At 44.4% G+C, this 72,089-nt stretch overlaps 1 long non-coding RNA gene across 2 annotated transcripts; it reads right to left on the bottom strand.

Annotated features, from left to right (window-relative positions):
- Positions 1-28,523: 28,523 nt before the first annotated feature.
- LOC141125218 (uncharacterized) lies at positions 28,524-62,492 on the bottom strand. Of its 2 annotated transcripts, none has more exons than XR_012241375.1 (3): positions 62,376-62,492; positions 33,173-33,446; positions 28,524-28,740 (listed from the first exon to the last, which is right to left on the bottom strand). It is a non-coding gene; the product is annotated as an uncharacterized lncRNA (long non-coding RNA). The 2 variants fall into 2 exon arrangements; XR_012241373.1 differs by lacking the exon at positions 62,376-62,492 and adding an exon at positions 44,876-45,037.
- Positions 62,493-72,089: the final 9,597 nt, after the last annotated feature.

Here is a 72,089-nt window from a genome sequence, read left to right as displayed (position 1 = left end):
AACACACAGACTCTGGAACCCGTTATATGCCATATTAGAATGATAAGACTGAATTATACTGTTGGGACACATCCTGTGAGAAGATGCTAATGTCATCAACTCCACTCACCTTTCTGATGTCAGCTATAATGTGTTTAATGTAAATAAGTTTAGTCTAGGTTCTAAGGGTATTCAACTCATTGTTGTTTGTTCTAATTAACCCTGTGTTGATGTTTATGGTAATGTATGTTAATTGAATGAGCTGATCACATTGTCCTCTATACAATGTAGGAGACGGGACGACTGCTATTGGAGCTCATGTTAATTGGGTTAATTAGGTTATGTTTGTATTGTTAATTGTAATTAGCTCCAGCTATTGTGTTTATACTGCTGTGTGAAGCTCGGTGCCCACAAGTCTGTCATCTGGTCTGGGTAAATTTTGTAGGAAATTAGCTCATGTTAATTAGGTTAGCTTTGAGTCATCCTGGTATATAAATGTGTGTGAGATCTCAAATAAAGAGTTAGTCCTGATTTACTCCAAGACTGGTGTTGTCTAGTTCTTGGGGGTTCCTATAGCCAGATCCATTGGACTCGTGTTCCAGAACTTAGGAAGCAGTATACTGACGGAAGCACTCAAGCGGAGTGTGGGACGTTCCGTGACATTGGTGGCAGCAGTGGGATAGCTTCTTGCAGTCTGGGACATCCAAACCTCCAACTGGATCCAAGATCAGCATAGCAGACTTCAGTCACCCCAGCGGAGATATGGACCTGGCATCAGAGTTTCCGGGGCTGCTGCGGATCATCCTTTCAACATACACCAGAACGGTGTCTGAGGATGAATACCTGGAGCTCAGGCAGCTGATTCGGGTGAAGCTCTGGATTGGAGCCCTTCAGCTCGCTGGTATAAAACAGGGCAAGTGCTTTCCGACCTAAGAGAAACGGGCCAGTGACCAACGGGCATTGCGGATGGCATTCCTGGGAGAGCGACCCCAGGAGCAATGGGTGACTGAGTTGGACAGGCTGGTCCAGCAGGAGATAGAGCTGGACAATCGTTATCGGGCTCTGCAATGGCACGCAGAGGAGGGATATTTAGGGGAGACAACAGAATGCTCTCCGGAGGGATATGACTTTGGCGGCCCTAGTTTGCTGTGGGAGAGCCTTACAGATCATTTTATGTTTGGCGATGAAGGGGAACCTGACCTTGAGGACCTGAGAGAATATAGAGAGTCTATGCTCGGTCTTGCAGGGGTCTCAGAGCTCAAACCTGATCTGGACCATTTGCTAAGGAAGGAACAGCATCTGGAAAGGGCATACAGGAAACTGCTAGAACAAGTTCAGCAGCATGCCAGAGAATCGGCAGTGGAAAATCCGGAGATTGCCATCCCCAAACCTGAAGTGCTGACCACAGGGCAGAGCTCTGCTAACCTCTGCCCAGAAATGACAGCATCTTCTGGGTTCCATGGACAGGAGATGGTGAACCTCTATCCCCAGACATCAGTTGCAGAGACATGGGATTTGATAGACTTTTCTGCTGAGGAAGAACAACCTGATGAGCCTCCAGCAGAAGAGCTGCTATCAGGGCCAAAGTTCACTGTGTTCTGCCCAGCACCAACAGTGTCTTCGGCCTTCTTGAGAGAAGAGGTAGTCGGCCCTTCTCCCACAACACTGACAGGGACATGTGATTTTCTGCCAGCAGCATCTATGGAGTTAAAACAAACTTCTCCAGCTGAAGATCTGGTAACTGAACAGAAGGTCCAAGACCTCTGCCCCACACCTGTGGCAGTTTCGGAGGCTCAGGGTGAGAAGGTGGCAATCACTTCCCAACAGCAGATAAAGGGGGAGAAGGGAGAGGAGGTGTGTGTTGTCCCTCCCCAACAGTTGGCCAGGGTGGAGGAAGCAGCCTTCCCTCCCCAGCAAAGATCAGTGCACCTGGGAGACCGTACCATAGACATGTCATCCAAGCAACCAGATGAGGGAATGGAAAAGGAAGCAGCCGGCTCACCTCCCCAATGGCAGCTACACAGTTTGGTAGTGGAGGAAGCCAGCCTCCTGCCTCAACGGTTAGCCGGAGCGGAGGATGCGGAGTCCCCAGCAGAAGTGCTGGCAACAGGGCAGAGTGTTACCAACCTCTGCCCAGCACCGGCAACAACTACAGAGTTCCAGGGAGGCGGGGCAGTTGGCCTCCCTCCCCAACAGTTAGCTGGAACAGATGGTGTGGGGTTTCCAGCAGAAGGGCTGGCAACAGGGCCGAGGACTGCTGGACTCTGCCCTCAACTAACAGAGGATGGATTTCCTGTGAAGGTGGTTGGGACTTCAGTCTCCACCTGTATACCCCAGGGATGCTGGGCAGTCGGCCCAGATCCCCAACAGCATGATAGAGTGAGCCCAGTAACCCTGTCTTCTCTCCAGCGGCAGAAAGGACTCCAGGGAGAAGGGCCAGTCCAGGCCTCTCCCCAGCAGCAGATATGTTCTCTGAGAGAGGCAGAGGTTGGCTGGGTGAGTAATGCTTTGTTTGGAACAATTTATTTGGGGTACTGTGTGGGTACAGGCATTAGAGGACTGGAGCTACTTACTAACTTCGGAGTCAACCCGTCTGGGGTCTCCTCCTGTGTTAGTCTCCTGCCGAAAGGGGAGAAATGTGACAGACTCACCCGGGACAGAGGCTATTGGAGGGGACTGAACGCAAGCCTCTTGCCCACCAATTATGGGCCCTAGCATTTGGGGGAATGGTGCTCTCTGTGAGCTGTATGCCTGGGGACCCTGGGGTTGGTGTTACTTTGGATTCAGCTCCATGTCCCCCCAAAACACACAGACTCTGGAACCCGTTATATGCCATATTAGAATGATAAGACTGAATTATACTGTTGGGACACATCCTGTGAGAAGATGCTAATGTCATCAACTCCACTCACCTGTCTGATGTCAGCTATAATGTGTTTAATGTAAATAAGTTTAGTCTAAGTTCTAAGGGTATTCAACTCATTGTTGTTTGTTCTAATTAACCCTGTGTTAATGTTTATGGTAATGTGTGTTAATTGAATGAGCTGATCACATTGTCCTCTATACAATGTAGGAGACGGGACGACTCCTATTGGAGCTCATGTTAATTAGGTTAATTAGGTTATGTTTGTATTGTTAATTGTAATTAGCTCCAGCTATTGTGTTTATACTACTGTGTGAAGCTCGGTGCCCACAAGTCTGTCATCTGGTCTGGGTAAATTTTGTAGGAAATTAGCTCATGTTAATTAGGTTAGCTTTGAGTCATCCTGGTGTATAAATGTGTGTGAGATCTCAAATAAAGGAGTTAGTCCTGATTTACTCCAAGACTGGTGTTGTCTAGTTCTTGGGGGTTCCTATAGCCAGATCCATTGGACTCATGTTCCAGAACTTAGGAAGCAGTATACTGACGGAAGCACTCAAGCGGAGTGTGGGACGTTCCGTGACATAATCTATCTAGGTAGGTAATGTTCTAATTTCTTTCAGACTGTCTTAAACCAACATTCTATTTTACAAAATTATTATAATAAACACAGTCTGTGATTTAAATTATACTATAGGATTCTGTTTTAAAATCAATGTGATCAGACATCAAGCCAGCATTTTCTCCATTTCTCCATTGAAGTATATATTCAGGGACGTAACTAGAAATCACAGGGCCCCATAGCAAAATGTTGCATGGGCCCCCCCCGCAAACCGCCCCTCCACAAAAAAAACAACTAATGCCATTAAACAGATTACCGCACCCATGTGGCACAGTACCCAGGCAACAGCTTATATTAATTTTGAACAACAAAGTATGCAGTATACTGTATGCAGCCCCTAAAGGACACACACTGCTGACCTCCAGCCTTCTAACCAATTTCTGTTCTGTTATATAAAATGAAATAGTTCAACTCACCATAATGCAGAATCAGTGGGAGCCCTGAGTGTGTCACTTGCCACCGTCGCCTGCCACCAGATGCAACTTGTCACGGAATGTCACTTGCCACATCACCCACCACACGTTGCAGATTGTCCACTTGCCACGTCGCCTGCCACCAGATGCAGATTGTCACTTGTCACACGTTGCAGAATGTCACCTGCCACATGTTGCCGATTGTCCACTTGCCACGTCCCGGATTGTCACTTGCCAAGTCACCTGCCACACATTACTGATTGTCACTTGCCCCGTCCCAGATTGTCACTTGCCACACATTAGATTGTCACTTGCCACATCACCTGCCACACATTACGGATTGTCACTTGCCACTTTCCGGATTGTCACTTGCCACACATTACGGATTGTCACTTGCCACTTTCCGGATTGTCACTTGCCACACATTACGGATTGTCACTTGCCACGTCCCCTGCCACATGTTATGGACTGTCACTTGCCACGTCACCTGCCACACATTACAGATTGTCACTTGCCATGTCCCAGATTGTCACTTGCCACACATTACGGATTGTCACTTGCCACATCGCCTGCCACATGTTACAGATTGTCACTTGCCACGTCACCTGCCATACATTACAGATAGTCACTTGCCACATCACCTGCCACACATTACGGATAGTCACTTGCCACGTCACCTGCCACACATTACGGATAGTCACTTGCCACGTCACCTGCCACACATTACGGATAGTCACTTGCCACATCACCTGCCACACATTACAGTTGGTCACTTGCCACGTCACCTGCCACACATTACGGATAGTCACTTGCCATGTCCCGGATTGTCACTTGTCCACACATTACGGATCGTCACTTGCTGCCACGTCCCGGATTGTAACTTGCCACTTCACCTGTCACACATTACGGATTGTCACTTGCCACGTCGCCTGCCACACATTACGGATAGTCACTTGCCACGTCACCTGCCACACATTATGGATTGTCACTTGCCATGTCCCGGATTGTCACTTGTCCACACATTACGGATCGTCACTTGCTGCCACGTCCCGGATTGTAACTTGCCACTTCACCTGTCACACATTACGGATTGTCACTTGCCACGTCGCCTGCCACATGTTACAGATTGTCACTTGCCACGTCACCTGCCATACATTACAGATTGTCACTTGCCACTTCACCTGCCACATGTTATGGACTGTCACTTGCCACGTCACCTGCCACACATTACGGATTGTCACTTGCCATGTCCCGGATTGTCACTTGCCACACATTATGGATTGTCACTTGCCACATCGTCTGCCACATGTTACAGATTGTCACTTGCCATGTCACCTGCCACACATTACGGATAGTCACTTGCCACGTCACCTGCCACACATTACGGATAGTCACTTGCCACGTCACCTGCCACACATTACGGATAGTCACTTGCCACGTCACCTGCCACACATTACAGTTGGTCACTTGCCACTTCACCTGCCACACATTACGGATAGTCACTTGCCACGTCATCTGCCACACATTACAGATTGTCACTTGCCACGTCCCGGATTGTCATTTGTCCACACATTACGGATCGTCACTTGCTGCCACGTCCCGGATTGTCACTTGCCACTTCACCTGTCACACATTACGGATTGTCACTTGCCACATCGCCTGCCACATGTTACAGATTGTCACTTGCCACGTCACCTGCCATACATTACAGATTGTCACTTGCCACATCACCTGCCACACATTACGGATAGTCACTTGCCACGTCACCTGCCACACATTATGGATAGTCACTTGCCACGTAACCTGCCATACATTACGGATTGTCACTTGCCACATCCCGGATTGTCACTTGCCACACATTACGGATCGTCACTTGCTGCCACGTCCCGGATTGTCACCTGTCACACATTACGGATTGTCACTTGCTGTGTCACTTTCATGCTGTGTCCCAGAGTCAGGCAGCAGAGAGATAAGGTCATCTCTCTGATTCCCGAGGCTGCCTGCACAGTGAGGGGGGAACTGCACTGCAGGGATGCAGGGAGGGCGCCGGGCGGTGAGAGATTATGTCATCTCTATGCACCCCCAGCTGCCAGCTCCCTGATTGGCCAGCCCGCTCACACACGAGCCGAGCCACTCAGCTGACTAACCGCCTGACAGCCCTCGGAGCGGACCCACGGAGCCGCCCGCTCTCACCTGCAAAGCCGCCCGCTCTCGCCCGCAAAGCCGCCCGCTCTCATCCGCTGTCACCCGTGGAGCCGCCTGTGCCTGTCCTCACCGGGTCCGGGCCCCTAACAGCTGCGGGCCCCATAGTGGCCGCGTGTGTCGCTATGGCGGTAGTTCCGCCACTGTATATATTATATTAAATGGGTAAAGTAAGGGTAATCTAGGTAGCCAGTAGGTAATGTTCTAATTTATTTCAGACTATAAAGACTTTTTACTAAATTATTTTAATAAACAGTCTGTGAATGTGATTTAAATTAGACTATAGGATTTTATTTTAACATCAATGTGATCAGACATAACATATATAAGCATTTTCTCCATGCATGCATTTGCATATAGTTACCTGTAGTGCGCTACTGCGCCCCCCATCTCATGAAGCATGATGAGTTGATTGATGACCAGTGACCACACAGTCCACCACTGGCACCAGGTATGATTGATTTGATGATGACTTGAGAGACTAGTCCAAACAGGGCCTGCCCGGCCAGGCTTGGAGCCTGCTGTGGGCGCCGCCTACTGTACTACTACTGATCAAACAAATACTCAAGTGCGCGGCTTTTCCACCCGACAAGGCCGCAGGCGAGTCAGTGAGTGCAACTCACATTCAGTTGACTGTTCTCAGTTCTGGTTCTTGAAGTCAAGTGCGTGGCACGGCGTGGCCACGACGTGGGGGCCAGGGCATATAGGCCTGAGCAGTGCAGAGCAGACTAACCACCAGTGCCACTGGCTGCCTCGACTCGCGGTCAACTTAGGCCCTCGCCTCGCCTCTCACCTCCACTCCTCAGCTCAGTCTGTCAGGCTCAGGCTCAGCAGTCAGGTCAGGTCAGGTCGTCAGTGTCACCTTGTTTGGCCTGTCCTGGCCTGCAGTGGTCGCATGCTGGCTCAGCCTGGCTGCCTCCTGAGTCCGGGCGGTGAGCGCGGCAGCTGGTCACTCTACATGTGATGTCGTCACCTTCTCCTTGAGTCTGGACGATGTTAGCACACGCTTTGTCTCCCGCCGGCTGCCACTTTATGAAGGTAGGGGCCGGCCGTGCTTGACGCGTCATCACGGTGCGTGCCACTGCCGCCTATCATGACATCACACATCACACCCCGACTCCCGGCCACCGCTCATGCGCAGTGCGGCGCTGCACTTTCGGCCGCCGCTCATGCGCAGTGCGGCGCCGCACTTTCATGGGGGACTCGGGGCTAATAATGTTAAAATAAATGGCCGAGACTCGGGGCTTTTCGGTGTCACATTCGGGGCTTCAGCCACGCCTAGCCACCCCCTCCCGACGCCCCTGGTACCCAGTAAGTGGACCCTATGCAGAAATGTACGTTCTCAATTTTCTACGGAGTAGATACCCACATATATGGACCCAGATCCATTATATATTTTTTATCTTTTATTTTTATATTTTCTACATTATTTTTTATTTTTAATTTTATTTTTGGGGGCCAAGGGAGTTTTGGTTAATTACATACGATATGGACATCACTATACCCCTCCCCTCTTTTAGGCTCCATATGTCCCCCATGTCTCAGGGAGTAACACATCTATATCAATATACTTTTATAATTCTTGGTATATATGCATTATTGTTAGGTGTCCAAGGACGCCTCAATGTGGCTGGTATTATTATGTTATCTTCTATTTCATAATTTTGGGTATGTAACTGTACTCTATGTTTTTTATTTTTATTATACTTCAGGTGTATTGCTATCTACCCTTTATAACATCGGGTAATATACCTGACTGGTTTACATGTCTTTTTACTTATGGACCAGCAGGGGCAGTTCTCTTAAGTGCATATATTATGAATGTATGTTTTTTGTTATATTTTAGTGGAGAGCGCTTCCATGATCCTTGTTTTAATTTCATTTTGCTAAAATGGGAATATACACTTTACACATAGACTTCCTAATCTGGCTGATGGGGAAACTATCCTAGACTAAACTATCTGACTAGTAGCCCCTTAGGAGATATACATGCTAACAGCTGTTTGTATTCCGAGGGGCGGGTCAAACATGGACGCTCTCTCCTTATAAAGTTCACAACATGCAGGAGTGTGATACCGTCGCTGAGGACGTCATGTGACGAAGCACGCACGACGACATCACGCTCTTCACGTCACCTCCGGGCACACGAGAGGGTGGAACGCTGTATCAGCGTCTGGCTGTTTTATCCCCCATCTAGCTCTATGCTCTAGAGGAGTGATTTTTTTACTTTTTTACTTTGTTTATCTGTCAGGAACCTTTGTACCCTATCCCAGTCACCTACTGGGTAGGAATACAAAAGCTTTTGGGATATTTTTTTATATTACACTCTTTGTTTTATACATGTTTTTTAAAGAAAATAAAGTGACTTTACTTTATCACGCTATGGAAGCTCTTTTTGTTATCTTTTGATGCACGAGGGATTACAATACCTCCACTAATTAGGACATACAGCATCCATCGGAGACAGCAACAAGCGGAGATTTCCATCTACAACTTACTGCAGGCATACTACTCCCGTAAGGGGTCCGGGGAGCTGGTTACACCAAAGGCACCTACCGCAGCAAGCAGAGAGTTCTATCTATAATCTATTACAGGCGTATTACCCCCGCAGGGGCTCCGGGAGCTGGTGAGTAGGCAACCACAAGGGGAGCACCAAAGTCACCAGACAACTATCTCTGCACCAAAGTCACCTGTGGGAATTCCTAACTTGACCTAGTGTTACTATATGGGACTATCATATTCTATTGAGATGTAACTGCTGCAACTGTATAATATGAACTACTATGCGTTATGTGATTTTCAATCCATAAATTGATGTGCATATGGCTTGCGATTAAGGCAGTTTGATCCAGGTGTGATATATGCAGTATTAACAGTGGTTTGTAAGCACTTCCACCCCCTGATGCACACTCATGTGCGGTTATATAATTGTTTGTATGTAGATAATTATGTATGGGGCTGGTTTTTAGGACATGGAATTTGTTGATAAATGCATTTATTGAGACACAGCCCCCAGCTCCAGTAGTGGCAGCTTATTTGTAACCTTCCGCTTTGGGGCATATTGGTATATAAACTTATACTGGTCCCACTATTGCACACATTACTCAATATATTTATTTTATCTCATCCCCATATTTGCACCTTATGGGGGAATGGACTCCATGACATCTAAGGCCACATAGATATAGAAGATTGGAATCATAAAGTACTTTTAAAGTTAACCCTGTACAGACCTAACGTTTAGGTCTTTAGGTAGCGCCTATTAAACCCATTTTTTATTTTCCATTACGTTTAACAGAGCACCTAACTTGGGGACTCTGTGTAAGGGGGGCAGCAACCTGTGTTTTCTTGCCGTATAGGCCTGCCCTAAGCGCAGTTTTATACACGAGTTACATAATTTCCTCTGCCTCTGTGTACTATACAGAAGTAGGGGAATGATCTGATTGGCTGAGAGCGATCGCGAGGAGGAAACCACGAATGGATGGCCTCCCCCTCACCTCCGATTGCCGGGGGAGACATGCCGACCGCCTCGGGCACCAGGGGCGGTCCGATCGGTCCCCCCCGCCCGCGGGAGGCAGATCACGTACAGGTACGTGATTCTGCCTGCCCGTGCCATTCTGCCGACGTACATCGTCGTGAGGCGGTCGGCAAGTGGTTAAAGCCTCCTGATGGGACTAGAGATGTAAAATTTCCGGAAATTTTGAAGCTCGGAAAAAAAACAGTTTTTTTTCCGTTTATTTGGGGAAAAAACTGAAATTTTCGGAAAAATTGAAAAAAAATGCTAAATTTTTTTTGTCTTTTTACGATTGAAAGTCATTCTTTTACTTCAGGAACATAAAATATGACTATGGACAATTTCACTTGGCATAAAATTATCACAACTAGCATATTAAAAATATAGTGTAGCCAAACAATTATCACAAACAGAATTTACTTTTTTGTAATATTTATTTGTAACAAAGGGAGCAACAATCTCACTGCTTACTAGTCTATGTGGAACAGCCAAAAAGCCTCTACAAAACAATTTTCAAAACCAAAAGTAACAATTTTTATATTTCCTCTCCACGGTATAAATAAACATAAAAACCCTTATTTTCATAAAAAGAATTGAAGATGGGGGAAGTGTTAAGAAGAGAGTGGGACTAAGTTTCAATGGACATTTAATCAGAATCATTTTCTGAGCTGAAATTGTCAGGATCCGTCTCTGCTTCTGCAGCTACTCTTTTTTGTCTTTTTTGAACTTCTAAAAAGGTAAGGTTTGACAGGTTCTTGTTTCAATAGCAGCATGGCACCTCCTAAAGGAAGAAATGCATACTGTTCTTGCATTGGAGGGTTCAGTTTGACACCTAGGACTTGATTGTCCTCACTCAGTGCACAGAAATTAGAATAATCTGATATCATACATTTTTTTTAGAAATGATTTGGAAAATATTTGAACACCCTGTCTTAAAATATTTTATTCATCATGTTAAAATAAAATATTCCACATTTTTTTTTTCAATTTTTCCTATTTTTTGGAAAAAAACAAAAAAGACTTCAGGAAAAAAACAGAAAAAAAATGTTTTTTTCCCCAAATATTTCCGTTTTTTTTCCGGGCCTTCACATCTCTAGATGGGACCAACGAACGATTCTTCCTCGCGCAGGTAGGCCGAAGCAGGTATTCGTCTATGGACTCAGCGATCTGGTCCAACGCTGCTGCAGGGCGTCTCTCTCTCAGCAGCCGTCAGCTGAACTCGCTCGGTCTGGAGCGGTGGCTGTGGATCGCGCGCTAGGCCACAATCCCTTGACACAGCGGCAGCCTGGTGCGCACACACAGTCAGATCCAGAAAGCAAGAGAGCGTGGGCCCATGGTTGCCACCTCATCCCTTTAAACCCGAACACATATTAATTACACTGATTAAAGTGGTAATTAAACTCACTTGGTGCCTTATCTGCATTTAATTAGCCTCAATACCTGTGTAATTCAAAGGTGTTCGGGTTTAAAGGGATGAGGTGGCAACTCTACGTGGGCCTGATCTCCAGATCCCTAGATAGTCTCTCCCACAATCCCTCCTCATAGCTCCCAACTGTCCCTGATTTGGAGGGACTGTCCCTGATTTGGAGCAATGTCCCTCATTCCTCCTCATTTGTCCCTCATTTTGGTCTGATCTATATAGTTGTATATAAAATGCACTTTTCATCTTTCAAAAAGTGTTTCCTGATGCAAACCTCTCATCCAATTTCTAAATGGCTGTATTTGAAAATGTAAAAGCCAATATAAAGGAATAGTAGTGGTAAAAAAAAGCACTTGTGGATTTAATTAACCTTTTTTCTGGTTAATGCTCCTTTAAGAGGGTGTGGCAGGGGGCGTGTCCTATGCCTACATATTTTGTTAGTAGGTGTCCCTCATTCCCATCTCAAAATGTTGGGAGGTATGCCTCCTTGAGTGCAAGCAGTCTTCTGGGAGATGCGGTGCACAGTCAATTCTGCAATATCAGCAAAGCCTACTCAGGAACTACATCTCCCTTCATGGTTTAGGAAATGATGTCACCGATTTAAATCCAGCACTAGGGGGATATAGAAACAAGGCTAGGATAATAATAGACAGTCTGCAGAGGTCAGATAACCGTAGTCCGCTCCCAGCTACATACCTTTCACCTTGAGCTGCAGTGAGATAATTTAGCGTTAATCTGTGCTCTAATACTACTTTTTTAAGCTGAGCCATTTCTTCATTTAATAAACCTATGTCAGTGGTAGTAAGGTTAATAATCTCATCTACAATTCTAGTGTAATTATTTAGTCTTTTCATTGCTTCAATTCCCCATCCTGTCCAGGAAGGGAACCATGACCATGCCATGTCACCTTCAGTGAACAGCTCTCTTTTGAACACTAAACTGTATTCTGGACTTTGATCTGGTCGCACTGTATCTTTGCGAACAGCCAAAGCAGGTACTAACTTCCCAATATAACATGTACCTGTAACATTAGTAGGAAGCCAGGCGTAAGCTTTATTTCCACATATATAATATAACCCTCTACGTATGGATGGTATGCCTGCTCCTAAAAAACTGGAAGCAATAACATGGAATTTCAGGTAACCAATATTTCCACATATTGGGAACTGTGAGCAATTTGTACTATAAAGGGTTCTATTTAGTTCTGGATCTGGGATATAATAATATTGACCATAGTTTCCTCCATAAACTGTAATTTTTGCTCCGGTGCAATCTGAATTGCCCAACCGTGTACATTTAGTGTTAAAGGGGCATGTAATGTTTAAACAAATATGTGGAGTGTTTATCTGTTTTGAAACCATCAAAGTGACTGATCTGTGCTCATTAGCTGTGGAGACTATGTATGAGCCATTTATTCTGGTCCTGTTTAGATCAGTGAAATTGAGAGGCATTGCTATCATGGGTATTGTTCCTGTTTGGGGATGTAAGTGAGAACACACCCAGCAGTTACTAGCGTTGCTATGGGTTGCATACAATTTTAACATTTGGATGAAAGGGTTATTTTTCCATATCTCAGTTCTCACAAACAACAAAAAGAAAAGAAACATTATCATCTTTTTTTCAAAGGATATCATCACTTCAGGATTTTCTTGCAGTGACTGGCGTGAATCCAGGTGGGCTTTCCTTCCAACTTGACAGCAGAACCGGTTGTCAAAAGCACCAAATGTGGTCCGTCAAATTTTGGTTCTAGCGGCTTTCTGACGTGTCGCTTGACCACCACCCAGTCACCAGGTTGGATTCTGTGAATACCTGAAACAGAATCTGGGTCGGGGATAGATTTATAAACACCTTCATGTATTTTATTCAATGTTCTTTGCAAAATCTGAACATATTCTAACAGATTAGAGTGAGAAGCCTGCAACTGTTGGGGAAAATATAGCCCTGTTTTGGGTGGCCCTCCAAATAAAATCTCATAGGGGGACAGCCCATGTGGTTGTTTAGGGGTAGTTCGTACAGAATATAGGGCTAATGGCAAAGCTTCCACCCATCCTTTTCCTGTATCTGCTTTAATTTTTGCACATCTGTTTTTCAAAATTCCATTAAGTCTCTCAACTTTACCACTACTTTGTGGATGATAAGGTGTATGGAAAGCTTGCTGTATGTGAAGTGCTTCCATTACCTCTTTCATTACTTCCCCAGTAAAATGGGTTCCTCTGTCACTCTCAATAGTTTCAGGAACTCCATATCTACAAACTATTTCATTCAAAATTTTCTTTGCTGTTGTTTTTGCATTTGCTTTGGCTACTGGCCAGCTCTCGGGCCAACCTGAGAACATGTCAACACACACTAAAGTAAACTCATAGGTGCCTATTCTGGGCATCTGAATGTAGTCTATTTGAATTCTTTGGAAAGGGAAATCTGGCTTAGGAGAATGCCTTTGGGGAACATGAACAGGCCTCCCTGCATTGTACAGAGCACAAGTGAGACATGAAGCACAAAACCTGGCTGCAAATGCACTAAATCCAGGTGCTATCCAATAGCAGTCAGTAAGTGCCACCATCGCGCCCTTAGCAAGATGACTGACGCCGTGTGCCAGTTGTGCTAAAACTGAGTACAAACTCCTGGGTAGACACCACCTGTTGTCAGCGCTCCACAGGCCCTGCTGATTTTGGGTAGCATTACATTTGATCCACTTATCCTTCTTTTCATCAGGGGCCTGGTTCTGCAACTGAATTAGACTTTCTACATCCCACTGCTCTTGATGAGGGGAATCTGTCCCCGCTACCTGGGCGACCCCTACAGTGGATGTGACTCCAAATGCCATAAGGGCAGCATCCTTTGCCGCTTGGTCCGCTAAAGCATTTCCTCTGGCTGTCATGTCATTTCCCCTTGCATGCCCTTTTACCTTCAAGATGGCAACTTTTGCTGGTTTCTGAAAGGCCTCAAATAGCCGTTCTATGAGTTTTGCATGTCTCACTGGCTTCCCTGCACTAGTCAGAAAGTTCCGTGCTTTCCAGATAGGCCCAAAATCGTGGGCTATTCCAAATGCATATCTGCTGTCAGTGTAGATGTTTCCCCTTTGATTCTCTAGGAGATGACATGCTTTGACTACAGTATACAACTCCGCTTCCTGTGCTGACATCTGGGGTTTCAATGCTTCCTGATGTAAAATGGTGTCTGTAGTGGTTACAGCAAACCCTGTGTGTGGCTGACCATCATCAGTGTAAAATCTGGAACCATCTACGAATAAGTGTGTGTCACAATCTGATAAGGGCTCATCTTTTGCTGGTGTGACAGAGGCCCTTTCTACCTCCATAAGAGCCATACAATCATGAGAAAAACTCTCAGGTTCTACATCAGTACCATTTGTTGCATCTTCCTCATCAATTATAGGAAGAAGAGTAGCCGGATTTAAAGTAACACATCGTTTGATTGTTAAATTCGATGGAGCAAAAAGAGCAGACTGGTACTTGTCAAATCTACTGGCAGACACATGTCTGGTATTTACTTGATTCATGATTTCCTGTACTGCATGTGGCACATACAGGATCAGAGCAGAATCTAGTACAAGCTCAGTTACTTTGTCTAGCAGCAAAATGCAGGCTGCTATGGTTCGCATACAACTGGGGGAGCCTTTGATGACAGGGTCTAATGAGGCTGATACATACATCACAGGCCTCTGTTTGTCTCCATGTAGCTGGGTGAGTACACCTGCAGCAAATCCATTGACTTCATGACAAAACAACGAGAAAGTCTTAGTATAGTCAGGAAGTCCAATGGCGGGAGCTTCAGACAAAATTTTAATAAGCTCCTTCATCTGCAATTCATTGTCCCATGTGAGTTTGAAAGGGTTTCTAGTGGTAGCCTCATATAGAGGAGCCATAAGTTCTGATGCATTTGGAATCCAGTCCCTACAATATCCCACTAACCCCAGGAAGGCACGTAGTTGCCGTACATTTCTTGGCTTTTCAAAGTTTTGTAGAGTTTTAACTCGATCTGGGGTTAGGTGACGGATTCCATGTGAAATGCAGTGACCCAGGAAGATCACTTTCTCTTGGCAGTATTGTAGCTTATCTTTGCTAACTTTGTTGTTACTGTTATAGAGAAACATGAGAAGGCTTACTGTTTCTCGGCTACAAATGTCCTTTGTATCAGAACAAATAAGCAAATCGTCTATGTACTGAAGCAAAACTGTGTTTGGGTGTGAGGGGGACCATTGGTCCAATACTTGCTTTAACGCAGTATTATATTCAGAGGGGCTACTCACACAGCCTTGGGGCAATCTTGTACATGCTAACTTTTGGGCATCATGGGTAAATGAAAAAAGGTGCCAGCAATCTGGGTGCAGGGGCACCGAAAAGAAAGCATTTGCGAGATCAATCACTGTAAAGCAGGTGCTGGAGGCAGGTATTCCACTTAGTAAAGTGCGGGGGTTGGGCACGATCGGGGTATCTGCCTCTATTATATTGTTAATGGCTCTCAAATCATGCACCATGCGATATGTCACCTGCCCACCCTTCTTGTCTGGCTTCTTTGCAATTGGGAACAGGGGTGTATTGACCTGGGACTTAATTGGTACAACAACCCCTGCTGCTTTCAGTTGAGTGATTTGATCCTTTATCCCCTCAGTCTGAGCAATACTCAGTGGGTACTATTTAATCTGTGGGAGATGGGCTCCTGGTTTAATTTTTATCATGACTGGGGTGCAATCCAGCAGACCTACATCATATTTGCTGGTGGCCCATAATTCAGTGGGAATCGCTTTCAATTCTGGTGGAAATGGCGGAGTGGAGTCCTGGATTAAAAATACTCCACAGGCAGAATTTAAAACTTCTCCTGACAGACTACTGACCACTTGTACTCCTGTAGGAGTGTAGTCTATGTTTGCTAAAATTTGGTTCAAAATGTCAGCTCCCAAAAGATTGGTAGGAACTGTGTCTGAAACTAACACTTTAGTGACAATTTCTGTTTGCTGTCCTAGCCTGAGTTTAAGTGGCTTGGACTCAACCAAATCAGTAGAGGTCCCGGTTAGGCCAACACCAGAGATAACATTTGTAGATAATAATCCTGGAGTCCTCTATATTAAAAACACTTCGGCTTGCACCAGTATCAATTAAACAGGTTAATTCTGTTTCTCCTCCAGGATAGGGGAGTTCTTGTAAAAATACTTTTACTCTGGCCTCGGGACCATTGTCTCCCCTATTTAACATGATTGATACTGGCATGCCATTTTCCTATGCCTCTAAGCTCTTTTCCAGTCTACGGTCAGGAAGATGGCAGAATTTGGCTATGTGTCCTTCCCCATCACAATTGTAGCATATAATTGGTCCCCGATTGCCATGATTTCTGAAATTGCCTTTGCCTCTTCCTCTTCGTCTCTGCTTCCCCATGTACATAACCTTGGGTTTGCTGTCTTTTTGGTTAATCCTGTTTTCTATGGACAACAGGATAGGCAGGACGTCTCGAATAGACATATTGCCTGCCTCAGGCCTTGCTGTGAACAACTTTTCTTTCAACTGGGGTATTAAACCATCAAGAAACCTTTGTTTCACCAGTTGTGTAGATGGACTTGCAGTTTCTCCCGCCTTCTCTTCCTCTATTTTAATGCCTGCTTCCTCATCCATATCGCTTAACCGCCTCCAATAAGCCCCTGCTGCTTCCTCTTTCCCTTGCTTAGCATTCATAAATTCAGCATGTCTGGTTTGTCCATATATTTGGGGCAATTTTTCCTTCAATTTCTCACAAACCTCCCGTCCACTAACCATCTTACCTAGATTTTTGACGTCTACACCACATTCTTTAAGTATATAGCCAGACATGTTGCTTCCCACTGCTTTAATAAGAAGCTGATGAATGTCAGTAGCAGAAGCCTCATATGCTTCCTGTGCAGCACTAAGTTTGTTTGCAAACCCAATTGGATTCTTTCTAGGATCTCCCAATCCCTCTAATATGGCTCTCATATCTTGGGGACTAAAAGGTACATGCCATTTAATTTGAGACTTACTGTCAACAGCATCACCTTCAAAAACTAATTGGGTTCTGACAGGATAAACTGCAACAGATTGCTCTGTGCCAGGGGCAGAAGGGCTGGCATCTCCCTTCCTTCTCTCTTCATCTTGCTGCCACAATTTGGAAATTATGGTTTGCTCCGGAAGTTTAGACTCTATCTCTCTTTCTCTGGCCAAAGTCTTAAGTTCAGAGAGATCTAGTTTTGCATATGTGCCTTTTGATTTATGCCAATCATCTGTTTCTAGGATACGAGCCAAAATCCTCTTTGTAGGTTGATATGGGGCTGTTAAACCTCTGCTCTCTACTATATTGCATAGCTCATCTTTTGTGTGTTCCATGTAATCTAATTCTTTTGCTTTTGTGCGTGGACCCCTTAAAGCCAAACTGGCAGCCACATAAGGTGGGGGGTCCTCCTCTACAGAGTCTTCTGGCCAAACGTAGTAAATTTGGGCAGTACTTTTATTAAATATCTCCGTCAAGCCAGTTTGATTTGCTACTTTAGCTTCTGTCTCCCATGTGCAAGCTATTCTCCACGTTCCTTCACTGCACAGTAGTGGGCCTTAATCGTGCAGAAAAGTTTGCCATACTTTTAAATCAAAAGTCCCTTCAGATTTTAAAGGTTTAGCTGTTCCCTTTGTCCATTCTACCCATTTATCTAGGGGCTCAGTATAGGCAGAACCGTACCTTCGGTTCATATATTCTCTAGCGCTCATCTTGCGCTGGGCATTTTCTGAAGGCCTCTCTCCCTTTATTCCCTTAATTAATTTAATGCCCATAATGACTGGCCAGTCTTCTCTCTTCTCTACATGTGCCTATACCCTCTTGCCTCTAAAACAAATAGTACAGCAAATCTGCAGATTTACAAGAATAGTCTCCACTTATCTACGTGGATAGAAGGGGTTTATGACAATAGACAAAACACTCATTAAGAGACCCTCCTCGTCTCTTCTCTTCTCTGTGAGTTTTATCTGACCCTACCATGCGCCTCTGACCCAGGTCGCCCACAAGGAGTCAACGCAGGGAACTGCAGAGGATTTTCCCTATCCACACACAGTCCAACCCGTGAAGGGGGACACAAACACATTCACACACACGTTACCCAACCAGAAAAGTCCGAGAGTGGTCTGGTTTCCTTGAGAACCGACAGATAGGATACATAGGAAAAGGCAGAAATATAGCAAGCTTAAGGGCAGCTTACCTAGCCGGCATTTGAGGTCTGCATTTCCCGATGATCCCGATCGAAGCGCGGTTCCTTCTGGAGACTCTGCCAAACTCCTGGCTGGCTCGCCAAGACTGATATGACTGATTTCTGATTGGGACTCTAAAACAAAGTTGATACTGCAGCTGCAGGAACAGATTCACAGGACTCCATCACTGTGTTTAAAATGTCAGTTCAGTGAAAAATGTATTATTACATGTTATTTTATACATAGATAAGAAAGGGGTGGTGTGAGATGTTATTAAAAACTAACAAATAGAAATATGTTATTAAAAGCTAACAAATAGAACAATTGCAAAAGTAAAACATTGAGAAGGGAGGGGGGAGTAGAGAGCGTTTAGTAGGAGAAGTGTCTGTGTGTTAGGTGAAGGTTACAGAACACATTTCAACAGTGAGAACAAAATGGATTCTCTTGTGCTTAAATGAACAGTACAATGAATGTCCATGTCAGTATGTTGCACATAAAATACTATTAGAAAAAGATAAAAGCAATATACAGTATAAAAATCTATTTTCTGGTTGTCTGCATTTTACAAGAGTAAATTGTGATTAATACATACAAAATGTCGCTTGCCAAGTTGTCCCCATTTCCTTTGTGGAATTATATATTGAAGTATATTTTATATCTATTAAATGGGTAAGGCAAGGTTACCGTATTATGACTGTAATCTGTGACAGACTCACCCGGGACAGAGGCTATTGGAGGGGACTGAACGCAAGCCTCTTGCCCACCGATTATGGGCCCTAGCATTTGGGGGAATGGTGGTCTCTGTGAGCTGTATGCCTGGGGACCCTGGAGTTGGTGTTACTTTGGATTCAGCTCCATGTCCCCCCAAAACACACAGACTCTGGAACCCGTTATATGCCATATTAGAATGATAAGACTGAATTATACTGAATTATACTGTTGGGACACATCCTGTGAGAAGAAGCTAATGTCATCAACTCAGTGGGAGCCCTGAGTGTGTCACTTGCCACCGTCGCCTGCCACCAGATGCAACTTGTCATGGAATGTCACTTGCCACATCACCCACCACACGTTGCGGATTGTCCACTTGCCACGTCGCCTGCCACCAGATGCAGATTGTCACTTGTCACACGTTGCAGAATGTTGCCGATTGTCCACTTGCCACATCCCGGATTGTCACTTGCCACGTCACCTGCCACACATTACCGATTGTCACTTGCCACGTCCCAGATTGTCACTTGCCACACATTAGATTGTCACTTGCCACGTCCCCTGCCACACATTACGGATTGTCACTTGCCGCTTTCCGGATTGTCACTTGCCACACATTACGGATTGTCACTTGCCACGTCCCCTGCCACATGTTATGGATTGTCACTTGCCACGTCACCTGCCACACACTACGGATTGTCACTTGCCATGTCCCGGATTGTCACTTGCCACACATTACGGATTGTCACTTGCCACATCGCCTGCCACATGTTACAGATTGTCACTTGCCACATCACCTGCCATACATTACAGATTGTCACTTGCCACGTCACCTGCCACACATTACGGATAGTCACTTGCCACGTCACCTGCCACACATTATGGATAGTCACTTGCCACGTCACCTGCCACACATTACAGTTGGTCACTTGCCACGTCACCTGCCACACATTACGGATAGTCACTTGCCACGTCACCTGCCACACATTACGGATTGTCACTTGCCACGTCCCGGATTGTCACTTGCCACACATTACGGATCGTCACTTGCTGCCACATCCCGGATTGTCACTTGCCACTACACCTGTCACACATTACGGATTGTCACTTGCCACATCGCCTGCCACATGTTACAGATTGTCACTTGCCACGTCACCTGCCATACATTACAGATTGTCACTTGCCACGTCACCTGCCACACATTACGGATAGTCACTTGCCACGTCACCTGCCACACATTACGGATAGTCACTTGCCACGTAACCTGCCACACATTACGGATTGTCACTTGCCACGTCCCGGATTGTCACTTGCCACACATTACGGATCGTCATTTGCTGCCACGTCCCGGATTGTCACTTGCCACACATTACGGATCATCACTTGCTGCCACGTCCCAGATTGTCACTTGCCACTTCACCTGTCACACATTACAGATTGTCACTTGCTGTGTCACTTTCATGCTGTGTCCGAGTCAGGCAGCAGAGAGATAAGGTCATCTCTCTGCTTCCCGAGGCTGCCTGCACAGTGAGGGGGGAATTGCACTGCAGGGATGCAGGGAGGGCGCCGGGCGGTGAGAGATGATGTCATCTCTATGCACCCCCAGCTGCCAGCTCCCTGATTGGCCAGCCCGCTCACACATGAGCCGAGCCCCCCAGCTGACTAACCGCCTGACAGCCCTCGGAGCGGACCCGCGGAGCCGCCCGCTCTCACCTGCAAAGCCGCCCGCAAAGCCGCCCGCTCTCACCCGCGGAACAGCCTGTGCCTGTCCTCACCGGGTCCGGGCCCTTAACAGCTGCGGGCCCCATAGCGGCCGCGTGTGTCGCTATGGCGGTAGTTCCGCCACTGTATATATTATATTAAATGGGTAAAGTAAGGGTAATCTAGGTAGCCAGTAGGTAATGTTCTAATTTATTTCAGACTATAAAGACTTTTTACTAAATTATTTTAATAAACAGTCTGTGAATGTGATTTAAATTAGACTATAGGATTTTATTTTAACATCAATGTGATCAGACATAACATATATAAGCATTTTCTCCATGCATGCATTTGCATATAGTTACCTGTAGTGCGCTACTGCGCCCCCCATCTCATGAAGCATGATGAGTTGATTGATGACCAGTGACCACACAGTCCACCACTGGCAGCAGGTATGATTGATTTGATGATGACTTGAGAGACTAGTCCAAACAGGGCCTGCCCGGCCAGGCTTGGAGCCTGCTGCGGCCGCCGCCTACTGTACTACTACTGATCAAACAAATACTCAAGTTTGCGGCTTTTCCACCCGACAAGGCCGCAGGCGCAGTCAGTGAGTGCAACTCACATTCAGTTCACTGTTCTCAGTTCTGGTTCTTGAAGTCAAGTGCGTGGCGCGGCGTGGCCACGACACGGGGGCCGGGGCATATAGGCCTGAGCAGTGCAGAGCAGACTAACCACCAGTGCCACTGGCTGCCTTGACTCGCGGTCAACTTAGGCCCTCGCCTCTCACCTCCACTCCTCAGCTCAGTCTGTCAGGCTCAGGCTCAGCAGTCAGGTAGTCAGTGTCACCTTGTTTGGCCTGTCCTGGCCTGCAGTGGTCGCATGCTGGCTCAGCCTGGCTGCCTTCTGAGTCCGGGCGGTGAGCGCGGCAGCTGGTCACTCTCCGTGTGATGTCGTCACCTACTTCTTGAGTCTGGACGATGTTAGCGCGCGCTTTGTCTCCTGCCGGCCGCCGCTTTATGAAGGTAGGGGCCCGGCTGTGCGTGATGCGTCATCACGGTGCGTGCCGCTGCCGCCTATCATGACATCACACGTCACGCCCCGACTCCCGGCCGCCGCTCATGCGCAGTGCGGCGCCACGCTTTCGGCCGCCGCTCATGCGCAGTGCGGCGCCGCACTTTCATGGGGGACTGGGGGCTAATAATGTTAAAATAAATGGCCGAAACTCGGGGCTTTTCGGGGTCACATTCGGGGCTTCAGCCACGCCTAGCCACCCCCTCCCGACGCCCCTGGTACCCAGTAAGTGGACCCTATGCAGAAATGTACGTTCTCAATTTTCTACGGAGTAGATACCCACCATATATGGACCCAGATCCATTATATATTTTTTATCTTTTATTTTTATATTTTCTACATTATTTTTTATTTTATTTTTGGGGGCCAAGGGAGTTTTGGTTAATTACATACGATATGGACATCACTATACCCCTCCCCTCTTTTAGGCTCCATATGTCCCCCATGTCTCAGGGAGTAACACATCTATATCAATATACTTTTATAATTCTTGGTATATATGCATTATTGTTAGGTGTCCAAGGACGCCTCAATGTGGCTGGTATTATTATGTTATCTTCTATTTCATAATTTTGGGTATGTAACTGTACTCTATGTTTTATCCAATTTATATGCTTAATTTTATTGCATCAATTTTTATTTTAATTATACTTCAGGTGTATTGCTATCTACCCTTTATAACATCGGGTAATATACCTGACTGGTTTACATGTCTTTTTACTTATGGACCAGCAGGGGCAGTTCTCTTAAGTGCATATATTATGAATGTATGTTTTTTGTTATATTTTAGTGGAGAGCGCTTCCATGATCCTTGTTTTAATTTCATTTTGCTAAAATGGGAATATACACTTTACACATAGACTTCCTAATCTGGCCGATGGGAAACTATCCTAGACTAAACTATCTGACTAGTAGCCCCTTAGGAGATATACATGCTAACAGCTGTTTGTATCCCGAGGGGCGGGTCAAACATGGACACTCTCTCCTTATAAAGTTCACAACATGCAGGAGTGTGATACCGTTGCTGAGGACGTCATGTGATGAAGCGCGCACGACGGCATCACGCTCTTCACGTCACCTCCGGGTACACGAGAGGGTGGAACGCTGCATCAGCGTCTGGCTGTTTTATCCCCCATCTCGCTCTATGCTCTAGAGGAGTGATTTTTTTACTTTTTTACTTTGTTTATCTGTCAGGAATCTTTGTACCCTATCCCAGTCACCTACTGGGTAGGAATACAAAAGCTTTTGGGATTTTTTTTATATTACACTCTTTGTTTTATACATGTTTTTTAAAGAAAATAAAGTGACTTTACTTTATCACGCTATGGAAGCTCTTTTTGTTATCTTTTGATGCACGAGGGATTACAATACCTCCACTAACTAGGACATACAGCATCCATCGGAGACAGCAACAAGCGGAGATTTCCATCTACAACTTACTGCAGGCATACTACTCCCGTAAGGGGTCCGGGGAGCTGGTTACACCAAAGGCACCTACCGCAGCAAGCAGCAAGCAGAGAGTTCCATCTATAATCTATTACAGGCGTATTACTCCTGCAGGGGCTCCGGGAGCTGGTGAGTAGGCAACCACAAGGGGGAGCACCAAAGTCACCAGACAACTATCTCTGCACCAAAGTCACCTGTGGGAATTCCTGACTTGACCTAGTGTTACTATATGGGACTATCATATTCTATTGAGATGTAACTGCTGCAACTGTATAATATGAACTACTATGCGTTATGTGATTTTCAATCCATAAATTGATGTGCATATGGCTTGTGATTAAGGCAGTTTGATCCAGGTGTGATATATGCAGTATTAACAGTGGTTTGTAAGCACTTCCACCCCCTGATGCACACTCATGTGCGGTTATATAATTGTTTGTATGTAGATAATTATGTATGGAGCTGGTTTGTAGGACATGGAATTTGTTGATAAATGCACTTATTGAGACACAGCCCCCAGCTCCAGTAGTGGCAGCTTATTTGTAACCTTCCGCTTTGGGGCATATTGGTATATAAACGTATACTGGTCCCACTATTGCACACATTACTCAATATATTAGTGTGGTGACACCCATTTAATTTATCTCATCCCCATATTTTCACCTTATGGGGGGAATGGACTCCACGACATCTAAGGCCACATAGATATAGAAGATTGGAATCATAAAGTACTTTTAAAGTTAACCCTGTACAGACCTAACATTTAGGTCTTTAGGTAGCGCCTATTAAACCCATTTTTTATTTTCCATTACGTTTAACAGAGCACCTAACTTGGGGACTCTGTGTAAGGGGGGCGGCAACCTGTGTTTTCTTGCCGTATAGGCCTGCCCTAAGCGCAGTTTTATACACGAGTTACATAATTTCCTCTGCCTCTGTGTACTACACAGAGGCAGGGGAATGATCTGATTGGCTGAGAGCGATCGCAAGGAGGAAACCACGAATGGATGGCCTCCCCCTCACCTCCGATCGCCGGGGGAGATATGCCGACCGCCTCGGGCACCGGGGGCGGTCCGATCGGTCCCCCCGCCCGCGGGAGGCAGATCACGTACAGGTACGTGATTCTGCCTGCCCGTGCCATTCTGCCGACGTACATCGTCGTGAGGCGGTCGGCAAGTGGTTAAAGCCTCCTGATGGGACTAGAGATGTAAAATTTCTGGAAATTTTGAAGCTCGGAAAAAAAAATGTTTTTTTTCCGTTTATTTGGGGGAAAAACAGAAATTTTCGGAAAAATTGAAAAAAATGCTCCTTTTTTTTGTCTTTTTACGATTGAAAGTCATTCTGTTACTTTAGGAACATAAAATATGACTATGGACAATTTCACTTGGCATAAAATTATCACAACTAGCATATTAAAAATATAGTGTAGCCAAACAATTATCACAAACAGAATTTACTTTTTTATAATATTTATTTGTAACAAAGGGAGCAACAATCTCACTGCTTACTAGTTTATGTGGAACAGCCAAAAAGCCTCTACAAAACAATTTTCAAAACCAAAAGTAACAATTTTTATATTTCCTCTCCACGGTATAAATAAAAATAAAAACCCTTATTCTCATAAAAAGAATTGAAGATGGGGGAAGTGTTAAGAAGAGAGTGGGACTAAGTTTCAATGGACATTTAATCAGAATCATTTTCTGAGCTGAAATTGTCAGGATCCGTCTCTGCTTCTGCAGCTACTCTTTTTTGGCCGTCATCACAATTAGGAACTTCTAAAAACGTAAGGTTTGACCGGTTCTTGTTTCAATAGCAGCACGTCACCTCCTAAAGGAAGAAATGCACACTGTTCTTGCATTGGAGGGTTCAGTTTGACACAGAGGACTTGCTTGTCCTCACTCAGTGCACAGAAATTAGAATAATCTGATATCATACATTTTTTTTAGAAATGATTTGGAAAATATTTGAACACCCTGTCTTAAAATATTTTATTCATCATGTTAAAATAAAATATTCCACATTTTTTTTTTTCAATTTTTCCTATTTTTTGGAAAAAAACAAAAAAGACTTCAGGAAAAAAACTGTTTTTTTTCCAAATATTTCCGTTTTTTTTTCCGGGCCTTCACATCTCTAGATGGGACCAACGAACGATTCTTCCTCGCGCAGGTAGGCCGAAACAGGTATTCGTCTATGGACTCAGCGATCTGGTCCAACGCTGCTGCAGGGTGTCTCTCTCTCAGCAGCCGTCAGCTGAACTCGCTGGGTCTGGAGCGGTGGCTGTGGATCGCGCGCTAGGCCACAATCCCCTGACACAGTGGCAGCGTGGTGCGCACACACAGTCAGATCCAGAAAGCAAGAGAGCGTGGGCCCATGGTTGCCACCTCATCCCTTTAAACCCGAACACATATTAATTACACTGATTAAGGTGGTAATTAAACTCACTTGGTGCCTTATCTGCATTTAATTAGCCTCAATACCTGTGTAATTCAAAGGTGTTCGGGTTTAAAGGGATGAGGTGGCAACTCTACGTGGGCCTGATCTCCAGATCCCTAGATAGTCTCTCCCACAATCCCTCCTCATAGCTCCCAACTGTCCCTGATTTGGAGGGACTGTCCCTGATTTGGAGCAATGTCCCTCTGTCCCTCATTCCTCCTCATTTGTCCCTCATTTTGGTCTGATCTATATAGTTGTATATAAAATGCACTTTTCATCTTTCAAAAAGTGTTTCCCGGTGCAAACCTCTCATCCAATTTCTAAATGGCTGTATTTGAAAATGTAAAAGCCAATATAAAGGAATAGTAGTGGTAAAAAAAAGCATTTGTGGATTTAATTAACCTTTTTTTTGGTTAATGCTCCTTTAAGAGGGTGTGGCAGGGGGCGTGTCCTATGCCTACATATTTTGTTAGTAGGTGTCCCTCATTCCCATCTCAAAATGTTGGGAGGTATGCCTCCTTGGGTGCAAGCAGTCTTCTGGGAGATGAGGTGCACAGTCAATTCTGCAATATCAGCAAAGCCTACTCAGGAACTACATCTCCCTTTATGGTTTAGGAAATGATGTCACAGATTTAAATCCAGCACTAGGGGGATATAGAAACAAGGCTAGGATAATAATAGACAGTCTGCAGAGGTCAGATAACCGTAGTCCGCTCCCAGCTACATACCTTTCACTTGTATAAGTTGCACTAAATAATTATAGCTGAATAAAAAAAAAAAAAAAAAGCAAAGCAACAAAATGTGATTGTTTTAAAGGGGGCCGATTATTTTCTATACCCACTGTATGGCAAATCAAGCAGTTTGCAAATACAGCGTTTCATTTATCTGCTGTCTTCGGAGATCTGTACTAATATCAGAAAGGTCCTGCCAGAAACGCCTATTTCTTTTTATAAGCTCCAATTCCTAACAGATGATTCAACAAATTCTTCCAGCCTAGGTAAATTACAGCAGCCTGGACACTATATCAGTTCTCTTGAAGCATTGATGTGACATGTGATAATAATAAGGCAGTTACAACATTCAGCAATAATAAGAATCCACATCCACCCATGTGATCTGCCCATCCAGACACCCACATACACTCTACAGTCAGCATTTCATCACAGTGAAACTGTCTGGGGAAAGAGTTTCACAATGAAATGATAAAAAAGTAAAGCTTACATGTGTGACAAAAAACAACCGAAACAACAAAAACATGCTTATAGACATATATGATGTTATGTGCTTAAAGTAGTTGGAAACCCTAACTGGATGCTTTTTAGTTTGTTCTATCACTATATACCATAAGCTATTCCCATTGTTTTTATATACAATACTTGTTTTAATCCGTTTTTTTTTTTTAGCATTTTTTGCAACTCATTGCAGCTGATCCCCTCAAGCCTCTTTGCAGTCACTTCCTACATGAGTGAGCACCAGCAGATGCTGCATATCTTCTTCACTCAAAGTGGGCTTCCTGATGGTGACAACAGTGGACCATGCCAGGTCATCATTGTGTATCGGCATGGGTTATTGTTGTCCCTATTGGAAGTTCCTGTGACAAGGTGACAACACATGAAAACAGTTGGGAGAAAGGTATAGACTGTTGTCACCTCAATGCAGGAAGTGTCTGAACAAAGACCTTCATGGCAGGATCACCAAGTCTTATTTTGAAAAAATCTGTACATTTAAAAATATTAAAATGACTTTTCATGACTGTATCATGTTAAGAATTACATGAGATTTTGTAATTCGGTTTACAGCTACTTCGATGGAGAACTGCGAACTTCTGCTCCTGGAGGCAATCGTGGCTGAACAACACAAGGCGGCCCAGCAACTTCCTCTTTACTAGGGATGAGCTTCGTGTTCGAGTCGAACCCATGTTCAACTCGAACATCATCTGTTCGCCCGTTCGCCGAATTGCGAACGATATGGGCCGTTCGCGCCAAATTCGTGTGGCACGTCACGGCCCATAATTCACTGCGGCATCGCAGTGCATTGCTGGCTGATGATTGGCCAAGCATGCACTATGACCCGCATGCTTGGCCAATCACAGCACCGTCTGAACAGAGAGCCGTAATTGGCCAAAACCAAGGAGGCTTTGGCCAATTATGGCTATGGGGATTTAGCACATGCCCCACACTATATAAGGCCGCCTGCACGGCGGCCCTGTGTAGTGTGTGTTCCGGCGTTCATAGAGAGAGAGAGAGAGACAGACAGTGTCATTTGATTTGAGTTAGATAGATTAGGCAGAACAGTCAGTCAGTTAGCTGCACTTACAGCGTATTGTGTATATATATGCATCCCAGGTGTTGCATATATATATATATATATATATATATATATATATATATATATATATATATATATATATACACTGTATTCAGTTTAGCTAGATCCGTTCCTGTTATCTTCTTACTGACAGGCAGGCTTGTCTTGTTACAGTATTTACAGCTACCTGAAGAAAATTGCTGGTGTTCTTTTGATCCTATTAGTACCACAGTCAGGCAGCTATTTACAGTTAGTGCAGTGCGTCCTGCTCACAGTGTTCAGCTAAAACTACAAGTTAGTGGGGTGCGTCCTGCTCACAGTGTTCAGCTAAACCTACAAGTTAGAGGGGTGCGTCCTGCTCACAGTGTTCAGCTAAAACTACAAGTTAGTGCTGTGCGTCCTGCTCACAGTGTTCAGCTAAAACTACAAGTTAGTGTGGTGCGTCCTGCTCACAGTGTTCAGCTAAACCTACAAGTTAGTGCGGTGCGTCCACCTCACAGTGTTCAGCTAAACCTACAAGTTAGTGCGGTGCGTCCTGCTCACAGTGTCCAGCTAAACCTACAAGTAATTTTTTTGCGAGCTCTGCACAGTTTGGAGGGGGAAGAAGTATAGGGATTATGGCGGTGCCAAGAGAAACAGGATACAATATTTAAGAATAAAAAATTCTATTTATTTAACAACATTCAATAAAATTTAAACATAACATAGACGAGGTGTGCGAGGAAATTTCTAAAATCAATTCTGTAGCAAGAGATATTTCACATCACTTGGCCTGATGATTGTGACGGCCAGTTCTGTGAGTGGGTATTCAGATGTCCGACATGTTTCGCCAGTCTTGGCTTCTTCAAGGACAGTTGTTTGATACCTAAAAAGCAACAGAGTTTTCTATAAAGAAAGATATAGCTGTCAATGAATATTTTGGAGCAATTGATACATTAAGATACAAAATAATAAATATATACACACATGTCACCGTATGTTTGCGAGCCGTCTAGGAAGACTATACCCCACCACCCAAAATGGCCTCTACAGGCCCCCCCACACATCACAGGGTGCCAGATATGCCCCAAAACAGGCTATCTAGGATGGATTACCTGCAGTTCACCGGGGATAGATGCTACATGCCTCCGAAACAGAGCCTCAGAAATAGAGATCAAAGTAGGTAGCTGCAGGGGACAGTAAGAGAGACCTGACGGAGAATATACCTAAAGAGATATATACAGGCAAAGTTACGTATATGTAGCTGGGCCTGGGGACCATATATCAATTGAAGTAAGAAATTTCAAGTTGGACTAACATAGTCTCTAATTTTACTTACACGTAGAATATTCAAATTGGGAGACAGGACATCGGAGAATAGCCAATATTAAGAGTAGTTCAATTATGGAATGAGGAGTGTCACTAAAATGGTAAGAGAGGGAAAGAGGAAGGGGTAACATTTTTGTGCCACATAATGATATCCAGAAAATGTAAGTAGGCAGCGCTAGTTGCAATACAACTGTAGCAGGTGACAAATCAAAATGTAAAAAGATTTACACTCACCAATAGTGTAAACGAGCGTGGGATACTGTGGCTAAAAAAGCCAATCTGCAGCCAATAGACACACCAATCAAACAAGCTAGAGGATAAAAATATGTATGTGTCAATTTAGTATAGGTATGATCCGAGGGAGAGTGAGGGAGAACAGCCAGCAAGGCAAAAAAGTGCTTACCCAATCGTGCTACAGTTCGTGTGACCAAGTCGTGTGGTTCCCTGGCGTATCTAATGGCCTTGGGTGCCGGCGCTCTTATGTCCCCCTCACACGAGCGGCGTCTGACGTCACCGTGCGCGTGAGCGGACAAAGGGGCCACTGCGCATGCGCCACCCGCTGTCAATCCGGTCCTACAAGGTCCAGAAGGCCCAGCGGTGGTGTCCATGGTGATGTAAGAATACATCACAGACACTGCGCAGTATACAATGCCGCAATAGGCAGCGAGATACCTGGAAGTTGGAAAAATGAGCCAATGCGCAGTGGCAGGGGCGGGCAAAGGACGTACCAGTGCCCTTGGGTGTCCATACAGCTAAGATGCATCTCATATAAAGGGGCTAGTGACACCAGAGACAGCACCAAAACCATCCCGGGATGCAGGGACCCGTGGACAGTTAGCCGCAACGGGTGACAGACTGGAGAGGGGAAGAGAGGCAACCATGGAGGCAGGGTGTAAGTGGGACATATTGGGATGGGGGAATCGGTAGGAACAGACCGGGGACGAGTGGGCAAAGGGGAAAATATGTAGGGGGCGCCTGCACACAAGGCTAGAAAAGGGAAAGGAAAAGGTACAGAAAACCTAGTCCCCGGCATGTACCCACACAGGTCGCCCAGACAGCTCGCAAATTAACACACACGTAATAATAAAGTAATATAGGCAGAACAGCTGATGGTATGGCAACATGGAACAATCTAAACATAAATGAAACACTAAGAGTATCTCAATGGTACTACATAAGTCTATCTCTTTGAATTAGGTTGGATAGTATCAAAAGGGAATATACAAGATAAGAAAGGGGACAAGGGATGCCATAACTTGATGTCAGGACCAATATCTAGAGTGGGAAGGAGCTACCTAGGGAGGAATATACAAAGTACAAAAGCAAATAACGTAAATAAATATAAGTATAAATATAAATATGAGAAATGACCATAATTTTAAGGTGGGCTGTGTCAATCCCATCGGGAAGGGGGAGGAGAAGGGGGGGAAAAATAAATGGGGAGAGAAACAGCCGACCTACAAAAAAGGCTTGAAACTAATGCCTTCGTTGAGCCCCGGGTGTCTGGTGGCATCCAAGGTGTGTATCCACTTGGTTTCTAATTGCAGTAATTTTTGGTCAATGTCTCCACCCCTAATATGCGTAGGGATGTGTTCCAATGCTGTAAATCCCACAACATGGGGATTAAAGTCATGGTGTACTGCTATATGTCGGTTGATAGATGTAGAAGTTTTACCTTTGTATAAAGGTTTAATGTGATCACGAATCCTGACACAGAACTGACGTTTAGTTTTGCCGACGTAGTAACTGCCACAAGTACAAGTAGCAAGATAAACTATGCGGGTGGTTTGGCAGGTGACTTTATGTTTGATTTTGTGTCTTTGACCATTCGGAAGCGGTTTCTCGCGTACATCATAAATGAACTCACATATATCACAGTGACCGCATGGAAATATGCCGGTCACTGATGAAGAAAATTCTAGTTTGGGTGCATGGTGGCTCGCTATGACTTTATCCCGTAACGAGGGGGAACGACGGTAGGTAATTTGAGGTTGAGATTGAATAAATTTTTTAATAGTGTGATCTGCTGTAAGGAGGGGCCAATATTGTTGAAGAATATTCCTCACCTCATTATGATGTTGGGAAAATTGAGTAATAAGTCGGACCGACTGAGAAGTGTCCTTCTTCTTAATAGTATGCAACAATTTTTTCCGATCTAATTTTTTTACTTTGTTGAAAGCCTGTTTCAACAATTTTTGGCTGTAACCTCTTCTTTTTAATCTTTCGTACAGGTCCTGTGCGGCCACTAGAAAGTCCTTCTCGTCCGTACAGTTTCGTTTAATCCGTAAATATTGACTATAGGGGATACTCTTTAGCAATGGTTTAGGGTGAGCGCTGTTAGCATGCAGGATAGTATTCCCTGACGTTTCCTTACGGTACAGGGATGAAGAGATGTTTCCATTGGAATCGACTCGTATTTCCAGATCAAGGAAGGTAATCCTTCTCTGGCTACACTCCATTGTGAACTTGAGATTATATGAGTTAACAGCCAATATCTCTACAAATCTCGTGAGATGTTCGCGAGTACCAGACCAAAAGAAAAGGATATCATCAATATACCTGTGCCACGAAATCACGTGGCACAGGAAATCAGCCAAATGATGATTAGAAAACAAGTCTTTTTCCCACCCCCCCAGGTACAAGTTGGCGTAGGATGGCGCACATTTCGTGCCCATGGCCACGCCTTGCACCTGGAGGAAGTGGGAAGTACCAAATAGGAAATGGTTCCGTGTTAGGATAAAGCATAGAAGATCGACCACAAAATCATTGTATGCCTTGAATTTAGGGCCTCTATCCTCCAACAATTTGGAAATAACTTTAATGCCAACATTATGCGGTATTGTGTTATAGAGGCTCTCAACGTCCAGTGCAACCAACCATGTGTCCTGTGGAACTTGCAAGTCCTCCAAAATACGGAGGAGGTGCACCGTATCCTGAACATAGGAAGGGAGAGCATGTACATGTGGATTTAGATACTTGTCCACAAGGGCGCTAGCATTTTCTGTCAAACTTGAGCATCCTGACACAATTGGACGTCCAGGGGGGTTTTTTAGCGACTTATGCAATTTAGGCAGAGCGTAGAAAGTAGGTATTCTTGGATTATGAACATTAAGAAACTTCCAGGTGTTAATGTCTATGGTTCCCCTCTGATAGGCAGAGAAAATGAGCTCATAGTATTCAGAAGTATAGTTTTCAACGAGTGTACGCGAAATAGATCTATACCAGTCCTGGTTGTCAAGGATGTTGCGGCACATGATTTCATACGCCGCAACATCCATGACAACCACATTGCCTCCTTTGTCGGCGGGTTTTATAACCAAGCCACTGTGATTTTGCAAAGATTTAAGGGCCTGTCTCTCGGCACAAGATAAATTAGAAGAGTGTAAGGTAGAAAGATCCATTTCTTTGATGGTTTTACCAATCTGTTCCACAAAGGCCCAAATGTTGGGGTTTGCAGAAAGATTGGGAAAACTTGTAGATTTCGGTTTGAAGGATAACGGGGGGGGGGAAAGGACACTCCAGAGGCCACAATGCCGTGGTTGTCAGATTCCCACAGACATTCATCTTCTGTACCTCCTTCTTCAAGGAGAGTAAGTCTTCAATAGCCTGAATTTCGGCTGCTGTAGGGGCACTATTTTCAGGTACTGGGTCTGCTGTCTGGTTTGTACTAGATTTATCAAAGATAACCTTGAACATCAGCTTTCTTGCAAATAGTTGTATATCCTTGATAAATTGAAATTTGTTAAAATCGGCTGAAGGACAGAACGTGAGACCTAATTGTAGAACTTTTGTCTGATGTTTGCTTAGAGGAAAAGAGGAAAGATTCACCACATCTAGATCCAAGGTGCGTTGTGGTTTAGAAACGGTAGGTGCTACATTGTTGGACTCTGTGTTGAGTCCAAGTCTTGGGATAAAAAAATGGGAGCCAACTTAGGGTCAATAGCCTGAGAGGCTGTAGGGAACATAGTCATTAAAGTAGGTTCACTTACCCGTCTTCCGGTGGGGGCAGGAAGAGCAAGTGTTGCAGGAGTGGTCGTGGGAAGTGCCGACTGTGCAGTGCGAGAGGAAGTGGGGGGTGGCTGTGGTAGTGCTCGTGCAAGTGGAGTAGAAGTGCTCGTAGTTTTGGGGCGGGCCCCTAGGGGCTTGGCCATATTAGTGGTTCCAAAAGTGCGTCGAATAGAGTCTGTAGAGGAAGTGGGTAATTCATTCTTTCTTTTTTTGAGGATTCCGTCTTGTGAAAGTTCACGGTAGGTGGTGGATGAACTGGAGGAGAAAGAAGTGGAGAAAACATTAGGTATTTCAGTGTTATTTTTAGGTACATTGTCAGAATTCGGTTTAGTGAAAGGTTTTTTAGGAGTATTACCATCCCATCTATAAGCATAGCCGTTTGTATGGGCAAGTTTGTCCCGCAGGAATTTGTTCTCTTTCGCATTAATTATGTCAATTGTGTAGTCCTCACGGTGAGCGCGGAGATCCTTCTCCCTTTGGGCAAACCTTGGGGAGGACACATCAGCAGCTCGATCAGTAAGCCATTCATTAATGGAGATGTCTAGCAACTCCAGTTCCTTGTCATACTCCTGACAGAGCATGCGGATCATATTGAAGGAACACATTTGTAAATTGTCTTCCCAAGCCTTTTTTAAGGGATCATTGATTTTTTTAATATTAGGGAATGTTTGAATTCTTAGGCCCCAGGGAACAATCTTATTATCAACATATTTTTCGAAATAGACCTTGTGCCAATAGACACGAGCCTTCTTCTCTAATAGCCGTTGAAACCTGATAAAGTATTTGTCTAGTTCAGTATCTGGGACATTTGAGGTAGTATGAGTCGTTTGAATTCTAGTCATGAGATCCTCCCACCCTTCCCCACAAAAGTCGGCCATGACCTCAAAGGAAACAGCAAAGGGAAATTTTTAGAAATAATTATTGTTAACCTAAATTGCACTAAGGTATAGATCCATATATTTACAAATTAGAAAGGACAGATGAGGAAAAATATCAATCAAAAATAGAAAAAACAAAAAATGTTTGTCTTGGCACAGAAATAGATGTAAAAGGGAAAGCTCGGCCTAGGGTAAGTGTATTAAAACACTAAGATTTCAAGATAGAAATCAAGAAAGCCTTCAAATTTAGGAGTTTGGCTGAGCAACCCTTGGTGTGATACGACACCTCATCCCAGTAATTTGAAACTCAGTTTGGAGGGGGAAGAAGTATAGGGATTATGGCGGTGCCAAGAGAAACAGGATACAATATTTAAGAATAAAAAATTCTATTTATTTAACAACATTCAATAAAATGTAAACATAACAGTCACATAGACGAGGTGTGCGAGGAAATTTCTAAAATCAATTCTGTAGCAAGAGATATTTCACATCACTTGGCCTGATGATTGTGACGGCCAGTTCTGTGAGTGGGTATTCAGATGTCCGACATGTTTCGCCAGTCTTGGCTTCTTCAAGGACAGTTGTTTGATACCTAAAAAGCTACAGAGTTTTCTATAAAGAAAGACATAGCTGTCAATGAATATTTTGGAGCAATTGATACATTAAGATACAAAATAATAAATATATACACACATGTCACCGTATGTTTGCGAGCCGTCTAGGAAGACTATACCCCACCACCCAAAATGGCCTCTACAGGCCCCCCCACACATCACAGGGTGCCAGATATGCCCCAAAACAGGCTATCTAGGATGGATTACCTGCAGTTCACCGGGGATAGATGCTACATGCCTCTGAAACAGAGCCTCAGAAATAGAGATCAAAGTAGGTAGCTGCAGGGGACAGTAAGAGAGACCTGACGGAGAATATACCTAAAGAGATATATACAGGCAAAGTTACGTATATGTAGCTGGGCCTGGGGACCATATATCAATTGAAGTAAGAAATTTCAAGTTGGACTAACATAGTCTCTAATTTTACTTACACGTAGAATATTCAAATTGGGAGACAGGACATCGGAGAATAGCCAATATTAAGAGTAGTTCAATTATGGAATGAGGAGTGTCACTAAAATGGTAAGAGAGGGAAAGAGGAAGGGGTAACATTTTTGTGCCACATAATGATATCCAGAAAATGTAAGTAGGCAGCGCTAGTTGCAATACAACTGTAGCAGGTGACAAATCAAAATGTAAAAAGATTTACACTCACCAATAGTGTAAACGAGCGTGGGATACTGTGGCTAAAAAAGCCAATCTGCAGCCAATAGACACACCAATCAAACAAGCTAGAGGATAAAAATATGTATGTGTCAACTTAGTATAGGTATGATCCGAGGGAGAGTGAGGGAGAACAGCCAGCAAGGCAAAAAAGTGCTTACCCAATCGTGCTACAGTTCGTGTGACCGAGTCGTGTGGTTCCCTGGCGTATCTAATGGCCTCGGGTGCCGGCGCTCTTATGTCCCCCTCACAATCTGCTTTTGGTACACCGACGTCAGATTGTACCAGGCAAATTTCCCTGCCCCAGCTGCTGCACAGCCGAAAGAAGTTTGCTCCCAGCCATCCACATGCCCAGCGGTTGAATGCTAGCTTGGCAAAATTGCTAGCATTTCAACTGCTGCCTTTTCAGTTGGTAGACTCTGCCCCCTTCCGTGAGTTTGTGGAATGTGCGGTTCCTCAGTGGCAGGTACCCAAACGCCACTTTTTCTCACGGAAGGCGATTCCGGCTCTCTATCGGCATGTGGAAGGCAATGTCCATGCCTCGCTGGACAGGGCGGTCAGCGGTAAGGTGCATATTACCATTGACTCATGGTCCAGCAGGCATGGACAGGGACGTTACCTAAGTTTCACGGCGCATTGGGTGACTCTGCTGGCAGCTGGGAAGGATGCAGGACAAGGTGCAGTAGTGTTGGAGGTTGTTCCACCACCACGCCTCCAAAATGCTAATGATTGTGACACACCTCTATCCTCCACCCCCTCCTCTTCTTCTTCCTCCATGGCCTCTTCCTGTGCTTTGTCCTCGGAACCAGCGGTGCTCCGTAGCCGTTCAAGGGGCTACGCAAGTACGCAGGCCAAAAGATGCCATGCGGTGCTTGAGCTGGTGTGCTTGGGGGACAGGAGCCACACTGGGGCAGAGGTTCTGTCAGCTCTGCAGGGGCAGGTTCAGAGGTGGTTGACGCCAAGCCAACTTAAGGCAGGAATGGTGGTTTGCGACAATGGCACCAACCTCCTCTCTGCCCTCCGACAGGGACAAATAACCCATGTGCCCTGTTTGGCTCACGTCCTTAACTTGGTGGTGTAGCGGTTCTTGGGCAGGTACCCGGGCTTACAGGATGTCCTGAGGCAGGCCAGGAAAGTCTGTGTGCATTTCCACCGGTCATATAATGCCAGTGCTCGGCTGACAGACCTTCAAAAGGAGTTTAACCTGCCCAAGAACCGCCTAATCTGTGACATGCCCACAAGGTGGAACTCAACGTTGGCCATGCTGCAGCGGCTGCACATGCAGCAGAGGGCCATCAATGAGTACCTGTGCGACTATGGCACCAGGACAGGGTCAGGGGAGGTTGTTTTTTTTTCCCCACGCCAGTGGGCCATGATCAGGGATGCATGCACTGTCGTGTCCCCATTTGAGGAGGCCACGAAGATGGTGAGCAGTGACAGTGCATGCATCAGTGACACTGTCCCCCTTGTCCACCTGTTGGAGCACACGCTGCGTGGAATAATGGACAGGGCACTTGAGGCAGAACAGAGGCAGGAAGAGGAGGACTTCCTTAGCTCTCAAGGCCCCCTTTATCCAGACAGTGTTTCTGCGTGCCCGCCGATCACACAGGAAGAGGAGGAGGAGGAGGAGGAAGATTGTGTCAGTATGGAGGTGGAGCCTGGCACTCAGCATCAGCAGCAGTCTTTAAGGGATCAGTCCCAAGAAACACATGGACTTGTACGTGGCTGGGAGGAGGTGGCTGCGGACCATGTCGTCCTTAGTGACCCGGAGGACTCCGGACCGAATGCCTCAGCAAACCTACGCTGCATGGCCTCCCTGATCCTGCAAAGCCTGCGTAAGGATCCTCGTATTGGTGGTATCAAGGAGAAGGACCAATACTGGCTGGCAACCCTCCTTGATCCACGTTACAAGGGTAAGGTTGCGGACCTTATCTTGCCATCGCAGAGGATGAAACATCTTGGGGAGGCCTTGCAGAAAGGTCTGTTCCCAGAGACTGGGAGGTTACAAACTCCTGTTTCTGGACAACGTGTTGCTGAGGCTTCGGTCAGTCAAAGAAGGAGCGGTGGAGAAGGTGGTCGTCTGACTGATGCGTTCAGACAATTTTTTGGTCCGCAGCCCTAAGGTATGATCGGTTCCAGCAACCATTGCCAGCGTCTGTTTTATATGGTGCAGGAATACCTAGGGGCAAGATCTGACTTGGACACGTTTCCCACCGAAAATCCTCTGGGTTACTGGGTCTTGAGAATGGATCACTGGCCAGAGCTTGCACAGTATGCAATTGAGCTACTGGCCTGTCCTGCATCCAGCGTTCTTTCGGAACGCACATTCAGTGCTGCTGGAGGCTTTGTAACCGATCACAGGGTGCGTCTGTCCACCGACTCGGTCGATCGACTGACCTTCATAAAAATGAATCAGTCTTGGATCACCACCAGCTACCAAGCACCTGATGCTGATGTAACAGAATATTTTTTTTTTAAATCTCAGATCACTTCAAAGACTGCCTATGCTGATGCTGAGTGACTATCCCTGAGTAATTATCCTCTTCCTCCTCAATCATCACGCTGATAGCTTGTAAGAACATTTTTGGTTCTGGGCGCCACCACCAGTGCCTAAGGCCCAATTTTTCAGCACATGTAATTACAATTTTTGATGCAATACTTTGCAGCAGGGCTCGTTTCTGCGTTCCAACTAGAGTATCTGTGAGAGGTTGCAGTGTTGTGGCACCAGCACCAGTGCCTAAGGCCCAATTTTTCTGCCCTTGTTCAACAGGGGCATGTAATTACAATTCTTGATCTAATATTTCACAGCAGGGCCCATTTCTGCACCCACCAAGAGCGAGTGAGGACTTACAGTGTTGTGGCACCAGCACCACCACCACCAAAGGCCCAATTTTTCTCCCCTTGTTCAACAGGGGCATGTAATTACAATTCTCAATCTAATATTTCACAGCAGGGCCCTGTGAGGGCTTACAGTGTTGTGGCCACAACAACACCTAAGGCCCAAATTTCTGCTGAGTATATAGGGCAGGCCCCTACTTTCAAACATCTAACTTACAAACGACTCCTACTTGCAAACGGAAGGAGACAACAGGAAGTGAGATGAAATCTACCCCTAGGAAGGGAAATTCTCTCCTGTAAGAGTTAATATGGGAAAAACATTTCTCCTTTCCACTGATGCTTTCCAATCCTTGTTCCACAAAAAACCCCAAATTTTCAAAAAACATTTGTCATTGGGACAAAAAGTGAGGTTAAATCTTCTGAAGAGGAGGAAAGACAGCAAAAGAAATGTCACAGGGGTGATAACCCTTCCCTATGTTTTCCAAAAAGCTTAAAAAAGATTTTTTGGCTGGAGCTAAACACGTTAAAAATGTACCCGTTAAAAATTACAAACAGATTCTACTTAACAACAAACCTACAGTCCCTGTCTTGTTTGCACCGCCTGTATACTGCTGTTCAGAGTATATAGGGCCTGGTGGCCCCACACCTTTCCTTATTTTAATTTGGGTGCGGGGTTCCCCTTAATATCCATACAAGACCCAAAGGGCCTGGTAATGGTCGGGGGGTACCCATGCCGTTTGTCTCACTGATTTTCATCCATATTGCCAGGACCCGACATTACATTAAACCCGCAAGCAGTTTTAAATGAGATTTTTTCCTTTAAAAATGACATTTTGTGCAGGGACTGTTCTGAACACGGGAAACATGCGCCACTTTACAGGCATACTATAGACACACCCCAGGTATGATATTTAAAGGAATATTTCACTTTTTTTTTTTTTTTTTTACTTTAAGCATCATTAAAATCACTGCTCCTGAAAAAACGGCCGTATTTAAAAGTTTTTTTTGCATTGATACATGTCCCCTGGGGTAGGACCCGGGTCCCCAAACCCTTTTTAGGACAATACCATGCAAATTAGCCTTTAAAATGAGCACTTTTGATTGTGAACGTTCGAGTCCCATAGACGTCAATGGGGTTCTAACGTTCGTGCGAATTTGCGGTCCGTTCGCAGGTTCTGGTGCGAACCGAACCGGGGGGTGTTCGGCTCATCCCTACTCTTTACTATAGAGAAGAGATTCTATATATCCACAGGATAGCCAGTTTAGTAATGACTTTCATCATCATTCATTAATTAGCCCTCGTTCACATTGGAGCGCATGACAAGTTGCACCCTATTGTCAGGAATCAAAGAAAAAAGAAAAAAGAGAAAGGTCTGGTGTCCCCAGTAACACACTTCCATCCCTATAGGTTGCCTGCTGTGTCTTATTACTCTTATATTCAAGATATTCACCACACTCAGGTATTTACCATCTTCACCTTTTGATACTTGTTACCTTTAGGCATACTTGCATACCTCATACATAGCTTTATTTATTTTATTCATTTTTATTTATTTTTTGAGCACTTATTTTTATTTTTTTATTTTTTTTTTTAACTTATTTTTGATATCACACATCTCACTACACCATCACAATCCACCCCTCTTTCCTCTCCGTCTTTTTCATCTTGTCACTTGTTAGTATCCCTCTGCTATCCTATGTTTTCCACCATCTCCATTGTCCTACCATTCTGGGCCCAGGCCTTTTACTTATATATACATATCTGTATGTGAATACTCATTGATTTTACTACTTTAGATGCCTGACAAACATACTCATGTTTATAGCCTATAATCTTTATGGACTAATGAGGTTTGTAGGGATACATCACTACCCTACTATTACACAATCACAGTTCACCTCTTTCACTTCCTTTTCTTTTCTATCTTTGCACCTGTTAGTATCCCTCTGTTATCCTATGTTTCCTCCCATCTCCATGTTCCCTACCATCTTTTGGTCCAGGCCTCTCATTTCATGCATATATATCTTCATGCTAGTACTTATTGATTCTACTTTATTACTTTAGATGCCTGACAAACATACTTATGTTTACAGCCTACACTCTTTATGAACTAACGAGGTCTCTAGGGTTACATCACTAGACCTATGCCATGCCTGCTTGCCGTTTGGCCCCTGGTGGGGTCTCATCTGACTTCGCCCCCTCAGCTCCCTGGTGAGGCACCTGCTGCCGCTATCTTGGAGCCGCACACCTGTAGCCATGGTCAAGCTCAGTGGTGAGTATGGGGACCCACAACCCCTCCTACCCTGTGCCTTTATAACTAATACTGTGCCATTTTGCCAACTATATACTTTTTTATCTTAGGTACAATGTTACACACATCCACCCCTGAAGAGCGAACTGGATCTCGCGAAACTAGTCGGGTAGTATGATGCCCGTGTACTATGACTGCTATTACATCCATGTACCAATATTTCTTGTTTTATATATTTTTTTGGCAACTGTTGGTGTTAGCTATGCATGTAAACAATTTTACTTGAATAAACCATATACTGTATTTACTACTGTTATGTTTACTGGCGGAAACGGTACCCACTTCATTTAAAGTCCCAGGGCGAATCCTTTGTTTTACTATTGTCAGGAATCGCACCATTCAAATCGGTGTGACACCGACTTTGCCATGCCACATCGATTTGAAAAAGTAGTTCCTGCACTACCTTTGGCGATTTCAAGAGCGACTTGCATAGCAGCAATTTCACATTGACCGTCCTGCAACTACAAACCAAGCATTTGTCTTGCGGCTGTGGAGCAGCCCCATTGAACTCAATGGGCAAATTTGACAGGTGGAGTCACGGCCATGAAGCAAAGTGTCACAGGTGCATCATGTGTACAGCACTATCCTCCTGTATTATTAGGATTTGGGTGGGTGGCAGGGGGATGGGGGTTTGGTAACACCCCAGCACAGCCATCTGTTTTACTGCCCCCTTGCTGCCCATGTGAAAGAGCTCTTACTGTATTTATCTACTGAATACTTGACTGCATTGCACCCAAATTGAATTGCCATCAATGTTTGCAGTAACTACAACTATCAATATCTAATAATATATATTTATAATAAAAAGATTTAAAAAATATATACCGTATATACTCGAGTATAAGTCAATCCAAGTATAAGTCGAGGCCCTAATTTACCACAAAAAAATGGGAAAAACTTATTGACCCGAGTATAAGATGAGGGTGAGAAATACACAGCTACTGTAAGTGGAAAAGAGGGTCATCAATGCCCATTTGCAGCCTCACTGTGCCCATTTGCAGCCATAGGTCCCCTGAACTTCAAGCTCGGTAGTTAAGGGTTCCTAGATGCCCCCTAGCTGCAGCCAAAATTTGGGGTCTCTGAACCCAAAGGGTCCCGAAATGACATTGCTGCAGGTGGACACAGTTGACCGATTTTGGGGTCCATATCTCGGGGCCACTTAGTGCTAAGAACCCCAAATTTGGTGTACAAACCCAGTGGAACTAGCACCATAAAATATCCATAATAGTATATACGGTATATATATATATATATATATATATATATATATATATATATATATATATATATATATATATATAATATATATTTTTCGCTCTCTCTTTATGTATTTACAGGATATATATATATATATATATATATATATATATATATATATATATATATATATACATACATACATACATACATACATACAGTATCTCACAAGGTACACTTCTCACATTTTTATCTATTTATTATAGGTACTGAGTTAGGTCCCTAACTCACATTCATACGTACTAGGGACAATTTAGACAGGATCCAATTAACCTACCAGCATGTCTTTTGGAGTGTGGGAGGAAACCGGAGTACCTGGAGGAAACCCACACAGGCACAGGGAGAACATGCAAACTCCAGGCAGGTAGTGTCATGGTTGGGATTCAAACCAGCAAACCCTTCTTACTGCTAAGTGAAAGTGCTATCTACTACACCTCTGTGCTGCCCCATTTTTGTAAATATTTTATTATATCTTTTCGTGTGACAACACTGAAGAAATGACACTTTGCTACAATGTAAAGTAGTGAGTGTACAGCTTGAATAACAGTGTAAATTTGCTGTCCCCTCAAAATAACTCAACACACAGCCATTAATGTCTAAACCGCTGGCAACAAAAGTGAGTACACCCCTAAGTGAAAATGTCCAAATTGGGCCCAAAGTGTCAATATTTTGTGTGGCCACTATTATTTTCCAGCACTGCCTTAACCCTCTTGGGCATGGAGTTCACCAGAGCTTCACAGGTTGCCTCTGGGGTCCTCTTCCGACAACATCACGGAGCTGGTGAATGTTAGAGACCTTGCGCTCCTCCATCTTCTGTTTGAGGATGCCCCACAGATGCTCAAATTGGAAAAGTGTCAACTAGAACTTGACCTTAAAGTGCTCTACATGTGTACAACTTTCCAGTGAAAATGTGCAGCAAGTTAACAGTTCAATTCAACACTGCCACGCATTTTTGGCAAGTTATCCTTGCTATCTGGGAATAATAATAATATGAAAGTACTAAAGAAACCCATCTCTGGCCAGCATTAGCCTACCCATACATAGTCAACCTAATTAACTAAAAATGTAGCTTAACTAAGGCAGGTCATAGATCATTTGATTTTCTTTCCTGCAACCACGGATTGCAGGAAAGAAAATCACTCGATTTCCCCCCTCAGGGTTGAGGGGGGCATCCCTCCTGCAGTGCTATTGTGTTCTGCCTTGGGGGGGGGGGGGGGCTGCATGGGAAAGCTCAATATGATTACAGCTAGTGACTATAGTAAAGCCAAAAATCTGACACACTGTTTGTACTGAAGTCAATCGATGGATCAACTTCAGTACAACCAGCCTACCCATGCATAGATCGAATCCTGGCCGGTTCAGCAGAGATGATCCATCTATGGCTGGCTTAATCAAAAGTGTCAAGAATTTAGGTTCAAATTTGTTTGTTAATTTACAAACAGAGAAGGGCTAACTTGTTGGAATCTCATTCTGTAGAAATCTTATCAATACAAACAATGGTTACAAGCACAGACCAATGACCAGTTGTAAAAACAAGACTGGACCTGCTCTCTGGCCGCCCTCCTGCCTTTAATTACATAGAGGAGATAGTGGGGGCAGATAGGTGTTTGGTTTCAGCCACCAGCATGCCTGCCCCCTGCTAAGCTCTATCAACTCAGAGTACAATGGAATGGAGACGTCCCCCAGTTGTCAGACGAGTGCGGGGGATGGCAATCTACTCCCAAATGCAATGTGTGATTTTTTGCACGTCTCATTGCTTGTGTGATAAAAACATTAAAGTGGATGTAAACCCAATGTCATCCTTTATAAACTACTGCAATAGGGGTTATCTATAAAGATATACATGCCTTCTGCATGTATCTTTACCTGTCAAATGTCTCCCCTCTGTCTGTTATGAGACCCGAAAAACTGCATATTCTGTGGGTGGGTCTGTTGTCTGGAGCTCGGTGGGTGGAGTCGTGATGTCAGTAGACTCCCCGCCCACCTCTACACTCCCCTTGTCAATATGCATTTTCTCCTGTGTATTTCTAACATTGAACTTCTGCTATGATCTCTAACATCCAGTGAAAAGACAGGAAAGTAACCACATGACTTCAGCATGCCAAATCATGCTGAGGTGTGGAACAGCCAATCCTTGCAGAGCTGCTGAAGAAAGGAGTGGGGGAGGGAATTAAAAAATAATGCATGTCTTAGGCTAGTGCACAAGATATGTAAATCACCTGTCACTCACAGCAAGGGGGAGGATTTGACAAAGTTTTTCTCAGTTTGTCAAGATTTTTCTCACTGAACAGTAAAAGAGGATTGCTCAGAGCTGAATTAACTCTGTGTGGCAAGACTGGGCTCAAATGATAGGAAATCTTATACTCTACAGTATGATAAAAAAAAATTTCGGGTTTACATCCACTTTAAGGTAAACCCAGTAATACAAAAAAATGGGTGCATAGAGGTCCCTGCATAAGGCTGGGGATCCCGGAGACCTTTGTAGACCTGAACCTTGGCTCACTCTGTTAAGCTGGCCATACATTAGTCGATTTTCAAAGGAAGGTTCGTACAATTTTTGGAGTGAATGGCCTTTCCTGAGTGAAAACTTCATTTAAAAATGTATTAATTTGAAAAACATTTTCCATTGTACTCCTGAATTTTCATTGTTGCTACAGTTGAATAAAAAGAGAAAACATAAAAAACAAAAAAATACTGCGCTACCCATAAAAACTAAACCCCCCAAAAAGCAGCAGTTAAACAGTGAGATGTGCACCAAAATACCAAATAAGAAAGAAATAACCGCACTAAATCACTAGTAAAACACGTGAAGTAATATTGAGAGCTTCCGTTAGGAAGTACGTATATAAATGCAAAAACATTCAAAATGATTGAAAATTGAAATGTAGAAAATTATATGGATTTACACATGTATCTATAGATCAACCAAAAGTGTCCATATATAATATCTGTGAATCTAAATGAATGTCCATATATAGTAGATAAAAATAAATTTAAATTGTGGGGTGATGATCTGAAATCAGTCCAAAAGAGACCCTTGGGTGATCCCAACCAAAATCAATGGTGAAAAATATGAGTAACACCCCATACAGTATCCACAAACACACAATAATTGCGCTTACCACAAGGCAAGCGAACACCAGCCTGTATCACATCTTGATATAGAGAATCCAGATGGTACACTTAAGCTGCATACACCACGGCTGAAAGGATGCAATAAGGGCACCAGACTTCCATCTCATGGACATGTAAATAAAAAGAAACTGGCCATAGTGTAATACTGCCAAACTGGTTAAAATAGAGGAAGGTAGAAAACTTACACAAGTGCATAAGAGTATAGCAAAAGGAAAAACCCTAAAGAGAACGCTGTCACACTCTGTAGTGAAGATGAAACACCACACTCTGTGCAAATAATGCGCTTACCGCAAGACAAGCCAACAACAGCTTGTGTTCAGTATTAATATACCACACCACACTCCGTGATCCACCACCAGGCAAATAATGCGCTTACCGCAAGGCAAACCAACAACAGCTTGTGTTCAATAACAGTGTGAGAGATCCAACTGGCGTTCTGGACCGGCTGCAGCATGAACCGAAGGATACAGCAAGGACTCCAAATTGACCTATCTCAAGCATGTAGATAAAAAGAAACTGGCCATAATGTAATACTGATAAAAAAAACGGTTTATTCGAATAAGGTAAAAAACTCACATGAGTAAAATAAAGTACAGCAAACAGCCGGCCGGCATAGCGAGCACCCGTCCACACTGAAAATGGCGATGACGTCAGAGCGTCAACCTCCCGACGTACGTTTCACCACAAATGGCGTCGTCTGGGGAACGGGCGACGCTCTGAGTCATCGCTCTAAATAGTACACAGCCAAACCATGCCTCGTTCTGAGATCTCAGCAGCGGAAGGAAGACATACAAGCCGCTTCTCTAATCACAGCTCATATTGGAAAAAAGGAAGACTGAATCCTGCACTTATATTACAAAGCATCTAAAATAATAAATGTAAATTGTTTGTTGTAGGGAAATAAGACTAATTAAAAAAATATAAAACAAAAATATATGTAAAAAGGCCCAATCAAAAAATCTAACATTAATGAAGGGTCAGACAGACTGGGCATTCAATAAAAGCACTAAGCGAGTTACCTAACGACACTCTGCCCTCTTGTGGCAACAAAAGAAAAAGCAGAACTAAATGAAGAAAGGAGGTTAGATAATCTCAAGTGAAAAAAATAATGGAATAATCTCTATAAATTCAAAAATTATGTATTTAATTATGGATGTAAATTAAGCATAGAGAATATATTATTTAACAGTATCTATGGATAGTAAGGGCCATTACTCCCGAACGCTATATTAAAGGTAAATATCATATACCAATGAAATGATATATAAATAGAAAACAAAATATGTGAAGTTATAGAAAATATGGGCAGGTGTAAGAATTATAAAAATATTAAAAATAAATTGAATATGAAAACAAGAAAAAAAGAGATCCTTCATTAACGCTGAGATATCACATCGAGTTAACATTGGAACTAAATATTAGGCATTATCAATAAAAGCATTTAGGTCTACTTCAACATTCATCCCAAATGGTGTATAACATTTAATTTTGAAAATCCATGCCATTTCTAAACGAGAAATTCCTCGCACCAAAGATCTCCCTCTCCAGGGGCGTGTGTATTTGTCAATGCCCAAAAAGACAGTTTTATCCGGATTTCTATCATGAACTTCCGAATAATGTCTGGACACCGGGTGTTTGGGGAAACCGTTGAGAATGTTAGTCACGTGTTCATTTAATCTAACCCTGAGGGGGCGTTTAGTCCTGCCCACATACTGAAGCCCACAAGGGCATTGGAGCAGGTAAACAACCCCCTCAGTGGAGCACGTGATGAAAGGTTTAATAGCAAACTCTTCATGTGTGTCTTTCTTATTTGAATAAAAAGAGGCCAGAGGAGAATGGGCAGACTGGTTCAAGATGATAGAAAGGCAACAGTAACTCAAATAACCACTCATTACAACCAAGGTATGCAGAATACCATCTCTGAACGCACAACACATCGAACCTTGAAGCAGATGGACTACAGCAACAGAAGACCACACCGGGTGCCACTTCTGTGAACTATGAACAGGAAACTGAGGCTACAATCTACACAGGATCACCAAAATTGGAAAATATAAGATTGGAAAAACATTGCCTGGTCTGATGAGTCTCGATTTCAGCTGCGACATTCAGATGGTAGGGTCAGAATTTTGCGTAAACAACATAAAAGCATGGATCCATCCTGCCTTGTATCAACAGTTCAGGCTGGTGGTGGTGTAATGGAGTGGGGGATATTTTCATGGCACACTTTGGGCCCCTTAGTACCAATTGAGCATCATTTATACACCACAGCCAACTTGAGTATTGTTGCTGACCATTTCCATCCCTTTATGACTACAGTGTACACATCTTCTGATGGCTTCTTCAGGCAGGATAATGGACCATGTCACAAAGATCAAATCATCTCACCACTGGCTTCTTGAACATGACAATGAGGTCACTGTACTCCAATGGTCTCCACAGTCACCAGATCTCAATCCAATAGAGAACCTTTGGGATGTGGTGAATTGTGCAGCCGACAAATCTGCAGCAACTGTGTGATGCTATCATGTCACTATGGACTAAAAAATCTCTGAGGAATGTTTCCAACACCTTGTTGAATCTATGTCATGAAGAATTAAGGCAGTTCTGAGAGCAAAAGGGGGTCCAACACAATACTAGCATGGTGTACCTAATAAAGTGGACGGTGAGTGTATGTGAAGGATGGGTAAATGCTTGTTGCCACATTTATCTATCAAACTTTATTGTTATGAATATACCCTCTAGTGTATTTTAAAAACAGTAGTTGCCTGGAAAGAGAGATCTGCTTGCTGCAACTGATAAATAGGAGTTCCCTTTTATATATCCACGTGACCTCAAACTAGCAGGAGGAAAGTTCAAAACGAATTTTAGAAAGTATTATTTTACTGAAAGAGTAGTTGATGCTTGGAATAGACTCCCAGCAGGGGTATGAGTCAGTAAACAGTAAGTAGATTCAAACATGCTTGGGACGAACTTAGCTCTATACTCAGACAAAAAAAAAATGGGGTAGACTCTTCTATGTTTCTATGTAAAATTTTCACCTGCATGTTGATAATTTGTTCATGTAAATGATTAAGTACATGCATACATATAATATATATATATATACTGTATATGTGCGCAAGGGCTTGCGTTGACGAACTTTGGACTTGCATCAATAGAATCATTTTGACTTTATTGGAAGCACTTCTGAGATCAATCAGCATTCACTGGTAAGTGTATTTGACCTGCTGTGGGTTTCTCGTTCTCATAATAAATACAAAACACGCTTGCTGTGAACTATAGACCCTTTTTACTGACCTGGGTACTGGAGTTGGCCAATTTGGTACATAGTGACTAGCGCCAATCCTAATCCTATCAAATTCAAACTTGGTTTTTACCTGCACTAATGTATGTGTGCATGCTGCCATCTAGTGGTCAGATAACTAACAGCTTGAAAAAGCACGTAATTACATTGTACCATATTTAAAGCACAACTCCAGAAAGCATAACTCCACTTTTGTTGAGAAAAAAACATTCCCCTCTGGGTGATCAGTGTACATTGCAAGGATTTTAACAACCTTTGTTGCAGATTCCTACCTTTTGTTATTCTGAAGAAATCCCTGTGTGTTTCTCTGTGCTTCTGTTTTGAGTGGGTCTAATGGGAGTGGTTTCATAATTAACTGTCAGGTGTGGAGCTGCAGGGCACTAATGAGGAAATCTGCTGGGCCTGCATCCCTTTAGATGGGTTCCTACTGAAAGTATCTCTCAAAAATTACATTTATGTTGCAGGTGATGCCTGAAATCTGATTTGTATCTTAGGCAGACTTCTGGGAAAATTGGTGAGCCAATCACACAAGCAGGAAATTATGTTTCTGGGGAGTGGTCAGTACACACTCTGTGTACAGAAAACTCCAGGTAGCCATATTGTAATGTATTCTCAGAAAATTACAGCTGCAGATTGAAAAGGAAAGGTAATTTTTAATAACATTTAATTACAAAATGATTAGTGTCACAATTATATCTGCTATATTATTTTTCTTTATTTACTATTTTTTTCCCCCACGAAAGTGGAGTTACCCTTTAAAGTGGGCTGCGCCTGCAGTGCAAGGGTTGACTACTTGCTTAGCCAGTAAAAGCACTTTTGCTTTACAATCCTCCTGACCCCTGTCAGAAGGCACTCCCCTGTGCTCCAGTGGTGGACTGTCTCGCCATCTCTCTGTGTCCTCATTTCCAATGCAGGGCCATGGACCCAGAATCAGTCTTTATGGCATTAGTGGAGCTTAGACTGCTGGAGCATGGGGGAGAAAAAACACTGCTGGGACAGTCAAGCAGCACAGAGGAGCCTGCGGGAGCAGAGGATTGGGCAAATTAATCTGCTTTTTCAAATCCTATAGATCAGTGGTCTCCAAACTGGCCCATTGGGCACTATTCACCCCACCAATACTATTAGTAAGGCATAATTCCTCCCATTGACACCAATAGGGGGGCACTTATGCAAAATACTAGTCCTCCAACAGACATCAACAGTGTCCTCTTACTATTCCTCCCACTAATAACAAAGATGGGGCATTATTCTTCCCATCAATACCAATGATGGGGCATTATTCTTCCCACCAATGCCAATGATGGGGCATTATTCTTCCCACCAATACCAATGATGGGGCATTATTCCTCCCTCTAATACCTACGATGGGGCATTATTCTTCCCACCATTACCAATGATGGGGCATTATTCCTCCCACTAATACCAATGATGGGGCATTATTCCCCCCACCGATACCAATGACGGGGCATTATTCCTCCCACCAATAATGGGGCATTAGTCCTCCCACTAATACCAATGATGGGGCATTATTCCCCCCACCGATACCAATGATGGGGCATTATTCCTCCCACTGGCTCTTTGTTTAGAAAGTTTGAAGACCCCCGATTTAGACAGAAACAAGCAGTTAACCCTTGCAGTGTAGGTACAGGCCCCCTTCATTGTTTTTTTTCCTGGAGTTCATCTTTAAAGCATAACTAAACCAAAGTACAAAAATGAATAGCATTGCAGCTTACTGGTCCTTAGATATGGGGCTGCATTCGTTTTCTTTTTTTCACACTTATTTCCTTTATTGTAACCTGGTAATCGTGTCATTATCACGCAGAGGTGAATTTATTAAAGGGAAAAAGACTGTGCACTTTGCAAAGTGCGGTTGTTCCAGAGCTTAGTAAATGAGCAGAAAGTCTGCTGACCTCCATTATACAATCATGTATAGCAAAAATGCAGTTTTTTTTTTTAATTTTCCTTGCACATGATTGGGTACTCTATGCAAAGTGAAGCCTTACCTCATTTACTAAGCTCTGAGCAACTGCACTTGCAAAGGGCAACTGCACTTTGCAAAGTTAATAGTCTATTTGCCTTTAGTAAATCGAACCCCTTTGTGACCTAGGGTGAAAATTGTACTGAGTCTTGTTACCCTAGGACTACATAACACCTCCCATCTCCATAACAGGGGAAGGTATTTTGTAGTTACCTGAGCTAGCTGGAAACAAAGCTAACTGATAACAGACCAGGTGTAGAGAGCATAGGAAGTTCAACTCACAATTTTTTTTTGAGCACTTATTGAACACATACAGTAGAATAAACTATTTTCAAAGGTAGAGTGGGGCAAAAAAGTATTTAGTCAGCCACCAATTGTGCAAGTTCTCCCACTTAAAAAGATGAGAGAGACCTGTAATTGTCATCATAGGTATACCTCAACTATGAGAGACAAAATGTGGAAACAAATCGCAATCACATTGTCTGATTTTTGAAAGAATTTATTTGCAAATTATGGTGGAAAATAAGTATTTGGTCAATATCAAAAGTTCATCTCAATAGTTTGTTATATATCCTTTGTTGGCAATGACAGAGGTCAAGCGTTTTCTGTAAGTCTTTAGAAGGTTGTCACACACTGTTGCTGGTATGTTGGCCCATTCCTCCATGCAGATCTCCTCTAGAGCAGTGATGTTTTGGGGCTGTCGCTGGGCAACACGGACTTTCAACTCCCTCCAAAGGTTTTCTATGGGGTTGAGATCTGGAGACTGGCTAGGCCACTCCAGGACCTTGAAATGCTTCTTACGAAGCAACTCCTTCTTTGCCCAGGCAGTATGTTTGGGATCATTGTCATGCTGAAAGACCCAGCCACGTTTCATCTTCAACGCCCTTGCTGACGGGAGGAGGTTTGCACTTTACTTGATAGTAATATTTTTTCCAGATTGGATGAGAAGGATCACTGCATGGATCAGTTTGCTGTGGCGTTACAAACATTCCTGAGTCGCACGGCTCACCTGGAATCTCCCACTGTGGCTGCTCCGGGACAACCTGTGTTGCAGGCTGTCCCTGCTGCTGCTCCAGTCTCTGTGCAGGCACCCGCCTCGAGTATTACCTCTATAAAAGAGGTATGTCTGGTTCCGCTCTACTTCCCCAGCGATTTGAGGGCGATCCAGTCCAATGCAGAGGGTTTTTCAACCAGGTTGAGATATCCTTTGAGATGTTGCCCCAGGCATTTCCCACGGACAGAAGCAAAGTAGGTTTCGTGATATCTTTGCTTTCTGAGAGAGTCTTGGCAAACCCTCTATGGGAGACGCAAAAACCTGTTGTCTTGAGTTACCCATAGTTTGTGACTTCCTTTAAAAGGGTATTTGACATTCCCGCATGCTCCATTTCCCCTGCCAAGTGCCTCATGTCCATCAAACAGAGTACGAGAACTGTTGCCGATTACGCCATTGAATTCCGTACTCTGGCAGCAGAGGTTGCTTGGAACAATGAGGCCCTCATGGCTGCTTTTTCTCATGGTCTCTCGGATACCATCAAGGATGAAATAGCAGCCTGAGATATACCCACTGAGCTGGAGAGGTTGATCACGTTTGCCATCCTCATTGACTCCAGACTCAGAGAAAGATTCCCTTTTAAGGAGCGCTTGCGGAAGCCTCCTGTACATTTGTCTCCGAACTTTGCAGTCCCACCCTTGCCTCCCTCACCACCCATGCCTCCTGGTACCGAGTCGGTCTGTGAAGATGAACCCATACACTTGGGCTTCAGACGTCTTTCTGCGGATGAGAGAACCCTTAGAAGGAGGGAGAGATTGTGTCTTTATTGTGGCCAAGCAGGTCACTTTTTGAAGTCCTGTCCTACCCGTCCAGGAAACGCCCGAACTTTGAGGTCCTGTCACGGACAGACCTTAGGTAGCGTTATTTCGTCCCCAGTTATCCAGAAGGATAAGCCCCTGGTTTCGGTTACCTTTTCTTGGGCTGAGTCGTCCATCGAGATACAGGCTCTAATCGACTCTGGGGCTGCAGGCCTGTTCATTGATGCCGCCTTTGTATCTAAGCACTTGATTCCGCGTGACACTCCACTTGCCATTGAGGCTGTTGACGGAAGACCTCTACAGCCTGCCCATGTGACTCATGAGACTGTTCCATTGTCCATGGCCGTAGGGGCTCTTCACCATGAGATAATCCAATTCCAAGTTATTTCCTCACCTTTCCGCTGGTTATTGGTTATCCTTGGTTAAAGAGGCACAACCCCTCTTTTGATTGGCTCTGAGCTGAGGTTCTCTCCTGGTCGCCACAATGCAATAAGACATGCTTCCAGAAGGTAGCCAAGGTCCTGTGCACCTCTTCACTCTCCTCCCTACAGGAGAAGTACCGCGATTTTAGCGATGTCTTTGACAAAGGTCAAGCCAGTAGTTTGCCTCCACACTGGTCGTATGATTGCGCAATTGACCTTCAACCTGGTGCCATACCCTCTCATGGCCGGGTTTACCCTTTGTCGGTCTTGGAGGATAAGGCCATGGAGGAGTATGTTGCAGACGCACTTTCTCGAGGTTTCATCCAATTCCTCGTCTCCTGCTGGTGCTGGTTTCTTCTTTGTGAAGAAGAGGAGTGGTGAACTGAAACCTTGTATTTATTATATGGGGTTTCACGATTAAGAATGCCTATCCGATTCTGTTGATTATGGAGTTGTTTGACCGCCTCAACGGAGCAACGGTTTTCACGAAGCTTGATTTGAGAGGGGCATACAATCTCGTGAGGATTAAGGAGGGTGACGAGTGGAAAACTGCATTTAATACCAGAACAGGCCTATATGAGTTCCTCGTAATGCCTTTTGGCCTTTGTAACGCCCCGGCAGTTTTCCAGGAATTTATTAACAATGTCCTCCGAGATTTGTTACAGATATGTGTGGTGGTTTATCTCGACGATGTCCTCATATCTTCCAAGTCCCTGGAGAGCCACCACAGAGATGTCTGTCGTGTGCTTCAGAAACTAAGAGAGAACAATCTCTATTGTAAATTGGAGAAGTGCGAATTCCATCGTGAACAGGTTAAATTCCAGTGTCATTTCCACTGCTGGTTTTTGGATGGACCCAGAGAAACTTTCAGCAGTCCTACAGTGGCCCCGTTGGTTTACGTCCTGTGCAGCATTTTCTTGGCTTTGCCAACTATTATCAGAAATGTCTTCGTAACTTCTTGTCTCTGGTCAAGCCCCTGACTGATATGACCAGAAAGGACGGTAACCCACAGAGTTGGTCTCCGGAGTCCATTAAGGCCTTTGAGAGTCTCAAGGCTGCCTTTGTTTCTGCTCCTGTGTTGGCACACCCTGATACTACGTTACCTTTTATCCTTGAGGTTGATGCTTCTGAGACTGGAGTTGGCGCCCTTCTGTCTCAACGTCCTACCTCTGAGAGCGCTATGCATCCTTGTGGCTACTTTTCCAAGAAATTGTCACTTTCAGAGTGCAATTACGAGATTGGTGACAGAGAGTTGTTAGCGATCATTTTAGCCCTGAAAGAATGCAGACATCTCCTCGAAGGTACCACTGTGCCGGTTCTCATTCTTACTGACCATAAAAACCTCACATTCTTGTCTGAGGCTAAACACCTCTCTGCCAGAAGGGATGGATGGGCTCTTTTCTTGTCTAGTTTCAATTACATTGTCTCATTCTTACCCGGTACTAAGAATGTAAGGGCTGACGCTTTGTCACTACAATTTTCCTCCACTTCCAAGATGGAGTTGGTTACGGTTCCTGTGATTCTTCCTGATTGTATTCTCGCTACGGTTCGCACCAGTCTCACTTCTCCTTTGGGTGACAAAATTCTTGCTGCTCAGGTCCATGCTCCTCCTGAGCAACCTTGTGACCACTGCTTTGTCCCAGAGAGTCTCCGTACTGCCGTGCTCCAGACTTACCATTCTCCCAAGGCTGCTGGCCACCCTGGGAAGAATCAACTCTTTTGGGCCATTTCCCAACAATTCTGTTGGCCTAGTCTACGTGCTGATGTAACCGCCTTCATAGCTGCCTGTTCTATGTGGGCTCAGAGTAAGACACCTTCCAGTGGGCCTCCTACAAACCATACTCAATGAAGAGAGGCCCTGGACCCACCTGTCTATGGATTTCATTGTGGAGTTACCCAACTCCCAGGGCAACACAGTTATCCTTATGGTGGTTGACCGGTTCTCGAAAATGTCCCATTGTATTTAGAAGTAGCCCACTTCTAAGGAACTGGCTTCCATTTTTGCTCGGGAGATCTTTTGCTTACATGGACTACCCAAGGTGATTGTCTCGGACAGGGGTAGCCAGTTTGTGTCCCGGTTCTGGCAAGCCTTTTGTGCACAGTTGGAAATTCAGCTTGCTTTCTCCTCTGCGTATTACCCGGTCTAATGGGGCCGCAGAACGAGCCAATCATTCCTTGGAGCAATTCCTACGTTGCTATATTTCTGACCATCATAACAGCTGGTCAGACCTCTTACCGTGAGCGGAGTTTGCTCACAATAGTGCCTTGAATTCTGCTTCCCGGTTGTCCCCGTTTATGGCAAACTATGGTTTCCAACCTTCCATGTTGCCTGACTCATTTATTCTGCAGAGTATTCCTGCATTAGAGGAGCATCTCCGTAGTGTTTTTTCCACTTGGGCACAAGACCAGGAGGCTTTGTGACATGCTAATGATAGGTACAGACTCCATGCTGACCGCAGACGCTTGCTTGCGCTTTCCTACCAGGTTGGAGACAGGGTCTGGCTGTCATCTCGCAACCTCCAACTTCGTGTTCCCTCTCTGAAGTTCGCACCTTGGTTTATTGGGCCTTTCCATATTCTTTGCAGGATTAACCCAGTGGTTTACGCATTAGACCTTTCTTCTAATATGCGTATTTCGAATGTGTCTCCTTATTAAAACCTTTGGTCTGCAAACGCTTTACCACCTTGTTGCTTGGAACAAAGCCCATCCAGATGCTAAACACCCCTCTTCACATTCCCATCACTCAAAAGAAGAATGACCAGTTGGTTCAATTAAATAAACTCCCTCCTGCAAATGTGACAATGGACGTTAAAGTGATATTAAATCCTTTAAAATGGTTCATTCTCTGCATTTGAGTAAAAAAAAATTTAAAAAATTCAATACTAGTTCCCCCCCACCCCTTCTCTAACACTTACCTGGCTCCTCCTTTGATTCAACCCAATGCCCGGCTTAGCTGAGAGCTCCTGCTGTTGTCAGTCAAATACTGTGAGGAGGGTGCAGGAGGTGGGGCTAAGCTGTGCTGTATGTGTCTGTGAACACACAAAGCCCAGCTCCGGAGCATGCGGGCACGTGTGCCCCCGTAGTAAGTGACTTGATATGGGGGCACACGCAGAAGAGGACTAGTGGACACGGATAGCAGGATACTCCAGAAGAGAAAGTAAGGGGCCATTCTGTGCAAGACCAGGTAAGTATAACATCTTTTTTATTTAAAATAATATACAGTATCTCTTCACTTAGGGGTGTATTTACTTTTGTTGCCAGCGGTTTAGACATTAATGGCTGTGTGTTGAGTTATTTTAAGGGGACAGCAAATTTACACTGTTATACAAGCTGTACACTCACTACTTTACATTATAGCAAAGTGTAATTTCTTCAGTGTTGTCACATGAAAAGATATAATAAAATATTTACAAAAATGTGAGGGTGGACTCACTTTTGTGAGATACTGTATATACAGTGCCTTGAAAAAGTATTCATTCCCTTTGAAATTTTCCACATTTTGTCCTGTTACAGCAGCCAGGAGTGAGCCGAAGCCAGCAGCATCAAAAGATGTAAACTGCAAGTACTGGAATAAGAATTTTAACAATTTACTGGGGAATGTTTATTTTATTCTGCTCAGTGTGTTTCACTAAAAAACACTGAGGGTTTAACACTACTTTCAGGTTTGAAATGATAAGCATTTGTTATCTTCTTCAGCAGAGTGCTAATATAATCCCTTTCAAGGTAGCACATCACAGGACACAGATCAGGCTATAAAATCATGTCTACCTGGGGTATGCAACACCTATAAGTGAATGGACACTGGAAGAAAAAACAAGACAGGAAGTCCCCCTATATAACCTCTCCTACTCAGGAAGCTCCTCCGTTTTTTCATCAATGTTTAAAAGGTGATGGTCACTGAAGTGCAGCTCTCTGCATGGTAGTACCAGGTTCTCAAGTGATTCCAGCGGGGTTCAGGAGATTGGTCGGCTGGATCCATTCCTGCAGCTGGTACACTAAGATGGATGGTACCTGGGTCCCGCTATGATGGGAATGGAAGTTTAATCAGGGATTGCCCTTAATGTGGCCAATCGGCGATGGACTCTGTGGATATGGGACCCTGTGCAGCTTTAACTGACCAAGGTGCTTCCGCTGCTATATAGGTCCAGGGCAGAGGACCCCAGGAAGGGAGGTCGAGTTCCTGAGGGTCCAAAGTGAGATAGCCCAAAGTCATGGGTGAAGATTGGGCCCTTGGTCTGTTAACCAGATCCTGAGGCAAAATCTGGTGAGTGTCCCTGCAGTAATAGGGTCTTTTAAAAGGATAAGTTCACCTTTTGTAACATAATACATGTTATACCCATATTCAGGGTATAACATGTGACATCTTAAAAATCCACCGGCCCCCGCACCTCCCCGGGCTCCCTGATGTCACAGGCGGCAGGGGATCTTCTCCCCCCGCACTCTGCAAAGAATGTGGCCATGCGGGGCTTCACCCACCCAGCCGCATCACTCATTCAGAAAGTTCTGTGGATTGAAAACCACAGGGTCCCGCAGCCAAACAGCTTACACAAAGAGCCTGCACGAGCCCTCCATAGCACCCACAATCTGCTGATCATGGGTGTTATGCTTTCCAGGCTTCAAATAAAAAAAAATGCACATTTTTTACCTACAAAAAGATGTGCATTTATTTTTATTTTTTTTAAAAAGGTGAACTTATCCTTTAAGAGAGGATCTCTGTTATGCCCTGTACACGCGGTCGGACATTGATCGGACAACAAAATCCATGGATTTTTTCCAACGGATGTTGGCTCAAACTTGTCTTGCATACACACGGTCACACAAAGTTGTCGGAAAATCAGATCGTTCTGAACACGGTGACGTAAAAAACACGTACGTCGGACTATAAATGGGGCATTAGCCAATAGCTTTCGTCGCTTAATTTATTCTGAGCATGCATGGCACTTTGTGCGTCGGATTTGTGTACACACGATCGGAATTTCCGACAACGGATTTTGTTGTTGGAAAATTTTATAGCAAGCTCTCAAACTTTGTGTATTAGAAATTCCGATGGAAAATGTGTGATGGAGCCCACAGACGGTCGGAATTTCCGACAACAAGGTCCTATCACACATTTTCCGTCAGAAAATCTGACCGTGTGTACGGGGCATTAGTCTGCTATAGGGTGTCTCCCCGGTTTTCACCACCAGGGGCAGTGGTGTAAATTGTTATGTATCCACTTAAAGTGGTTGTACACCTTTATTTGTAACTTTTACCTACAGGTAAGCCTATAATAAGGCTTACCTGTAGGTAAAAAAAAATCTCCTAAACCTGTAAGGTTTAGGAGATATTCCCCTCGCAATGAGCCGCTGACTGCAGCGGCGCATGCGCACAGGGGACTCTCGGCTGACAGCCCGGCAAACTCCGGAGCTTGCCGGGCAGAAGTCTCCCGCGCGCATGTCAGCTCCCTCGGCGTGGACAGGGTGAGATGCCGGCGCCTCGTTCTAAGGTAAGTATCTCATAATGAGCTAGTATGCAGTGCATACTAGCTCATTATGCCTCTTCCCTTGCAGGTGTAAAAAAAAAAAAAAAGACAGCGGGTATACAACCGCTTTAAGGACCAGCCTCGTTTTGGATTTTAAGTGTTTACATGTTTAAAACTGTTTTTTTTTTTTTTGCTAGAAAATTACTTAGAACCCCCAAACATTATATATGTTTTTTTCTAACACCCTAGAGAATAAAATGGCGGTTGTTGCAATACTTTTTTTTGCACTGTATTTGTGCAGCGGTCTTATAAGCGCACTTTTTTGGAAAAAATTCACTTTTTTGAATAAAAAAATAAGACAACAGTAAAGTTAGCCCAATTTTTTTTAATATTGTGAAATATAATGTTACCCCAAGTAAATTGATACCCAACATGTCACACTTCAAAATTGCGCCCGCTCGTGGAATGGCGTCAAACTTTTACCCTCAAAAATCTCCATAGGCGACGTTTAAAAAATTCTACAGGTTGCATGTTTTATGTTACAGAGGAGGTCTAGGGCTAGAATTATTGCTCTCGCTCTACCAGTCGCGGCGATACCTCACATGTGGCTTCTACGTGCGAGCTCGTCGGGACGGGGGGGTTTTACAAATTTTTATTTTTTTTATTATTATTATTTATTTTACATTATTTTATTTATTTACACTGTTTAAAAAAAATTGTGTCACTTTTATTCCTATTACAAGGAATGTAAACATCCCTTGTAATAGAAAAAAGCATGACAGGACCTCTTAAATATGAGATCTGGGGTCAAAAAGATCTCATATTTACACTAAAATGCAATTAAAAAAAAAAAATAGTTATTTAAAAAACATTGAAAAAAATATGCCTTTAAGAGGCGTTTTGACGTCGCTTCCGCCCAGCAGTGTCATGGAGACGAGTGGGCACCATCTTAGCCTCACTCGTCTCCAGGCACAGAAGGGAGACGGACGCGATCGCGTCCGCCACTACCGACGGCTCCGGTAAGTGGCGGAGGGCACCGGATCATGGCGGGGGGGCCCCCTCTCTCGCCACCGATAAAAGTAATCTTGCCTTGAATCCGCCGCAGGGACCACTTTTATCAGAAAGCCGTCCGCCGCACGAAAACGGGGATACTGGGGTTATGTCAGCTAGCTGCTGCCATAACAACGATATCCGCCGACAAATTTTGGACGTACATCGTCGTGCGGCAGTCCGGAAGTGGGTATTCTTTAATGCTGCAGCTTGATGCTGAACATTACAGGACTCCTGAGGCTGTGTTATTGCCAGTCTCCCCTTTCTTTTTTTTCTTTTTATTTTATTATTTTGGCTGCCACCACTGCGATGGCGGTGGAAGTGTGCGTGCATATGAGGGCCAGCGGCAGTACTGTGGCAACTGCAGGGGCATCGACTTCGGCTTTTGTCACAAAGGAGGACTTCACATACACCTTGGCTGGTTCAAGCTGATTTCAAGTTGCCACCTGCTGAAGCTTCTTTTGTTAAATATTCTTCTCTGGGATTCAGTGGCGTAACTAGAACCTTCAGGGCCCTGATGCAAGAAACCATGGAGGGCCCCCCTGACCCCCCCCGGACAGGGCTCTTTCCTCCGAGCCTGATGGTGGAACACCAGGGCCCGGTCACAAGTGGGTGGCTGCATATAAAGTAACCGATTTCTCCATTCCCCCCGCTTCTCCTCCTCTCCCTCCCACAGGCATTCAGCGGCCGAAGGAGGAAAATGGAGAGATGGGTTCCTCTATGTCGGTGTTTCTCAATCTTTTTCCAGTCAGGGCACCCTTGAAGTATACCCCTAGGTGAATGGGGCTGCACTGCAACCACCCTGCAACTGTGTGCATTGCATACAGTTGCGGGATAGTGATGATGCATTTAAGGGGTTAAAACAGGCCGTCAGTAGGCATATTGCCTCTTTACCGGCTGTCAAATGCCTCTGAAAAGCGATCTGAGCATGGATCCTTATAAATGCACATATAAACCAGTGGCGGCTGGTGCTCAAAATTTTTAGGGGGGCGCAAGCAAACTGAAAAATTCTGAAAAAAAACTATCAATTGCAGCCACCGTGCCCATCAATTGCTGCCACTGTGCCCATCAAACTCTGCCACTGTGCCCATCAAACGCCGCCACTGTGCCATCTAGCGCCACCACTGTGCCCATCAAATGCCGCCACTGTGCCATCAAATGCTGCCACTGTGCCCATCAAACTCTGCTGCTGTGCCATCAAATGCCGCCAGTGTGCCCATCAAATGCTGCCACTGTGCCCATCAAACACTGCCACTGTGCCCATTGAAGTCTGCCACTGTGCCATCAAATGCCACCACTGTGCCATCAAATGCCACCACCGTGCCCATCAAATGTGCCCATTAAATGCTGCCAGTGTGTCACCAAATGCTGCAACTGTGCGATCGAATGACGCCAGTGTGCCCATTAAATGCCGCCAGTGTGCCCAATAAATGCTGCCAGTGTTCCATCAAATGCTGCAACTGTGCCATCGAATGCTGCCACTGTGAATCCCCCACCCCCCCGCCCGCTCGTCGTCTGCCCAGAACTTACCCCATACATATGCACACACACATGCATGCACACACATACATGCACACACATATACATACATGCACACATATATACATACATGCACACACATATACCTATGCACACATGCATATATACACATACATGCACACACATATATATACATGCGCACACACACATGCATACATACACATACATGCACGCTAGGGTGCCCACGTGTCCCGGATTGCCCGGGACAATCCCGCAATGAGCAGGTCTGTCCCGGGTCCCGGGCACCTTCATTCCGGGACAATACAGTGTCCCGGAATGATACTGACAGAGTGAGCAAACCCTGCTGTAGCACTGGTGCTCACTCCGCCTCCGCCTCCACCTCCACCTGATACTCTACTGGCCACTGGTTGCTACAGCCACCTGGCGTGTAGCAACCAGTGACGTAATACGGCTCCCTGCTCAGCACTCAAAGCGGAGGAGGAGTTAACTTCCTCCTCCTCCGCGCCTAGTGCTCTCCACCACGCTGGATGCCCTCCCACCTCCTTCATCCTCTGGCAAGTGACACGGCATCTGGGCCAGGTGTCAGTGGGGGCCCCACTCACGGCATTCCAAAGAAGAGTCTCTGCTACCGCACTTCCAGTCTCCACAGGGATCTCTACTGGGCACCTGACCCTTCACAGCACAGAGCAGCTGACACCAGGGATGTTCCCCGATCGCACAGTGAGTGTTATTCTAGTAGGGGGGGAGCCACCAGCCTCTGCCCACAACATAAGGAGAATCGCTGGGGACACACTGGATTGTCAGAGGGACTTGTAGAAGTTCTATAAAGCTGTCTGTTAGATGAATGAGCCTCCTTGTCAGTCCATTTTTTCACCTCCCCCCTCCCTAACCTGCCAGCTTGAAATGCTCCATGTTGGCCGTGCTAGAAAAATCATAAATCACTGTGAGAGGACCATAAACCAGTGCTCAGGAGGGAGAGGGCAATGTACAGCTATCAGTGGGTTTGTACATGTCTACTGCCTATGTTTGCTACACTGAAACATGAGACAAAACTGGCTTATCCACTTGCTCTCCAAAAGATTTACCCCTCCCTAATGACCAGGCCATTTTTGCAAAAAGTCACTGCGTTATTTTAACTGACAATTGCGCAGTCATGCAACGCTGTAACCAAATAAAAATAAAAGATATCCTTTTTGTTCCCACAAACAGAACTTTCTTTTGGTGGTATTTGATCACCTCTGCGGTTTTCATATTTTGCACAATAAACAAAAAAGAGCGTAAATTTTGAAAAAAAAATATTTTTTTTACTGCTATAAAACATCCAATAAAAAAATTAAAAAAAAAAAATCATAAATTTAGGCCAATATGTATTCTGCTACATATTTGTGGTAAAAAAATCCCAATAAACGTATATTGATTGGTTTGCGCTTATATGTTTATAGCATCTACATGGAACATTTATGGAATTTTTATTTATTTTTCTTGTACTCGTAATAGTGACAAACAGCGACTTATAGCGGGACTGCAATGTTGCAGTGGACAAATTGGACACACTGCATCTGGTGGCAAGTGACACGCTCAGGGCTCCCACTGATTCTGCATTATGGTGAGTTGAACTATTTCATTATATATTATAATGCAGTAATAGAAATAATGTGATTAGATCATCCTGACACCATATCAAGCATAGTGTCAGGATAATTAAAGTGCCAACACCAGCCATTCGCTCGACAAACCACCCGCTGCCAAATTCCACACCACCACCCATCCGTCATTTGCCTCCACCCCCTGGTAATTGGCAAAAGTTTGTTCCATGAAACAGGTCCCTCAAGAAAGGGGGGGGGGTGTCCCTGAATGGCAGTGGAAATGTGGTCACCCTAATGCACACACATATACGTACATGCACACACACACATTATACAGTAAATAGATATTCTTATAAAAAACTGCAGACCTTTACCTTAGCTCTTCCTGCCGGGTACTGCACTGTAGGGGGAGACAAAGAGCACAGCACACACTGCTTTCACTTTGATGTGCTTCCTGCACAGTCAGTGCCGATTACAGTTCGGCTGACAAACGAGGAGCTCAGTCTCAGCCGTTCCTCCTATCGAAGAGTACAGGGGGCCCTCAAGGGCTCCCTGCAGCAAGGGGCCCGGTCGCCATGGCGATCTCAGCGATCCCCATAATTCCGCCACTGGGATCATTATGTCCTCCACAGAATTCCCAGGCTTTTCCCTCACATCCTCTCTTAGGCTGGGTTCACACTGGTCCGACAAACGCTCCGACATTGGGAGCTCATGTCGCATGACGTGTGAATTTCAATGTTTCCCTATGGGAGCCATCCTAACTGGTCCGACACAAATCATTCCGACTTTAGAAATGCTCCCTGTACTACTTTGGTCTGACTTTGATCCTACTTCAGCCCATTGACTATCACTGAAGTCGGATCAAAGTCGGATCGCCTTCTCGCATGATCCGACTTTGGCATGCGACTTGTGCTCAGATGATCTTGAGGGGGAACTCTGCGACAAATTTTAAATAAAAAACCAGCATGGGTTCCCCCTCCAAGAGCATACCAGGCCCTTTGGTCTGGTATGGATCTTAAGGGGAACCCCCTATGCCGAAAAAACGGCGTTGGGGTCCCCCCCAAAATCCATACCAGACACTTATCCGAGCACAGCCGAGCCCGGCCGGTCAGGAATGGGGGTGGGGACGAGCGAGCGCCCCCTCCTGAACAGTACCAGGCCGCATGCCCTCAACATGGGGGGTGGGTGCTTTGGGGGCATGATGGGACTGTGACATAAAAAGGAGCGGGGTCACCAGGTGACATCACCCAGTGACCACGCCCCCTCCTTATATAAGTCATTGCGGACCGCGCATACGGCATTACAGTGGGAGAGAGCATCATGTCAACATCGGAAGAAGAGAAGAGGGAAGAAGACGGCCACCGCTAGCAAAAGAGCTGGCAAAAGAGCAGAAGATAGCGGAGGAGCCCGGCAGAAGATACCGGAGATCGGGAGAAGAAGCAGAGAGCGCGGAGAAGAAGGAAGAGCCCCCCGAAGTCGGTAGAAGACCCCGGAGTCGGAAGAAGACCCGCCGAGTTGGAAGAAGACCCCCGGAGCTGCCTAATAAATTACTTTAAAAACCTGTCTAGTGTGTTTTTTTTTATTGACACTTTTTTTCCCTAGGTGAATGGGTAGGGGTATGATGTACCCCATACTCATTCACATAGGGTGGGGCGCCGGGATCTGGGGGCCCCCCTATTAAAGGGGGCTCCCGGATTCCGATAGGCCCATCGCCCGCAGAGCCCGACAACCAACAGCCAGGGTTGTTGGAAAGAGGCCCTTGTCCTCATCAACATGGGGACAAGGTGCTTTGGGGTGGGGGGTGCAGGGCGACCCCCCGCCCCAAAGCACCCTCCCCCCCATTTTGAGGGCATGCGGCCTGGTGCGGTTTAGGAGGGGGGGGGGGGCGCTCGTTCGTCCCCACCCCTTTTCCTGACCGGCCGGGCTGCGTGCTCAGATAAGGGTCTGGTATGGATTTGGGGGGACCCCCACACCGTTTTTTCGGCGTAGGGGGTTCCCCTTAAGCTCCATACCAGACCGAAGGGCCTGGTATGCTCTTGGAGGGGGAACCCATGCTGGTTTTTTATTTAAAATTTGGCACGGAGTTCCCCCTCAAGATTCATACCAAACACAGTGACTGGTATTGGCGGGGATCCAAGTTGGATCCCCGTTCATTGAAAGTCGGACGCATGTCGGCTTCTAGTCGCAGGGCAAAGCCGGATCCAAAGTAGGACGGCTGTCGTGTCGCACCAGTGTGAACCTGGTCTTAGAAGAGATGTTGTATTCTGAGTGGGATCACCTGGGCAGGGTGTTTGTGTCACTGAAAAGATTTCCTTAACTTCATTCAATGGAGGAGAAGTATATAAAAAAGTGGAGCATGCCTTTGGTAGAAAAGTGTCTTTCTCTGAGAAATCCGGTGTCCGTAACTCAGGAATCATAGGTTCAATTCCTTTCTATATGAGGCTGCTGGAAAAGATGGTGGCCATGTTCGAGGCGGTTCCATGCGCTCAATTCTATTCCAGACCGTTATAATAGATAACCTGGTGGAATGGAAGGTTCAGTAGCTGGGTTGTCGAATGTCCTTACATCCCAGTATGCTTTGAGCACTGGACTGGTGGATGTCTCCTCAGACGTTGGAGGCAGCAAAGTCTTTTCTTCCAATTGCCAGGAAGGTGATTACTACGGATGCCAGCCTGATCGGTTAGGGCAGTGTTTCTCAACTCCAGTCCTCAAGACGCTCCAACAGGTCATGTTTTCAGGATTTCCCTCAGATGAAACAGCTGTGGTAATTACTAAGGCAGTAAAACTGATCAAATCACCTGTGCAAAATAATGAAAAGCCTGAAAACATGACCTGTTGGGGCCCCTTAAGGTCTGGAGTTGAGAAACACTGGGTTAGGGAGCTGTTCTGGGGCCCTTTCAGTTCAGGGACTTGGTCTTCCTTAGGAAAGGTTACCCATCAACATTCTGGAGATTCAAGCTTTTCGTCTTCCTCTATTGCACGGAACAGCTATAAGGGCTTCCAGTCAGGATCCAGTTGGACAATGCCATTTACTGTATATACAGACAAATTTTACTGTTGTGGATTTAGTAACACTTTAAGTACCACTAAAAGAAAAGTCTCAGCCTTGGCAGTTTTTTTCCAAAGGCCAATTCTCATTCCATGGTACACATGTTTGTCCAAGGGGTGACCTGGATGATTCCACCTGTTAGGTCACCCTTGTATACAACCCTTAGATCCCACCCTTGTGGGATCTTAATTTGGTCTTGTCTGTTTTACAGAAGCCTCATTTTGATCCATTCTGTGAAGTTTCATTAGTTCTTTTGACTCAGAAGGTTGTTTTTTGGTTGCAATTACTTTGGCAAGAAGGGATTCGCAGTTCCTGTAAGGAGCCATTTTTAGTACTCCATCATGACAAGGTGGTGCTTAATTCTCAACTTTCCTTTTGCTGAAGATTCATCTTATTTAGAACAATGTTTTGCCTTCTTTTTTTCACAGGCCCCAGTCACTGAGAGACAAAGCCCTCCACACATTAGATGTGGTACAGGTCTTTAAGATGTATTTGATTTGCTGAGATTAGATAACCAGATTCTTTTTTCATCCTTCCTGAAGGTCCTAGGAAGGATCAGGCAGCTACTAAGTCGACCATTTCATGGTGGATTTGTGAACTTATTGTTATAAAAGAAAAAAAGAGGGAATATGGCTGAAAGGGACAGCACCACATCCCTGATTAGAACTAGAAGCAGAAACGTCAAATAGGGTGGGACTTTATAAGTGCTGAAACCCCCTCTCGAAATGAAAATCGCAACATTAAAAGATAAAAATGTATTTCCTTATTAGGACATATGTAATAAAAGACATGCTGGGGGTATCACCCCTTAAAATAATCAATGGTCGTTACCACACATAGTTCATAACCAACACCCCTGCAAGTAGAGTTTACTGCCCGCATATATTAAACTTCCTTTTGCCGCAGTTTGTGGGGGGCTGCAGCGTAGCTTCTTTGGGCCCGACAGTGTCTCGCTCCCTTCTCGTGCATAGCTTTGGGACATCCCTGGTAGTAATTATTTATATTCTACTCTGTGTCCCATAATGTTCTAAAAAGAAAACTGGATTTTTGTACTCACCTGTAAAATTCACTTCTCGCCGTACATCATGGGGCACAGAGGTCCTTCCCTCCTCTTTTGGGGTTCATTGCTTGGTATTCAACTGAGCAGTTTCTTGAGTAGGAGGGGTTATATAGGGGGACTTCCTGTCTGTTTTTTCTGCCAGTGTCCATTCACCTATAGGTGGCACATAACTCAGGTAGTCATGATTTATAGCCTGATCTTTGTCCCGTGATATACTCCAAGAAATGGATTTTACAGGTAAGTAAAAAAATAAAGAATGTTTTCTTAATAAGTATTCTGATGCTCAATTAGTTCTCATAATTAGGGTGGTTGCACTAAAGTCTTCCTGTTTCTCCCATTCCCAGAGGTATTTACAATTCAAGGAGCAGCATGAATTCTTGCCCATTATGACAGGGGATACCTCACCCTATACTCTGTGGGACACGCTCAATTAACTAGCTCCACCCACCTGTCTTTATGTAACCTATCGCTCGGACACCTGAGTCATAAGCTAGCTGTCTGGGACCCAAAAGGAAGGTGTAATTCATAAACTGGCCATACACGGATCTAAATCTGGTCAGTCTAGTAGGGATTAACCGAATTCCGATCAGCGTGTGGACACCCCCCTCAACAGAAGTCGATTGTTTAATCAACTTCTGTGGAAGAAACATAATGGACACTTTTCCATCGATCAGCGGCAGCAGCCAATCAGTTGCAGCTGCTGATCAGTGTATTCTGATAGAAGTAGGGGATGGGATTTCTCCATTCCCTGTTTTTGTCCGGATGGAGGAATCTGTTTGTTTTCAATTATTTAATGAATGCGAAATGTTCTGTTGTAAGACCTCATTCACTCTGATGTACCTATCCATACACCCAAGTGAAGAGCCATCTTTGCCTGCATAGGATGTACAAGTGTTCTGTGCATTAGTGTACAGGTAGTTCTATTCCTGTTTATTTGGGACACAGTAGCTGTCTAAACACAGCCACGGGTCCCAGTTTGATAGCTGTGCACATCTGGATGTTACATAGTTACATAGTAGGTGAGGTTGAAAAAAGATACAAGTCCATCAAGTCCAACCTATGTGTGTGATTATATGTCAGTATTTTATTGTATATCCCTGTATGTTGCGGTCGTTCAGGTGCTTATCTAATCGTTTTTTTAAACTATCGATGCTCCCCGCTGAGACCACCGCCTGTGGAAGGGAATATCCTTGCCGCTCTTACAGTAAAGAACCCTCTTCATAGTTTAAGGTTAAACCTCTTTTCTTCTAATTTTAATGAGTGGTCACGTGTCTTGTTAAACTCCCTTCCGCGAAAAAGTTTTATCCCTATTGTGGGGTCCCCAGAGAGAACAAGTTCAGTGCTCGCAAACTTTCTTCATAACGAAGAAAGTTTGCGAGTACTGAACTTATTCTCTCTGGAGAAGAACTTATTCTCTCTGGGCTTGAGAGGGGATATGGTTTCAATATACAAATACTATACTGGTAACCCCACAATAGGGATAAAACTTTTTTGTGGAAGGGAGTTTAACAAGACATGTGGCCACTCATTAAGATTAGAAGAAAACGGTTTAACCTTAAAGTGGAGGGCCACCCTGAAAAAAAAATTACACCAGAAAACCTAAAAAAAATTTTAAAAAATTTGAAAAAAAAAAATTTTTTAAACTTACCTAAACCCTTATTGCTAGGCAGTCTTCCTAATCTGCCTCTTCCTTTTCCGCTGCATCTTCTGCTCCTCGGTGAGCGGCCCCGTTGTCTTCTGGGAACTGCGTGAATGGCCACGGGGCCATTCACAGAGTGCCGCGCCGCTCGCGCATGAGCAGTAGGAAACTGGCAGTGAAGCCGCAAGGCTCCACTGCCTGTTTCCCTTACCTAGGATGGCGGTGTCGGGACCCAAGAGCTGAGGGACGGGTTGGCCTCGGGCGGCCGACATCGCGGGCACCCAGGACAGGTATGTACTTATTTAATGTCAGCAGCTACAGTGTTTGTAGCTGCTGACTTTTAATTTTTTTTTTTTACGGCCAGAATCCCGCTTTAAACTACGTAGAGGGTTCTTTACTGTAGGAGCGGATGTGTGTTCCTGAATGCCAAATTGGAACTAGCAGCTTTGTCTGTGCAGCTGCTGAGTTCCAATAGACACAACTAGGACTACATGCACTGGTAGCTTCAACAAAGCAGCTCAAAGCTTGTAAAAGCTTGCATTGCACACTGCTTTTATACAATCTGAAATCTGAATGAAGGGCCTAAATGTGCTTTATAAATGTGATGAATGTTTTGGAAGAAAAGAAGCAGCAAATGATTGATAGATCAATTATCAATATCAATTATTCTCACTGCTGAAGAGGATGTTTGTACAGAATACATTTTATCATGACTAACATTAAATAACTGTGTATGTTCAATGTATTGCTTAAAGTGGAGTTCCAGCCTGGGGAAAAAAATAAATGAATTAAAAGTCAGCAGCTACACATACTGCAGCTGCTGACTTATAATATAAGGACCTGTCCAGGGAGCCCGCAATGTTGGCATCTCAAGCCGGTCCGTTCATCGGCTTCAGGTGCAGGCACCGGCATTGCAAGTAAGGGAAACCGTCAGTGAAGCCTTCACAGCCAATTTCCTACTGCGCATGCGCGAGTTGCGCAGCACTTTTTGAATGCAGTGTTAATTTTGGCAGCAAATTTCAATTTAGTTTTAGTTATAGTCTTTTGACTAAAATGGCATTTTAGTTTTAGTCCCATTTTAGTCTTCTGCAATTGTTTTAGTTTGAGTCGTACTTAGTCGACTAAATCTCCAGTACATTTTAGTCAACTAAAATCATTTTAGTCGGCTAAAACTAATTTTAGTCATCTAAAATCGAATGGGTTTAGTTAAATTGTAATCCATTATTTAAGCATTTCTCTACAGTTTCCAAACTCATTATATACTGCTGGAGTGAAAAATCGAATATATTATTATTTATGGTATTAAGGTTTGAACATGCACTACAGACCAGTGTTAATTTTGACGTCAACTTTCAATTTAGTTTTAGTCTTACTCTTTATTATTATTATTATTTATTTATTTATTTATTTATTTATTTATTTATTTATCTATCATTATTTAAATGCTATTTTAGTTTTAGTTGTATCTTAATTTAGTTGATGAAAATGTTTTAGTCGTCTGAATGGTCTCGTCATCTTCTGGGACACACACAGGTCCCAGAAGGCAGCGGAGGGGAAAGAGGAGGGCTGGATACAACTGTGAAAGTGACGGTGACATAGGATGGAAGTCCTGAAGAAAACACGCAAAAAAAAGGAACCATTGTCAATTGTTTGAGACCGAGTTCGCTTTTTGCCTGGAACTCCTGGAATATTACCGGTCCTTAGATGTAATGTCAGTGTTAGTTTATTATTGTCTTACATTTATTTTTCAGATATTTTTGTTTGTTTCTTTCTTTATTGTCTTGCCAGTGACACATCTCCTGTCCTAGGGTGATAATGCTCACACACTATACTGTATCTATGGAAAAGCAGTATTGTCACCATAGAACAGTAAGCGTATTAGGGCTACAGAACCACCCTTCCCTTCATCTCTATAACATAATGGGGGGTGTTTTATAGTTCACAGAGGTCAGCTGGAGAGAGCTGATATCAGTGCTTGAGATTTCAGTTGAGCACAAGAAGTTATCAGCTCACTGGATATTTGAACAAATGTAACAAAACACTTTCAATTGTATTTTTAACTGACCATGAGGAAGTAAATAAGAGAAGTCCATTGTTAGGGCATTATACACCGTGCTTTGTTCCCTTATATAAGCAGCAGATGGCACAGTTAACATCTAACATTGCTAGTTTTAAAATGACTCACTGCAAGGCTACTATTTCCTCTCTAAAGTCAAGTTATTACAATTCTAGTAAAGATGTCTCATACTAAAACAAGTTATTAACCTTACATGTATGTATTGCCCCCAAATTATATAGATTGAGGCTATACCACACATAAGAACATTGAAAAAGACTGCGCTCTCTGGTATCTTTACCCCAACATTAAAGTGAAGGTGATAAAATGAAACAATGTTGATACAATTGTATCAAATATATCAATACAAAAATAATCAATGTTGCAAAGTGTCAACCAGTGCATAGAATCTATAAAACGTCCGTACAAAGTTCCAAAATATATGAAGCACTATTTTAAATGATTATGATTATAGACACAATCAAGTGTTGAAAATAACAGATAAAGTATCCATATGAAGTCCCAAAATGTGTGGTGCACTTTTCAAACTTATCAAATGATAATCCACATGTGCAAAGAAATGTATAAGTATCAGGGCCGATGCTACCACTAGGCAAGACCCTGCTGACTAGGGCACCCAGCCACTGGTTTTCCTACTCTTTTCTCTCTACAGCAAGCAACTAAGTCTCAGCATCAGCAGGCAGTCGCACACCTTTCGCACATAGTGTCAGAGGCACAGCGGTGGCGGAGAACTGTGTCTGTGTCCTGACTTCCAAATTAATAGAAGTAAGCAAACATTCATTGATGGACACTGGTAAGCTGCATTAATGGGCGCTGGTGAGGCTGCATTTGATGGGCGCTGGTGGGCACTTCATTAAAAAGGTGGGGTTTACATGGGCAGGGAAAAGGGGGTAGAGTCAGGGGTAGAGCCAAGGGGGGGCTGCAAAATGAGGTTTCGCTTAGGGTGTCAAAAAACCTTGCCCCAGCCCTGATAAGTATAGCCTCTTACCAGAAGTTCATGATCTCTAAGTAAGGTCCGATTCACACCTAGGCATTTTTAGTGCTTTTTGCATTTTGTAGATTTGCACTACAGTCCATTTAACATGGTTTCCTATGGAACACGTTCTGTAGTGCAAATCTGCAAAAATGCAAAAAGCACAAAAAATGCATAGGTGTGAATCAGGCCTTATAGGAGAACATGAAAAGCGTAGAAAACATAGGACTACTCACAGAGAGCTAATTCCGTCTCGGCAGCAGCCCATTCCAGATCTGGTGAATAATGATATAGCCATCCAGTCTCCACACGTGGAAATCTGAATATACACACTTCTAATCCTCATTTAAGCAATGTTGAAGCTTATGCATCAGAGAAATGCCCTGTACACACAGTCAGACATTTATCGGACATTCCGACAACAAAATCCATGGATTTTTTCCATCGGATGTTGGCTCGAACTTGTCTTGCATACACACGGTCACACAAAGTTGTCGGAAAATCCGATCGTTCTGAACGTGGTGACGTAAAACACGTACATCGGGACTATAAACGGGGCAGTAGCCAATAGCTTTCGTTTCTTAATTTATTCTGAGCATGCGTGGCACTTTGTGTGTCGGATTTGTGTACACACGATCGGAATTTCCGACAACGGATTTTGTTGTCGGAAAATTTTATAGCAAGCTCTCAAACTTTGTGTGTCGGAAATTCCTATGGAAAATCCTATCGTGTGTACAGGGCATAAGAAAAGGCCCTTTTCACACAGGCTTTCCGATCAGGTCCGCCTGAAAAACTGACCCTCCATTCACTCCCATGGAGCGGCGAATGTCAGTGGTGACATGTAGTCTGAAACCCGCTGCTATCCGATCCGATCCTGTCTGTGAAATCCAGACGGATGGAGAACCTATTTTCAAGAATTCAGGATCGGATTAGATGGGATCGGATGAAAATGGACAGGCGGTTCGTTTTCATCTGATCTCCCCATAGAGGAGAGCGGGGCTCTGACAGGTCCATCTCTGCACAGTGAGCGGAAACGGACCTGTCATCCGCCTAATCAGCTGAGCAATCCCCTGCTGAGCAAAGCAGACTCCGCCAGATGGACCGCCTGTGTGAAAGGACCCAAAGGCTCATTGTGCAGTATGTAGATGGTATTTATTAAATAATAAAAAATATTGCACTTACAAGAAAAGAGATAAAAGCAAGCGGTAAAGCATAGTATCCAACCGTGGACTCAACCAAAGGATTGCTTGGTTTAGTCCGCTGTCGGATTCTATGCTTTACTGCTTGCTT

This window comes from Aquarana catesbeiana, linkage group LG01 (assembly GCF_042186555.1).
Source record: "Aquarana catesbeiana isolate 2022-GZ linkage group LG01, ASM4218655v1, whole genome shotgun sequence".
NCBI lineage: Eukaryota > Metazoa > Chordata > Amphibia > Anura > Ranidae > Aquarana > Aquarana catesbeiana.
This window is presented reverse-complemented; position numbering and strand designations above follow the sequence as displayed.